We start from the raw sequence: 71,549 nt of genomic DNA on the forward strand, positions 1-71,549 counted from the left end.
TCTTCACATTCCTTCTGATTAATGATTCCTGAGACGAAACCAAGCCAACTTCCTGGAGGTCCAATTAATATAAGGATGAAGAAGAAGCAGGACCAACTGTCCAGCGATCTACCCAACGTACTGCTTTAGGTGGTAAAACAAAGAGGGTATCCATCTCTTCTCCAATTTATCCACAAAGTAAGGCAGCGAGGTAGACTAGGTTAAGATGCTATGAGTGGTCATGTTGGTCTGTAGTAGAAGAGCAAGATTCGAGTCCAGCAGCACTCATTGGTCTTTCAGTTACTGCTCAACCTGAATCTTGCTTTCCCACTTGTAAGTAGATCCAGCGGAGTTAGCCGTGTTAGTCTGTAGTAGCAAAATCAAAAAGAGTCCAGTAGCACCTTTAAGACTAACCAACTTTATTGTAGCATAAGCTTTTGAGAATCACAGTCTTATTAGCACATGAAAATCGAGATGTAAACAATTGTGATAGCACAATTTCCAGTGAGGTGTAGATGGATCCTATGCGTCTTTATTAATAAATGGAATGTCTTTGACCAGACTTTAACCTTGTTTGGTTACCTTCCATTTACCTGAAACCAGGGCTTTTTGTCTGGGAAAAGAGGTCATGGAACTCAGTGGGTTGCCCTCAGAGAAATAGTCACATGGCTGAGGGGCGCGGAGGGCAATCTAAACTCCCCTCTGTCTGGAGATCAGGGGGTGGGACCACGAGCAATGTGACCATTTTCAAGAGGTTCCAGAACTCCGTTCCATCACATTCCCCCTGAAAAAAAGCCCTGCCTGAAACTATGTGATCCAAACAATGTGATACAATTTTATTGTAGCATAAGCTTTCAAGAACCACAGCTCTTTTCATCAGATGCATCTGTAGAAGAGAGCTGTGGTTCTCAAAAGCTTATGCCACAATAAAGTTGGTTAGTCTTTAAGGTGCTCCTGGACTCTTTACTATTTTACAACTACAGACTAACCTGGCTAACTCCTCTGGATCTGTGAGGCTAAAGAAACTCTATTTCTCCTACACAATGTAGCTCGGCCTGGATTTTCAGTAGCCTGGCAGAGTGAACTAATTTACATGTCATAATAATATTGGGGGGGGGGGGGTTGGAATTCAGTGAGGAAAAGTTACCTATTATATCAGTTTCTCCAGGAATGGGATCAAATAGGCATGACATCAACATTTAATTTGGGTGCCACCAACCATATCTTCAGTGTATGTCTCAAATGGAGAGGGAGATATAGATGCACAACACATATATCTCTTGGCTTTAGCTGCTGTAGAGGAAGAGAAAACAGTAGCTTTAAAATCAGGAGGGCTTGAGCACATTTTGTGATGCATGTTCCTTGATGGACATGCTCTCCTAAGCAGTTGCTTGTGCCTCAAAAGAGCCTTGCGGGGTGTACCAAGATCTTTCTCCCTCAGGCATTTGAGGCAACTCCAGGTTGGAAAATTCCTAGAGATTTTGTGGTAGAATTTGAAGAGGGAAGGATGCTTAGCAGGAATGGGATGCCATACAGCCTACTTTCTGAAGTTGCCATTTTCTCCAAGGGGACTAAATACTCTAGTCTGGATACTGTCATTTTGGGAGAAATCCAGGCCCCATCTGGAGCTTGATAACCTTAATCGGGGGCAGAGGATGGTTTCACAGTGGTGCTTAGAAACAAAATTCCTGTGGTCTATGATCTGATTGGATCACACGTGAGAATTGCTCCTCAGAAAATGGCAATATTGTGCAACAGAAGTAGCGTAGCTCTCCCAGGGAGCCATCTTTCCTGTCATCCCCATGGGCCTTTTCTCGCTCCCTTACCCCACAGAGATCCAGTCAGGTCTCCTGTTCCCTGTTGCTAGGCAATACCTCACAGAAAGTCTCACACACAAACACGCCCATGTCTTTCCCTTCCTCCAGATGGCAGCATTCTAGGATCCCTTGTTAAACTTACACAGACAATGCCCTATTTAAATTGAGCATATGAAGTGATATACAGATTTTCCTTCACAGTACATTGAGCGATCCTTATAGCACTTTTTGCATGAAGCAGGCCTGTTTTATTACCCCCATATTATATTGTAGAGACAAGTAAGTGGCAACTAGATCAAATCTAGCCTGAATTCTCGCTAGGAGCTAAAATGACAAAACTGAGGCTATTGTACTTTGGTCACATTATGAGAAGACAAGATTCTCTGGAAAAGTCAATAATGCTAGGAAAAGTGGAAGGCAGTAGGCAAAGGGGAAGACCTAAAATGAGATGGCTTGAATCAATAAAAGAAGCCACGTCCTCCAGTTTGCAGGATCTGAGCAAGTCTGTTAATGATAGACGGTTTTAGAGCTCAGATTGCCTCTAAGTTCCAGTTTATTTTCTATTATCTATTCCTGGTAAAACATTATTGTTATTTTGTCCTGATTTTGTCCTTTGGGGAGAAATGGGGATACCTTTTACTTGCAACCCTATGCTTTCCTGGGAGTAAGCCCCATTGAGTGGACTTTAAAAGGATTGTGAATAGACCTGCTTAGATGGAAGTATTAAAAAAAACCCATTAGTTTGACTTGTTAGCCTATCTAGCTAACCTATGTTTTAACCAATGCTTTCTTTTTAAAATACTTTTATCCCTACCCCAGCATTTTCACCCTGGGAAAAAAAACACCGCCCAAGTGTTTTAACTTCATCAAGGAAAAGCTCATGAATATCCCATTTCCCTCCTTGATTATGCAATTGCTGAGGCTAAAGAAAAGAAGGGTGTTTGAAAATTCAAGAAGTCATCCTGCATAGCTGAACCCTGGGATTTCACTCTCCTACAATAAGTGCCAATTAGAACCACTGTTTAATAGTCTTGCCAACCTCCAGGTGGGGACTGGGGATTTCCTGCAATTGCAACCGATCTTCAGACTTCAGAGCTCAGATCCCCTGGAGGAAGTGACAACTTTGGAAAGCGGACTTTATACTATCAGGTATCTTCTGAGCTCCCTCTCCTTCCAAATCTCCAGAAATTTCCCGATCTGAAGATGGGGAGGGGCTGTGGCTCAGTAGAAGAGCCTCTGCTCCAGGTTCAATCCCCAGCACCTCCCGTGGATAGGATCACAGTAGTTGATGTGAAAGATCTCTTCCTGAGATCCTGGAGGGCAGTAGATGATACTGATTTAATGGACAAACGGGCTGATTCAGTATAAAGCAACTTCGTGCGTTCATATGTATTAATTAAAACTTCTATTCAACAAGGAAACAATTCTATTCTGCTGTTAACACAAACTGCCCAGAATCCAGTATAGGACAGGGACGTGCTATCAGAAATAATTTTCTTGTTATCTGCTCCCCCTTCGGGTCAACAGTCTATAATAATCTATCCAGATTTCATTGAAGAAACCCAAATCCTTTCTCTTGGATCCGTTCAACCCCCTCCCCGTACCTTCCCCACTTCAGTCTTCTTGATTTTATCCCCCATTTCTTTACCTTTCCATTTCTTTCAAAGTGCTGCTCCGTCTAGCAGAGGCCTCAGACTCAGGGCTTTGTCAAAATTTGGGGAGGAAGCAGGAATCCCTGTGGTTCAGCACTGAAGATCAGTAGCAAGAACTTCTGCACTGTGGCCCCACTGTACAACTTCTTCTGGAGGACAGATCTTATTGGCAACAAGGCAAACTGTGGGAAGCAAAACTTCTTTATCTGATTCTTGGTGTGGATGGTAGGGTGTATCCTTCAACACAGTACACAGTTTCCCCTGCACGAAAGTCTCTAATTGGTGGGTCAGTTTGCAAAGAATGAAGCTGGTACTGGAGTGGAACTGATGGGGCATCACAACAGGGGAAGGAAAACTTCATCCCCCTTACATGGTTTACCTGTTTTTACTTGAACGCTCTTCGACAATGAATACTTAAAAATGTTCAGAGCAAGAATGCAGGCTTAGATGATCTGACGTAGCCAATCTGTGTCCATGAAATCTGAGTTCCCACTTCTTCCTAATAAAGAAAGAAGTGCATTGCTAGACTAACCCAGCAAACATCTTTGGTCTGCTGGGGATGCCGAAAGTTTCACAATCTCACAAATCTTTTTTCGGATAGGATGCCTCGGCAAACCTCTTCTCCTTGGATTCACATGTCAGCTCCTTTTGTGTAGTACTCCAAAGTTTTGTTCCTCAATTGTCCACAGCATTCTCCTAAAACCAGCCAGGAACGTGCAGTCAACCTAACATTGTGGCCTCATTCCTTGTATTACTCTGGGACTGCATATGGTCTTTTTGGTGGAAAGAGCAGAGATTACGCTGATGGCTTTCTTTTGGCAGGATGGCTGTGTGGTTGAAGTGCTTTTATTCTGGTTGAAATGGTTTGCTGAAGTTTCTTTCAAGAAATGAACTGGCCCATTGGGTGCTGGTCTACCCAGGATAGATTTCCATCAGAACAAGATTTCTTTGGAGACCAATTACTTCCTCACTAGAGAACCAGTAACTTATTAGGTCTTTGTTTTCTCCAGTATTCAATGGAGAAATGGAATGGGGGCTGCTTAACTATTATCCTTCCAGCTATTCCCCCCTGCCTAAGTGCTGTCAAGTCACAACTGACTGATGGCACCGTCCTCTGGGGCTTTCAAGGGAGAAGCAGAGGTGGTTTGCCATTGCCTTCCTCTGCAGAGTCTTCCTTGGTGGTCTCCCATGACCCTGCTTAGCATCTGAGATCTTATTTATACATACAAAAGTGCAAGTGTGCAAAGTGCAAATAAATATATATATATGTATAGAATACAATAAATACAGTCAAATTTCTTTGTCTTGTGTCCAAGTCGTTATGGTAAGAACAATGTCCTGAATAGAGCAAGTTGCTCATTGATAGGTCTCCAAGAAGTCACGATGTCAAAAGGGGGGTGACTCCAGTCCAGATTTGGAAAATTCAAAACGTGCCGACGGGATTATGCGGGCATATTATACAATTCCCGTTTCGTATCACACTTCCTCCAGGCATAATTCTAACTGGACTGCAATAAAATACACAATTATGAATACATAAGCCTCATATTATCAACACCATTCCTACATTATACATAAAAATTCTTATTTACTCACAGATCACCAAAATGTTGAACAATCCCCAGTGACTACCGACAGCATTTCCTTTTAACTTCAATTTCAATCCATAACGCACATACATCAAATGAAATGGACAGAAAATTTACAAGGAATGGGATTATTTAAATGGGCGGGCACGAACCAGTTAATCAATCTCGTTTACACATCCTAGGACCCCTTAAAGCACAACACCACTTATGAATGGACCAGCGCAAGCCAGGCAACGAAATTAACGTTTTGTTGATCCCATTAGTCTCCTTTTTGTATAGGTAAGGGTATAGGACTTAAACCATACAAGCCATTATCCCAGGAAGCAGGAAAAATCCATTTCATTGTTAAGCCCATGAGGGGCAAGGCTACGGAGTTTAAAGATCCATCTGGTCTCAAGCTGCAACAACCTCCTAGGGCTATCATCAGAGAATGGTTCCTGAATGGAATCCACTACAGTAATTCTTAGGTCTCCCAGACTGTGGCTCCAATTTAAATAATGCGGGACCAATGGTGCCTCCCTCACCTTGTTTCGTAGTCTAGAAACATGTCCTTGTATCCTAATTCTAAGGGAGCATATAGTGTTGCCCACGTAAAACAGTGGGCAGCTACATTGAATTACATATACCACAAATGTGGATTTACATGTACTGAAACCCCGAGGAGCATCTGATCTATTTGGAAACATGTCTTCAAATCTAATCATATAGGGACAAACATTACAGTTACCACAGGGGTGGTGACCTCTCGGTGCAGCTCTCGGGGTCCTAGGAATGGAGTTCTCACAGACAAATTCAGACTGGGTTAGTATATCTTTAAGTGATCTTGTTCTGTGGAGGCCGATGGCAGGGCAACTCTCACACCCGGGAATATCCTCTATTAAGTGCCAGTGTTTGCGAATAATGCGACATATAGGGGTGGCTAGAGGGGTATAGTCTAATGCCCATTTCATACGGTTATTATCAGTATGGGCTTTAGGAGACAGTAATACCTCTCTTGGCGTGCTGGCAGCCTTATTTGCCCACATATTCGGAAAGAAGAGACGGACACAAGGCTTGGGTGAAACAGGGCCTTTTATTGACCAATTCAACGTGAACACTTGAACTAAGACTTAACTAATGGCAAGGGTGAAACTAGCGGTACAGTTCGAGCAAGGGGGTCACTGTGACCAACTCCTCGTACTGCATGGGCGAGCACCCCCTGCCCTAGGCTCAAGCCATCCACTGCATGGCTATAACCCAGCCGACCAGGCTAATGGTTCCCCCCTTTAAAGCGCCATACACCCCAGCCATAAGGCCCGAGGTAATGCCTTTTCCGGGGGGTCCCAAGGGCAGTCTGCCCTCTCAGCTGGCAACCGTAAGGCCCGCCAGCCGATCCGAGACAGACCCCCATTCCCCACCAATGGGGATGTGCCACCGGGTGCTCACCAGCCCGCTCTACCTACCCCAGCTAACCTGCCAAAAACAGAACCAACACCTAAACCAGGCAGTACAAGGTAGGCGAAAAACACACCCCACAAACTGCCAATCCAGTGAGGGGTGAAAAAATTCCTACCTGGCCCCTAAAACGGCGACCGGCTATACCTGTACTGCCAATCCAAGGGTGAGGAGGGTGGGACGAGCCTGCCCGCAACTGCACGGAGGGGGAAGGCGGGCAAAGCCAATAATGGTTCTAAAGCCCCACCCACGTCAGGCTCCCGGATGCCCGGGAAAGCCAGCCGCTCTCCCTCCGTGCATGAGGGCAAAGCCAGGCACCCGGGTAAGCGCGTGCACGCGCACGCACCGGGAGTGCCTATTTGCCCACATATTCGGAAAGAAGAGATGGACACAAGGCTTGGGTGAAACAGGGCCTTTTATTGACCAATTCAACATGAACACTTGAACTAAGACTTAACTAACGGCAAGGGTGAAACTAGCGGTACAGTTCGAGCAAGGGGGTCACTGTGACCAGCTCCTCGTACTGCATGGGCGAGCACCCCGTGCCCTAGGCGCAAGCCATCCACTGCATGGCTATAACCCAGCCGACCAGGCTAATGGTTCCCCCCTTTAAAGCGCCATGCACCCCAGCCGTAAGGCCCGAGGTAATGCCTTTTCCGGGGGGTCCCAAGGGCAGTCTGCCCTCTCAGCTGGCAACCGTAAGGCCCGCCAGCCGATCCGAGACAGACCCCCATTCCCCACCAATGGGGATGTGCCACCGGGTGCTCACCAGCCCGCTCTACCTACCCCAGCTAACCTGCCACCATTAGGGCCAAGCCTCTGCTTAGGCCCTAACGCCCCACATCTCCTGCAGGGCCAACCACAACCCTTGTCGCAAATCCGTAAGGAAGATCTCATTACCTTTAAAGGACAGGTGCACACCGTCCCCCCTAAAGAGGTCAGCGTACGTGTCCCTAATTTGAGGATGGGGCAAATAAACCCCCAGGCCCTCATCCAAAGCCTTAAATATGGCCTTATTGGCCTTACGCCTAGTCCGCTCAACAGCATCGTGGTCCAAAGCCTCCCTCCATACCCGCCAGGGGAGGATGGCCGAATAGATAATAAGAACGCCTGGCCACCGGCTCAGAATAAACCGAAGGTCCGCTTGCGCTTGCAGCGTAAGAGCCTTCCCCTTGACCCAACCTAAGTCATTACCCCCTAAATGTATAACTAAAAAATGAGGCGGAGGGGCAGACCTCCCCTCAAACAGGAGAGGCAACAGGCCCGGACAACGTAGGCCCCGACGGCTCTGCCACTCGATCTGGGCCCAACGGCTGAGGCCAAGCTGGGATCCGAGGTGGGTCCTCTTGGCCTGATGGGCAGCCCAGAAGACCATGCTGTGCCCGCAGATGAGGATCCGACACCTCCCATGGCGAACCACAGCACCTAAAAGAAAGAACAGTCAAACACAGTTCACCTCGGGGCAGGCAGAGGGCGGACATACCCCCGGTAAGCCGCCGAACGCCACCGCCCCACTCTGCGAATAGCCGCATCAGTGTAACCCATAGCAGCGGCGGTAGAAGCCGCCCCAATTCTGAAAGAATGGGTACCAAACCCTCCAGGCCCAACTTAGCTAAGGCCCGCCCAGTGACAGACCAGAACTGATACCTGGTAAGAGGTGACTGATCGCAATGGCGAAAGAGAAGACCCTCGCCCTCTCCCCTTTTCTTGAGATACGCACGCAATCCCTTAACCGGGCACAACTCGGCATCAGCGCAAGAGCCCAACCAAACGGTCGACCCTTTACGATGCTGGTCAGTCTTGGACGACCGGATCCTTAAGGAGACTTTCTCTCCCACGAACTGTACATCCTGAAGTAGCAGCGCCCGCTGAGAGAGGTCCAAGCGAGACTGAGCCACCAACTCACCGACCCTGAGAGCCCCAAAGAAGGCCGTAAGCGCCGCAGCATGGAAGAACACCGCTGCATAGCCCAATCGGCAAACCGACTGCCAGGCACCCACCAAGCCTTTCAGTATGGCTGGTGAAATAGGTTGCCTGGCATCCTGCCGCGCACCACCCTCCCGGGACCAACCCTCAAGCATCTTACGAATCTTGAAGTCACCGGTCATATCCGGAACTCCCCTAGCCTTACTAATAAAGGCAAGGGCAGCCAAGAGCCCCCGAATGGACCTAACAGATAGGCCGCCAGCCCTCCTTGCAACGCAGAATTGCATAAGGTGCTCAGCCGGAATGGGCCAGCTCTGCTCCAAACCAGCCTCGATACGAAAGCTCATGAACTGACGCACAGCGCGATCATACGCTCTTCTCGTGCTGGGTGCGATGGCTAGACGGATGGCTCTGTGCACTTCTTCCCTCCAAGACTCCACAACTCCACAGGCATTGGAGACAGCGAGGGATCTGCGCCGGGTGCAAGCAGGCGAAAGCGCTCCATCTGCTGGCGAGACAGAGCGTCCGCCACCCCGTTGTCAATACCAGGGACGTGCCTAGCCTTGAACAAAATGTTCAGGCGAAGGCAGCGGAGCGTGAATGGCCTGACCAACCCCATGACCCTGGGAGACCTGGCAGAAAGGGAATTGATCACGTGCACCACTGCCATGTTGTCACACCAAAAGTGGACAACATGGTTGGCGAGCTCATCCCCCCACAACCAAAGCGCAACCAGGATTGGAAAGAATTCCAAAAACGTGAGATCCCTAGTGACTCCCGTAGCGTGCCAAACAGCTGGCCAAGGCTCAGCACACCAGTGTCCCCTAAAAAAGACACCGAAGCCCCAAGCCCCGGAAGCGTCGGAAGCCACCCGCAATTCAGCTTCCAGTAGCAATTCTTCCCGCCATAAAGTCACTCCATTGAATGAGGCAAGAAAATCCTCCCACACCCGAAGGTCCTCCCTAACACCTATAGACAACCTAACCTTATGATGGGGCAAACGCAATCCCACCATGACCTCACACAGGCGTCGCAAAAAGGCGTGCCCAGGTGCCACAGCTTTACAAGTGAAATTCAGGTGACCCACGAGCTGTTGTAGCTCACGAAGCGTCACCTTGTGTTTACTGCGCATGGCAAACAACCTCTCACGCAAATCAGCCACTTTGGCTGCTGGGAGACGAAAGGTCTGCGCCACCGTGTCGATCTCGATCCCTAGGTAAGTCAACACCTGCGTGGGCCCCTCGGTCTTCTCGTGCGCCAGCGGAACACCCAGTTCATCCGCCAACGCCATAAAACCCGCCAATAGACGGGCACATTGACCAGACCCCTGGGGCCCACAAAAAATAAAATCATCAAGGTAGTGGGCGGAGTCACGGCTTCGCAGCCTCTGACGCAAGGCCCACTCCAAAAAGGAACTAAACTTCTCAAAGGCCGAACAGGACACAGAGCACCCCATTGGGAGCGCCCTGTCCATGTAAAACTGGCCCTCAAAGGAGAACCCCAACAACTCAAAGTCCTCCGGGTGCACAGGGAGGAGACAAAATGCTGACTTTATGTTGCATTTCGCCATTTCCGCACCCCAACCATTCTTCTTAACCATACTAACCGCCTCATCAAATGACGTATACCGGACGGAACACAAATGCTCCGGAATGGCGTCATTAACTGAATCTCCCTTGGGAAAAGACAAGTGATGTATCAGCCGATACTCACCAGCTGCCTTCTTAGGCACAACTCCCAGTGGGGAAACCCGCAAATTGGGCACCGGAGGGGCGGCAAATGGGCCCAAGACGCGCCCTTCCCTGCATTCCTTATCTATCTTACGCCTAACTACGTCCTCCAAACCCTTAACTGAACACAAATTCTGAGACATGAAAGGGGCCCGCGGGCCCTGAAACGGAATTCTAAAACCATAAATGAAACCGTCTAACAAAAACCGTGATGAAACTCGGTCAGGATAAGACCGCAAGGCCTCAGCCAGAACCTTCAGTTTTATGGGAGAAGGACCCTTTGTCAGGAGCAACTTGTCCGGAGCCGCCACCTGGGCGCCTGTACCCGCCACCCCGAGGCTTGGGGTGGGGGCAGGCCGGAAATGAATGGGGGCCCCTGCATCGTGGGCACTCATGCTTAAACCCGCACCCTTTTCTGGAACACACGCCCTGATAGGCAAAGTCCCAACAAAGCAGCCGGGGCTGAACCGACTGCCCCGCTGAGGCACGGGTACCAGAGGTGGAGGCAGGCCTATGCAACAAATGCCCACTATCGGCTCTATCGCCCAAATTGGGCTTGGCCAGGGCCATCAACTGCAGCCAAAGCTGCTGATGTATGCGGTCCCACGGCAAGGTAGGGTCAGAGACTGCACGCATACGGAACTCTTCGTCGTACTGCATCTAAGCAGCACCAACGAAATCCGTATATCCCCTGTATATTATGTCAATATATTGAAACAGGGGGGCAGCCCTGTGAGGCTGCGCATGGGCAATAACCCCGGCGTAGATCAACATACCCGGCAGCCAATTGGACCAAGATCGGTCCACCTTACGCCTCTTCATCCTCTCCTTATCGCGTTCATCCATGTCCTCCTTATCCTTCTTTTCCAATTCCCGGAAAAGAAGAGTAAAGACGTTGACGAACTCACCACGCAGTATCTTGTCCCTGGTGGCAGGGGTCAGGTGGTCTCCCAATGGGAGGGCCGCGTCCCCAAACGGCATGGCCCGGTAGGGCAACAACCCCAAGGCAGTGGGCTGATAATAAGGACCCCCTAGATAGGGGGGCCATAAGGCCGCCGGTTGCCCAAATGGTTGCAAGCCACCCCCCACAGCGGCTGAAGAAGCAGGCGCTGTGGGTACAGAAACAGGCGTAACAGGGGCTGGACCAAGTCCCCCCAGTCCCTGTTGAGCCGGGACAGGCGCGTGACCCCAAGGCTGCCATGGCCCAACACCAAAAGGTTGCAGCTGCCCAGGAATTCCTGGCCAAGCCGGATGATTAGAATAAGAAGAATGTGGCAACTGAGATCCCCAGCTGGTGGGACCACATGATGTCCCTATAGGCCCCCAGGGCCATGTCTGAGATGTCTGTGGCAAAGCGGACTTACCCTCGGGCTCCACCTGTTCCACGGCCACCGCTACATGAGGAACCTCCGACACCTCGGCTGTGTCATCCTCTGACTGTGCCGAAGGTCCCACTCGGTCCAGGTCCTCCTGAAGCACATCCGCGCCGCTCATCTCACCATCTGTAGAACTTTCCAGAACAGAAAGACGCGTGAGGACGTCACGCTGAAAAGTGGCCCGGGAAACCTTCTTAGAAGCCCTACCGGCCCTGTTGGGAACTACCTGACCGGGAGAAACCCCCTTGGCCCGTTCCAATAAGGCTAACTTGGCCAAAATCTCCTGCCGGAGCAACCCTGAATCCTCCTCATCAGAGGACGACGCAGGGGGAGGCCCACTCACTCTGGGGCGCTTAGCAGGCTGCTTGCCTTTGCTGTTGCCTACCCCTTTTTTTGGAGGCATGATGACAATCGGGGGGGGGCAATTGCCCACCAACACACCTGGCACTAGGCCCCCACTCAAAGTACCAATAATACCCGGGCCAGTAATGCAGATCGTGCCCTAAGGTCACGGCCGAAAACTCCCAGCAGACGTGACTAGAACAGCCAATGTGAGCCTCTTCCTAACCCAGTCTTTCCCCCACACTCTCTCCCCCTCTCTCTGTCCCCTTCCCTCTCTCTTTTATTTTATGTAGTGGTTTTGTTTTGTTTTTTTGAGAGAGGAAAAAGGCAAAGGCCACCCTACAGCCACCAGAGGGAAATAAGGGGGGGTGGCAAGAGGGGGGGTGCCCACAAGACCCCACAGAGGGCGGCTACCCTATAGGGCGAGGCGCCGCCGCCCAGCTGCAGCGGCCCGGCAAGATGGGCGACGGGACCGGCCCTTCCCTAACGGACCCCAGAGACAGGCCCCGAGGGGCGAACGGCGACGAAACGCCGAAAAAACGGAACCGGGCAAGGGGGGGCGCACAACCACCCCGCCGCCTCCAACCCACCCAGAACCCAGTGCCCAGGTAGGAAAAAGGAGGGGGGAGGGGGCTGGAGCGACGAACGCCCAAGCGGCAAGCCTGAATTCGCGGCCGACAGCCGTCCCCAGAACCGGGAGGGCAAACCGCCCCAAAGCCTCGTTGGCCCAAGAGCGTCTCGGCGTGCGGCCCAAGCGCCAGCAACAGACGCGGCCGCACGTCCTCTCCCCTCACGAGCCAGCCCGCAACTGCACGGAGGGGGAAGGCGGGCAGAGCCAATAATGGCTCTAAAGCCCCGCCCACGTCAGGCTCCCGGATGCCCGGGAAAGCCAGCCGCTCTCCCTCCGTGCATGAGGGCAAAGCCAGGCACCCGGGTAAGCGCGCGCACGCGCACGCACCGGGAGTGCCTATTTCTTGCCGAAATGATAGACGACGGGGGATAGCCTCTACTAAGAAATGCCCTTTCCATCCGAGTGCAATTAGAACTAAAATCACCAATATATGAAGAATTATGTTTGAGGTGCAAAAACTGTCCTACTGGAATATTATATTTCAGCCGCTGCGGGTGGAAGGAGGAAAAATGGAGATAAGAGCACCTATCCGTAGTCTTCTTAAAGGGTCATACCCCCAATTTCCTATCATTTAGCTTAAAAATGGTGACATCCAAATAGTTAATGCATTCCGTGCTCCCTTGCCAGGTAAATTTTATATCGTGGCTAATGGTGTTGATCCAGTGGCCAAATTGTTCCGCCACCACCTGAGTAGTAATCAGGGCTATGACATCATCTACATACCGCCAATAATATAAGATGGAATCCCTGTAAGGACTATTCTCACCATTTAAAATGAAATCCCTTTCTAATTGGGCCATAAAAAGGTTGGCGATGGAAGGGGCAGCAGCACACCCCATAGCTACCCCTTTAGTTTGGTAGTAAAAAATCCCATCAAACTTGAAATAGTTACGTTCCAAAATCACATCTAAGATGTTAAGTAGAAAAGGGGTAGACGGGCTCTGTGATGTTCTTGTCAATAAAGCTGTTTCCACCACTGTCCTGCCCCCTTCATGGGGGATAGATGTGTATAAGGATACAACATCGAGTGTCATTAAATAAGCCGAATTGGGGAGCTGTAACTGTTCCACAGAAGCAATAAGTTGCATGGTATCACATAGATATGCCTCCGTCTGACCCACCAGCGGCTGTAAAAAACGATCCAAGTATATCGAGAGAGGTTCAAGTACTGAATTACTGCCAGAGATGATTGGCCTTCCAGGTGGTGGTATACCCCCTTTGTGTATTTTCGGAAGGAGATAAAACAAGGGGGTTCCGAGGGCTCCTGTTTTGCAGCCCATCATAAGTCTTTCCATCAATTTCATTATGTGTCAGGCCCTCATTCAACACTATCCTAATTATTTTTTGTATCTGGGGCAGCGGATCCCTCCCGATTACCATGTAGTTGGAGGTAACCGAGAGTTATCTAATCGCTTCCTGCCGATAATGGTCAGTATCCTGGACAACTATGCCCCTGCCCTTATCAGCCAACTTAATGACGATATTGGGGTCATTCTTCAAAGAATTTAAAGCTTCCCATTCACCACGATCTAAATTATATCTGTGAGATCTCCGCTGGCTTTCTAGATTCTCAATATCCCTGAGAACAACTCTCTCGAAACAATCTATGGAAGAGTCCGAAATAGAAGGGCAAAAAGTAGATCTTGGTCTGATACTAGTATCTGGTGTCAAATTGGTAGAATTTCCAAAAAAAATCTTTAATTTTATAAGCCTAAACAATTTATAAATATCCAGTCTCATGTTGAAAGGTTTATAACTGGGTGTAGGCACAAAGCCAAAACCCCTATTTAATACCCTTCTCTCAACCTCAGTAAGTTGCCTTGAGGACAAGTTAAAAACTAAGTCCTCGGTTTGTATGATTTCTTGGGACGTGGTGGACCCTTCCCTAAAAAATTCCGGGTGCCCCTAAATGAGTAAGAAACATTGCGATTGCGCAGACTTTTGGTGCTGGTGCCCTCGTCACCAGAAGTATCTGTTTCCGAGGGTTCTGTTGTTTCAAAATCTGAACCTGTTTGGAGATTTCATGCCCAGGAGACTCTCTTGCGAGGTCTAGCATTGAAGTCTTCCTTCCATGTATAGATTCTCCCGGAGGTGTAATCCTTCCTGTCCCTCTCAAACTTTCTCAGTTTTAGTTCTTTCAGCTTCTCCTTGCTCTCCGCAATAGTGCGGTCGAGTTCAGCCCTATGAGCCTCAAACTCCTCCAGCGTCACCTTAGCTTTGAGCTGGTCCTCCATCCTGGTGATTTCTACCGTAATTTTGTCTGCTTCTGAGTTAGACGTTCTAATCAACAATAACATTAGGTCGAAAGAGCACTTATTCAGTATAGCTGCCCAGCGTTGTGTAAATTATTCATTGTCCTTGAACATTCCTGGGGGCTTATGCATGCGTAAGCCTCTCGGAATGAATTTATTAATCGAATAATCTGTCAGAGATGCTGCATTAAGCAGCATGCGGCATTTTTTCATTTCTAGCTACTCAAGGGTGGTCCAATCCTCCATCGGTATAGGGGTTTCACTGCCAAACAGGGATTTATTCATAGCCAAAATGGAGTCCCTTTCCTCCGCCGAGTAGGTGAAACATTCTGCCAATTCCGACATACTTCCCTACTATAAAGTCCAAAGCCAGACCAACAAGGGAACCACCCGGATAGTAATTGCAAACCAAACAGGTCCGGGAATACACAATAAGCCAACAATTCCGTTTGGAAATTATTTATACATACAAAAGTGCAAGTGTGTAAAGTGCAAATAAATATATATATGTATAGAATACAATAAATACAGTCAAATTTCTTTGTCTTGTGTCCAAGTCGTTATGGTAAGAACAATGTCCTGAATAGAGCAAGTTGCTCATTGATAGGTCTCCAAGAAGTCACGATGTCAAAAGGGGGGTGACTCCAGTCCAGATCTGGAAAATTCAAAACGTGCCGACGGGATTATGCGGGCATATTATACAATTCCCGTTTCGTATCACACTTCCTCCGGGCACAATTCTAACTGGACTCCTGAAGGGAAGAGGGCGGAGGGGAATCCCTGAATTGTCGCCGGCCAATGACAATGCTGGTGACTAGGATGAAGCCGAAAGAGAGAAATAGAACCGCTCTTCCTATTTGCTGCTGCTGCTGCTGCCAACCATACCTCCATAATTTCCAAACGGAATTGTTGGCTTATTGTGTATTCCCAGACCTGTTTGGTTTGCAATTACTATCCGGGTGGTTCCCTTGTTGGTTTGGCTTTAGCATCTGAGATCTGACAAGACTGGGTTATATCATGCTGCCTTCCCTTCCCCACCCTATACAAATGGGTAAAATAAATGGATATGATGGCTTCTTATGGATGATGAAAGTATCTCTGTTTACACCACATGATATGCTTAATGGACACTTGGGGAGAGAGATATTGCACTTGCTGGTCTGCCTAGATGCATTCAGCAGACATTCCGAAGAGACTATACGTACCCACAAACAATTAATGCTTGGGGAATCGGCACATGACCTAGAATGCTGCAATAACTGTTGCGGCACCCCAGGTCATGTATACTAGGGCTGCCAAGCCCCCATTTGGGGCAGCCCCATTCTGAGCTTCTGTGGCCCACCACCACTTCAAGTGATGGTGGAGATTTTTTTAAAAAACCTCACTGCTGTTGTGAGCATGATTATCATGGAGATTCTGATGATTTCTAGAACTTTTGCCATTGCTTCCAGGTGTTCCCCAGAAGTGACATCATCACACTCCTGATGCTGACCCCTGTGTAACCCCCTCCCCGCCCCAGAGGTAGGCAGTGGCAAACCACCTCTGTTAGTCTCTTGCCTTGAAAAACCTAGCACAGGTCAGCATAAGTCAACTGAGGCTCGGCCGCACTCTCCACAGCCAAGTAGAGGAGGGCAAGGAGCTGTTCCAGTTGGCAGCAAAGGATAGGACCCGAAGTTCCCCTTCACTGGTAGTTTTCAGGAAGAGGGGGGATGAATATTTGACAGAGATCCTTTAGGTTCCTCCTGCAAGGGACAGGGGGTTGAACTAGAAGGTCTGAATGGCCTTCCAGCTCAGTGATTCTGTGATTCCACCACCCAACCAGCCTTCTACCTCATGTCCCATCCCTCCTTCTACTGGTGGCCAGATTTGGTTGGGGAACCCTAATGTGTACAGTTCCTAAGCTCAGTTTTTGTGTATATAAAGTTGTCAGCAATACAGATAAGCCTATGCATAGAGTTGGTAAATTGGCAGGGACTGTTCACACATAAACTACACATGTGGGTTGGCAGCTGAGCCTGCAATGCTACACCACCTTCCCCAAACCACAGATTGGGTTGGATCCAGCCATCTTTCTGCTTAGTCTCTGTCAGTCCCCTCTTCATTAAAGCATCCACCCCACACGGGTTTTGTTCATGCCATTCCCATGATTGCTAGCATGCCCTTTTTGGATGGGCCTCCCTTTTTCGCTAGCAGAAATGCTGATTCAGTCCAGCCCATTGGTTTTATTTGCCATGTTGTATCAGCAATACTAGGGGATGTTCTATCTCTACATCTCTGTGATAAGCTGGAGTGGTAACAATAAACCGAGTGTCTATCAGTTCAGATTAAGACCAGGAATCTTAATGAGAATCAGTGTTGTCAAGAGCAGATACTTAGTGGGAATGTTCAGGTGGGCTTCGGACCTAGAGACTCATTGGTGGCCAAGAGTCACCTGAGCTGAGTGGCCTCTGGGATGTTGCCAGCATCGCACTAGCCAAATGGCTTGTCTTGCTCCTGGGCCATTTTTATGCCCCTGAGTGCTAAATGGAGTTTTTATGAAGTTCACTTTCCACAGTACATTTGCAATCTTATGTGTATGTTGGTAAGGGGGGGGGGACACTCGTGAAAAATAACTTCCTTTCCTTTCTTCCATACATTTTCCCAATGCCTCTTTAGAGTTGTTTCCTCCTAAATCAGCTGCTCCTGCCATGCCATTTTTAACTGGAATGGCTGCCTGTATTTTATTTACTTATTTAGCTCCTTTTTTATGTCCCACTCCCACCTTTTCTCACAGCCTGAAAGCAGATTTTTGGGACCTCAAATTCAATAAAAAAAAACCCCATAAGATCCATTTCTACAACAAAAAGAAAGAGAGAGGAGACAGACTCCATGAGCATTTAGACTTGGAGAGAGTGAAGAGGGCAGTTTGTCACTAATCCCCTACAAAAATATCCACACATCTTTCTATTTATCTGTCTACACAGGCATTGCAGTTATCCACAACCAGAGAATATAAACAAACAGCACTGACGTATGCATCTATTTTTATTGAACAATCGTAACAAAGCCTGTTGTGGGAAAAAATACAACAGGCTCTAGAAAGTGCAGGGCAGGTGGGCCAGGCATTGGCTTCTCCCCAGCACTCTGATGGGGGGGCAGGTGCTATGGCTGGTGCCTGCGACCAGCAGTGGCCCATTCTGGCCTCCTTGGGGACAGATCAGGCAGCCACAGGCAGGAGGAGCTGCCAGGGGTGGCACCAGGTGCCCTGGAGGGATCCTGCACCCAACAGCGGGCTGATCCAGCCCTGTTGGCGAACAGTTGGCACTAATTAAGGTTACTTTTACTACTTTCATTACAGGTGACTGCATAATTTTTTTTATACAGTTATTCCCAGAAATCTCACTTTTCTTCTTTGCAACCTGCCTAGTGCCTCCTTTACCTGATCGTTCCTCAGGCAATAAATCATGGGGTTCAAAAAGGGTGTAATGGAAGTGTAGAAGAGTGTTACAGCCTTTGCGACTTCTGACTGATATTCTCCATCTGGAATTACATACATTGCTGCAACAGAGCCATAGAAAAGAGTTACCACTACTAGATGGAAAGAAATGGTAGAGAAAGCTTTTCTTCGACTGCCTTTGAAAGAGGGTTTCATCAGGGTAAGAATTACAATACTATAAAATAGCATAACAAAGAAAATATTACCTAAAAGGAAAATATTCACTGAAACTGAAAGAAAAGAGGAGCAATGCCCAATGGTGGACAAGCCAGGAACAGGATAGGCCCAGTATCACACAGTAAATGATCAATGGTGTTGGAGCCACAGAAGGACAGCTTGGACATCATGACCACTGGGACAACAAAGGCCATGAAACCAAGGACCCAACAAGCAGCCACCAGAACATAGCAAAAATTTACAGACATGGTTTGTGAGTAGCGTCGTGGGTGGCAGATGGCCAAGTACCGATCCAAGGCCATGGCTGAGAGGAAGCAGCCTTCAGTGGTGCCAAAAGAGAATAAGAGGTAGAATTGAAGGAAGCAGTCCCTGAATGAGATGATCCCTTGAGCGGAAGCCAGGTCAAACAGCATCCGGGGCACCGTGGTGCTCACGTAACAGATCTCCAGCCAGGAGAAGTTGCTCAGCAGGATGTACATGGGAAGCCGGGCCAAGTGGGTGTCTAGTCCCACCAATGCAATGATGATGCAGTTCTCGGCCAATGTGAGCATGTAGAGAATGGTAAAGAAAATGAGGAGCAGGAACCGTTCTTGTTGTCCGACTCCAAACTCCAGCAAAGTGAATTCTTGAACTGCGCTCCCATTGGCCAGCTCCATCTGGAACCAGATAATAGCAGAATTAAGCATTGTCTGCCTGTCCTAAAATGTTAAGAAGGATCCTTCTCCAGGTCTCCCACCTCACTGTGGTTTGAAATCCGATTCAACCATGTTTCTGATCCGTATTTAGTAACACAAATGGCAAACCACATTGCTCATAATAAGAACATTTGCACTAATTTGGAAAACAATGGGGGCCATTCCTAATGGGGGACAGGCCAGGGACAGAATAGGACCTGGATCACACAAAAAATGATCGATGATGTTGGGGCCGCAGAAAGACATCTTGGACATCATAATCACTGGGATGACGTATCCCATAAAACCGCAGATCCAACTAGCAATGACAAGGTTGTAGCAGGACTCTTGAGTCATGAGTTGTGGGTAGTGAAGGGGGTGGCAGATAGCCAAGTACCGGTCCAAGGCCATGGCAGAAAGGAAGAAATAGAACCGCTCTTCCTATTTGCTGCTGCTGCTGCTGCCAACCATACCTCCATAATTTCCAAACGGAATTGTTGGCTTATTGTGTATTCCCAGACCTGTTTGGTTTGCAATTACTATCCGGGTGGTTCCCTTGTTGGTTTGGCTTTAGCATCTGAGATCTGACAAGACTGGGTTATATCATGCTGCCTTCCCTTCCCCACCCTATACAAAAGGGTAAAATAAATGGATATGATGGCTTCTTATGGATGATGAAAGTATCTCTGTTTACACCACATGATATGCTTAATGGACACTTGGGGAGAGAGATATTGCATTTGCTGGGAGACTATACGTACCCACAAACAACTAATGCTTGGGGAATGTGCGCATGACCTAGAATGCTGCAATAACTGTTGCGGCACCCCAGGTCATGTATACTAGGGCTGCCAAGCCCCCATTTGGGGCAGCCCCATTCTGAGCTTCTGTGGCCCACCACCACTTCAAGTGAGGGTGGAGATTTTTTTTAAAAACCTCACTGCTGTTGTGAGCATGATTATCATGGAGATTCTGATGATTTCTAGAACTTTTGCCATTGCTTCCAGGTGTTCCCCAGAAGTGACATCATCACACTCCTGATGCTGACCCCTGTGTAACCCCCTCCCCGCCCCAGAGGTAGGCAGTGGCAAACCACCTCTGTTAGTCTCTTGCCTTGAAAAACCTAGCACAGGTCAGCATAAGTCAGCTGTGACTTGGCTGCACTCTCCACGGCCGAGTGGAGGAGGGCAAGGAGCCATTCCAGTTGGCAGCAGAGGATAGGACCCGAAGCTCCCCTTCACTGGCAGTTTTCAAGAAGAGGCTGGATGAATATTTGTCAGAGATGCTTTAGGCTCATCCTGCTTGGGGCAGGGGGTTGGACTAGAAGGTCTTTATGACCCCTTCCAGCTCAGTAATTCTGTGATTCCACAGAAAATTTGGTGTTTGATGACCTGAGTGGAGGAAACTAACTGATTACTATCTCTATTTAAGTAGATTAAATGAGGAAAGGAGTGAATTGAAATGGTCTTTTTCTTTTCCTTAGCTGGCATCATCTTTAATTAGAAGATCCCCTTCTTTATTTTACTATCTTCCCTCAACTCAGTCGCAGAAGTTATTCCATTCCTCTGTTTCTACTAGCTTAAAGAGCAAAGAAAATATTATTTCACAGACCACAATGTTCCCAAATATTCACATCAAATCTAAACACCCAGCCAGTGTTTAGGTATCATTCTAAAAGAGACAACCAACATGGACTCATCCACCCAATTATGTCCCAGAAGTTGTTACCATAAAGGTCTTCCCTTCTTTGAAGCTGTAGCCAACAAAAAAATCACTACGCAGTTTAAATCAGGCTGCATTCCATTTTGAAAGCTCAAAGCACACATACCAGCCAAAATGAGAAAAAAGAGAAAGAAAGAGAAGGGGGGGGAAGGGGGGGGTTAATCACTTTAGAATTCACTGAAGAGTTTAATCCAGTCCCAAATTTTCTCAGCTTTATAATCCAATCAGATGTTAACAATGTAATGACCAGCAATAGTTAAAAATTGAAAAACAAAGAGAGAGAAAGAAAAAAAATACATGCACATATCCAGAAGGAAAAAATATAATAATAATAATTATTATTATTATTATTATTATTATTATTATTATTATTATTCTCACAAACATCAGTTCAGACAACTGAAGTATGTATGGCCCAAATATTGGACCAAATAAAGACCATGAATGAGAAATTTGAGGGGTTCCAGACTGAGATGAGAGAAGCTAAAAAAGAGGCAGCTGAACTAACTAGTAAAGTTCAAAATATAGAAGAGAAGAATCAACAAACAAAAGATAAGGTAGTGGGAATAACAAAAAGTCAAATGACGATGGAAGCTAAATTGATAGCTCTTCAGATGGAGAAGTCGGCAACGTTGTTGCAATTGCAGAATGTTAAGGGAAAAGGAGAAAACACTTTAGAGTTGGCAGCGGGAATGTTGGCAGTGGCACTAAATACACAGTCAGAAGAAATGGAAACAGAGATAGACGTGGCCTACAGAGTAAACTCATCCTTTGCAAGGAAGAACAAAAAGCCAAGGGAAATTCACGTAAGATTTGTTAGGTGCAGAATTAGAGATGAAATCCTTAAAGCAACACGAGAAACTCCACTGAAGTACCAAGATGAAGAGATAACAGTTCTAAGAGACATCCCATGGGAGGTACGGATTAAGAGACGGGAATATGGATTTTTGACAGACCTGTTATGCACAAATGGTATACAATACAGATGGCTGATACCAGAGGGACTACTTTTCAACTTTAAAGGTCAAAGATTCAATATTAACTCGATACATAAAGCTCAATCATTCATCCAAAAGAACTTGTTGCAGAACCAGAAATTGGAGGAGAATAAAGGAGGAGAAGATGCAAGCTCATTGTCAGAATCGGAAAAAAAAGATGAAGCAAGGGGTGGTGTGAAGACTAGAAAGTAAAGCAAGGAGGAAAACAAACCAAGTAGTAAGAGAGACAAGAAAGAATGCCCAAAAACTCTCTAGAAATATTTTCAATGAATGTTAATGGATGGAACTCCCCTCAAAAAAGAAGAAGAACATTTGCATATTTGAAAAAAATTAAGGTAGAGATAATATGTCTTCAAGAAAGGCATATTAAGGATAAAGAAAGAAGGTTGCTGAACTGCAAGAATTTGGGATCCCCATTTATCGCGGCAGAACAAGTAAAGAAAAGAGGATTAGTAACATATATACAGGAAAGATTGAATCCAAAACTAATTTATGCTTGTTACCAAGGAAGAATCTTAATGACTGAATTCCAGAAAGGCCAAAGAAAAACTTTAGTTGTGAACATTTATGCCCCAAATGAACAAAAAGAAAAATTCTACCCAAAACTCTCAGAGCGTATATCCCACTTGAATTACAATGACATATATATAATGGGAGACTTTAATGTGGTGGTAGACAAAAGTTTGCATAGGAAACAGGTGAAGAACAGGAAAAAGGGGGGCGGGGAAACCTTCCTCAAGGAATTTTTTGAATTTGCAGAGGAAATGGCCCTTGTGGATTTATGGAGAATACGAAACCCGAATTCAACCGATTATACCTTCTAATCTGATAGACACAAATCTTGGTCACGAATAGATATGTGCTGGGCCTCCACATCAGCAGTGGCGGACATGGAAGAAATAGATACTTTACTGCAAGTGATTGGAGATCACAACCCTCTGACAATAAGGATAAAAGAAAAAAGAAGACAATTTAGGTGGAGGCTGAATATAGGCCTATTAAAGGACAGAAAATTTAAAGAAACGGTTTCCAAAGAAATGGAATAGTGTTTTAAACAAAATCTAAAAAATGAAACAACTGTGGATATAGTGTGGGATGTAAGTCAAGCTTTTTTTAGAGGACTCGGCAATCAGATACGCAGCACAGAAAAAGAAAGAGAAACAAAGACTACCAGAAATTGGAAAGGAATTTAAAAGAAGAGGAAGATAACCTAAAAGACACCTCTGGAAAAGATACAGTAAAACTGAAGATAAAGATACTGCAACATAAACTTAACTTGATATTGACGGAGGAGATGGAGAAAAAAATTAAATTTGCAAAATTAGATTACTTTGAAAATGCAAATGAACCCACAAGGAGGCTAGCTTACAAATTAAGAAGAGAAAACTGTAAAAGACAAATGATATCATTAAGGGATGGAAAAGGAGAAGAGAAAATACTCCAGGAGGAAATAAAGAAGGTGGTAGAATTCTTTTATAAGAAGCTTTACGGGAAAATGACTGTCCATCCAGAGCAACAAGAAGCATATTTAAAGAACATGGGACTGAAGAAATTTAAGGAAGAACAGAGAAAAATTTTAAATGAGCAAAACAGCACAGGCAATTAAAAGACAAAATAAGGGGAAATCTCCAGGACCAGATGGCATTCCAGCTGAATTCTACCAATGTTTTGAAGAGACCCTAATAGCCCCATTCAAGTGCTTGATGGAAAAAATATGGGATACAGAATCCTTACCAGAGACTTGGAAAGAAGCCATGATTTCACTAATACCAAAGGAAGGAGCGGACTTGAAAGAAATTAAAAACTAGGTCAGTGCTAATTTGTGGAAGGAAGCCAGAACTGGAGGAAAACTGATCCTTACAAAAAATAAGAGTCTTCATCACAAGCTTATAGAAGGGCTGGACTGAGTTCAGTAATTTTTTTATTACCTCAACAGCCCACTAACGTTTTAAATTTATAAAGCAGTAATACATATTCAATTTTTCTGAACAGTTCCTGGCATAATTTGGTTGTGTGAAATACACTGCCCTGAATGGAAGTGTGAGAAGTGCTTTCCTGGATCTACCTGGATCCATTTCCTGGTGCAAATTAGTCTAGAATTATTTGCAAAAATCTCCTCATCCAGCAAAGAATAAGTGATCTGCTAGAGATTGGTTTTCCCTTCTGCACATCCACTGTTTATACGGTACAAACTAAAATAAACCCCAATATTAGTTTACTTGTATCAAATAATGTTGTTAATGGGAAGAAGAAAGTCATGAAAAATTCATACCAATCTTGTTAGATGCCACCTTAGGAAATCGAGCCTTCTGGGAGTCACATTCCAGACTTCCTTTCCTTTTAGGAAGAGCCCACGTCTTCATACCTCAGTAGTGTAAGATCACTTCTCCCACCAGCAATAGCCATGATTTAGAGAAGATGGTCACATTTAGAGGGCACATATTATTCCTTCTATAATGACTTATTATATTATTTCAGTAGAGGACGGAGAAGCGACTGCACTGAAAATTGACTACAGGCAGGTTGATTGTGGGTTGTGTATATGAGGACTACAACCTTTTAAAAGGACCTTTCCTGATGCTTTCATCTGGGAAATTTGCTTGGGGAGTTTTCTGAGAAAAGTGGCTCTATTTCCAAATCACCTTGGGGAGTAAGTGCCTCAGCTGGGATAACTAGCAGCTCCCAAGATCTTTCATGCTTCTTCCTGCACACATATCTTTGGAGTTCTCCTACTCCTTGTTTTGGCTCGAGATATCTTTACATGCACAAATTGGAAAAATGGGAATATGTGTGAACTGAACTCGAGGTTGTAAAATATGTTATGATGTTCTGTTTTAACATCAAGTCATGTCGAGCAGAAAATTATGAATGGTAATTGCACTGTATTCCCAGGATGAACCTACAGAGTCTTTGTCAATGGAGCCTTTGATGATGGGACTTGGTTGCAGGACCATGAATGACTGTAGGAGTCAAATAAAGTAGCAATTTATAGCCCCACACAGCCCAATTCCAGACTGCAGCAGCTTCCAAACAAACTTTTTGATAGAGACAGAGCCAAAAACAGAAAAAAAATATTGGAATCCCAACAGCACAGACGAAACTGCTTGGGAGTGTACGATGTTTAACACCCTAAAGTGTACAGTCCCTAAGCACAGTTTTTGTGTATGTAAGGTTGTCAGCAATACAGACAAGTGCCTACGCTTTTTAAAGCTGTAGAGGCTCCCTTTATAATTTTGGATTTTTTACTTCTACTTCTCATTTGCCTTGAGACCCCTTCCTGGAGTCACCGCAAGTCAGTCGTGACTTGATGAAACTTTACACACAGATAACCCACTGATACCTCATTTCAGATTTTTATACAAACCTGGGGCTTTTTTGAGGCATGTAGGAAGATCTGTCTTGTCCATTCATGGTTCCAGTCTCTGGATTTAAGCATCGGCAGGTCAAGACCATTTGGCTTTTGGTATGTAAGATATACACTATTACACATGTATTGAACTGTGTTTGAAATTGACTATATGACATGTTGGATAATGCACTTCCAACCCTCTTTATAGATCATCTGGAATGGATTTTTTTGTGTGCGGAACAAAAAATCCACCTCAAACGATTGATAAAGTACATTGAAAGTGCATTATCCAATGTGTGCAGAATCAGCCTATGTCAAACCCAAAATTTGCCTCGAGTCCCAGTAAGAAAGACGGACTCTAAATGTAATAATTCCATAAGTGCACCATGCCAGGAATATTGAAATTTTTATTAGAACAAAAGCAGAGCCTTCCTGGCCTCCGCTGAGTAGAAACAAACAGCCAACAACGAGAAAAGGAAGTGAAACTGAAACTACGGCTCAGGCTTTTGGCCTTAAGGGATGAAGGGAAAATAACTAAACAGTTCAAAAAATGAACATCACCAAAGTCACAACTTTCCATGCTGAAACACTAAATAACATAAATAAATACATATTTTCTTTTTTGGCTTTCCAATTTATCCTAAAATAATATGATAAATTGTATTATTAGCAGGGCATTTTTTCAGCAGGAACGTGATGGAATGGAGTTCCGGCACCTCTTGAAAATGGTCACATGGCTGGTGGCCCTGCCCCCTGATCTCCAGACAGAGGGGAGTTTAGATTGCTCTCCGCTCCATGGCATGGAGGGCGATCTAAACTTCCCTCTGTCTGGAGATCAGGGGCGGTGCCACCAGCCGTGTGACCATTTTCACTGAGGGTGATTTAAACTTTAAAAAACTCCCCCCTTGTTCCAGCGGACTCAAAGTGACATCATTGTGTGGGCCTGGGAGCATGCATGCACTTTGTGTGTATGCATCTGGTACCAGGGGCACCACCTCCCTCCAGGAGCTGCCCACTGTGCTGGCAACCCACTGAGTTCCACCACTTCTTTTTCCCAGAAAAAAAGCCCTGATTATAAGCAAATTATATATATATCTGCAGAGAGAGGAAGGTGGAGAGGAACATACTTGCTGAGCTTTTGCTTTCCCTTCCTGTTCCAGGTATAAAGAAGCATAAGGCTTTCTTGCAGCTGAAGAGTAAGAGACAAAGGCTCACGGTCATTGATTCTTTGACCATGGCTCTTTGGTGGTACATTGCATCCATGGCTGGCTGAAGATATTCATTCTTGCTTTGTTTGTTGGATTGGTTTATTTATGTCATATAGCTGTATTGTTGCAAGATGCTTCCAAACCCTTTGGAGGAGAAAAGCTAGGTATACATAATTTTTTTTTAATACCCAGCAAAACAATAATAATAAATGTTAAAAGCATACTGAAAGGATTGACAACAGGAGCAAAAACACAATAAAGGGATTTTATTAATATGCAGAAAGAAAATCACAAGAGTCATGAGCAATCTGTTTATCATATCCCATATGAGCAAAAACTATCAGTTTCAAATGGAATGGGCAATTCTATATGTGGAGCATATGGTTCCATTTGCATGCACAACCATCCTTTACCAAATGTTAAACCAAAAGTGCATCTGGTTGGACCATTCACCCTAGGAATTCTGTCTTATCTTCTGATTTTCAACTTATGTTGAAAAATTCTTCCCCAACTCACCTTTCAGCTTCATATCGGAACATTGTGATAAGAAAGAGCAAAAGCCAGACTCCATCAACATTCAAAAGATAAAAATGTTATCTTTTCCACAGCAAAGTTATTTTCCCTTTGCTTGCTTAACTCCTTGCCCCTTTTTACATCAACACCTTTCTTCTCCAGCATCTCGCCTTTCTCCTCTGCAACCTGCCCACTGCTTCCTTTACCTGATCATTCCTCAGACAGTAAATCATAGGGTTCAGGAAGGGTGTGAGAGAAGTGTAAAAGAGTGTTACAATCTTTGTAACATTTGACTGATGTTTTCCATCTGGAAGTAAGTACATCCCTCCCACAGGGCCATAGAAAAGTGTCACCACTACCAGGTGGAATGAAATGGTTGAGAAGGCCTTCCTACGACTGCCTTCAAAAGAGGGCCTCATCAGGGTGAAAATCACACTGCCATAGGATAATAGAGCGAACAACACATTGACTATAATTAGAAAACTCCCAAAAATCTGGCAAACAAGGGGGGCAATTCCGAGTGGAGGGCAGGCCAGGGAAAGAAGTGGCCCAGTGTCACACATAAAATGGTCAATGACATTGGCACCACAGAAGGTCAGCTTCGAGACCACAAGCACTGGAACAAGATATCCCAAGAACCCACAGATCCAGCAAGCAACCACCAGATTGTGGCAGGTCTCTGGAGTCATAATTTGTGGGTAGTAGAGGGGATGACAGATGGCCAAGTATCGGTCCAAGGCCATGGCTGAGAGAAAGAAATTTTCAGTGACACCGAAGGAGAAGAAGAAGTAGAACTGCAGGAAGCAGTCACGGAAGGAAATGATCCCATAAGGGGATGCCAAGTCAAAGAGCATCCGGGGGGCAGTATTGCTCACAAAACAGATCTCCAGCCAGGCGAAGTTGCCCAGCAGGATGTACATGGGAAGCCGGGACAAGTGGGAGTCTAGAACTACCAGTGCAATGATGGTGAAGTTCTCAGCCAACGTGATCACATAGAGAATGCCAAAGAAGATGAGGAGCAGAAGCCGTCCCTGTTGCCCGACTCCAAACCCCAGCAAAACGAATTCCTGAACTCTGGTCTCATTGGCCAGTTCCATCTGGAATATAATAACAGAAAAAACATATACCATAAGCAAACATTGTCTAGCATTGTATTGTCGAAGGCTTTCACGGCCGGAGAACAATGGTTGTTGTGGGTTTTCTGGGCTGTATTGCCGTGGTCTTGGCATTGTAGTTCCTGACGTTTCGCCAGCAGCTGTGGCTGGCATCTTCAGAGGTGTAGCACCAAAAGACAGAGATCTCTCAGTGTCACAGTGTGGAGGTGAGGTGAGGGGGTCTCTACTGTCTTTTGTTGATCATAGCATCTGTTGTATTTTCGGGTGGGTCTGAATACTGCTTGAAGGTTATTCCATCATGGTCTGACAACCAGTTACTTCCAATGGGATAACGAATTCTATGAACAGATGGATGGGGTGGCCATGGGGAGCCCTCTCAGCCCAGTTATAGCAAACTTCTACATGGAACATTTTGAAAAAACAGCTCTATAATCAGCACTCCACAAACCCAGTGTATGGTTGCGCTTTGTGGATGATACATTTATCATTTGGAGCCATGGGGAGGAAGAATTGATGGGGTTTTTGAATCATCTCAACAACATCCACCTGAACATACAATTCACAATGGAGAAAGAAATCGAGGGAAAACTCCCATTTCTGGATACCTTGGTCATCCGCAAAGCAAACTTTCAGTTAGGTCACAAGGTCTACAGGAAACCAACTCACACTGATCGGTACTTACACAAAAACTCCAATCACCACCCCCGACGGAAAAGAGGCATAATGAAAATATTAGTGGATCGTGCAAGACGGATATGTGAGCCGCACTTTCTCAATGATGAAATTAATCATCTAAACCACGCACTTCAGGCAAATGGCTACTCCAGAAATGAAATCCGAAGAGCAATCAAACCCAGGATGAATCAAACAAGCAAGGAAAAACAGTCTCCTACAGGAAAAGTGTTTTTGCCATATATCAAAGGAATTACTGATCAGATGGGAAAGCTTATGAAAAAGCATAACCTTCAAGCAGTATTCAGACCCACCCGAAAAATACAACAGATGCTACGATCAGCAAAAGACAGTAGAGATCCCCTCACCTCTGCAGGAGTATACCATATACCCTGCAGCTGTGGACAAGTTTACATCGGGACCACAAAGCGTAGCATCCAGACAAGAATAAAAGAACATGACAGACACTGCAGACTTGGACAACCTGAAAAATCAGCAGTGGCTGAACATAGCCTAACTCAAACAGGGCACAGTATCTTATTCCAGGACACCAAAATACTGGACAACACTTCCAACTACTTTGTCAGACTGCACAGGGAAGCCATTGAAATTCACAAGCATAAGCAAAACTTCAACAGGAAAGAAGAAACCTTAAGAATGAACAGAGCATGGTTTCCAGTTCTGAAAAACACCAGGCTAACAAAACACTCTATACTCGACAATAGCCCTGCAGAGAAGATTAGCACATCAAGCACCAATCCATATGCAAAAGAACCTCCTCAGGATACAGTGAAGCCTCCCGCCATTAGCATTCCACACCCTGGGAAACTCTTACAGGATGACTCAGCTCAACCCCACCCCTCCTGAGTAGATACAAATGACCTGCCAACAACTTTTCCACACTGTGACACTGAGAGATCTCTGTCTTTTGGTGCTACACCTCTGAAGATGCCAGCCACAGCTGCTGGCGAAACGTCAGGAACTACAATGCCAAGACCACGGCAATACAGCCTGGAAAACCCACAACAACCATTGTCTAGCATTCTCTTGACTCATCATATGCTAAGAAGGCAGGCCATTTAGGGAAGGCTGGGAGCAGTTCTTTCTCCTCCCTGAATGCTTCAGAACTATTTATTACTGGAAACAGAGCCCGTTGTGCAAATAAATACAACGGGCTCTAGAAAATTGGGGCTGGGGAGGGCTGGTGGAAGGGGGTGGTTAGGAAGGACTGGCAGGTGGGGGGAAAGGGGGGTCTGGGGAGAGTTGAAAAGAAGGAGGGGACTGGGGAGGGATGGCAGGTAGGGAGGCAATGGGGGTTTGGGAAGGGTGGAGAGGCAGAAGGGGTCTGGGGAGGATTGGCAGGTAGAGGGGCAAGGGGGTCTGGGGAGGTCTGAGAGGCAGGAGGGGTGTGGGAAGGAATGGCAGGTAGGGTGGCAATGGGGGGTTGGGGAGGGCTCAGAGGCAGGTGGGGTGTGGGGAGGAATGGCAGGTAAGGAGGCAGAAGGGGTTGGGGAGGGCTCAGAGGCAGGTGGGGGTTTGGGGAGGAATGGCAGGTAGGGAGGCAGTGGGGGTTTGGGGAGGGCTCAGAGGCAGGTGGGGGTTTGGGGAGGAATGGCAGGTAAGGAGGCAGTGGGGGTTGGGGAGGGCTCAGAGGCAGGTGGGGGTGTGGGGAGGAATGGCAGGTAAGGAGGCAGTGGGGGTTGGGGAGGGCTCAGAGGCAGGAGGGGGTGTGGGGAGGAATGGCAGGTAAGGAGGCAGTGGGGGTTGGGGAGGGTTCAGACGTAGGTGGGTGTTGGGAGGAATGGCAGGTAGGGTGGCAAGGGGGGTTTGGGGAGGGCTCAGAGGCAGGTGGGGGTGTGGGGAGGAATGGCAGGTAAGGAGGCAGTGGGGGTTGGGGAGGGCTCAGAAGCAGGTGGGGGTGTGGGGAGGAATGGCAGGTAAGGAGGCAGTGGGGGTTGGGGAGGGCTCAGAGGCAGGTGGGGGTGTTGGAAGGAATGGCAGGTAAGGAGGCAGTGGGGGTTGGGGAGGGCTCAGAGGCAGGTGGGGGGTGTTGGGAGGAATGGCAGGTAGGGTGGCAAGGGGGGGTTGGGGAGGGCTCAGAGGCAGGTGGGGGTGTGGGGAGGAATGGCAGGTAAGGAGGCAGTGGGGGTTGGGGAGGGCTCAGAGGCAGGTGGGGGTGTGGGGAGGAATGGCAGGTAGGGAGGCATTGGGGGTTTGGGGAGGGCTCAGAGGCAGGTGGGGTGTGGGGAGGAATGGCAGGTAGGGTGGCAGTGGGGGTTTGGGGAGGGCTCAGAGGCAGGTGGGGTGTTGGGAGGAATGGCAGGTAGGGTGGCAATGGGGGTTTGCGGAGGGCTCAGAGGCAGGTGGGGGTGTGGGGAGGAATGGCAGATAAGGAGGCAGTGGGGTTTGGGGAGGGCTTCTAGGCAGGTGGGGGTTTGGGGAGGAATGGCAGGTAAGGAGGCAGTGGGGGTTGGGGAGGGCTCAGAAGCAGGTGGGGGTTTGGGGAGGAATGGCAGTTAGGGTGGCAATGGGGGGTTGGGGAGGGCTCAGAGGCAGGTGGGGGTGTGGGGAGGAATGGCAGGTAAGGAGGCAGTGGGGGTTGGGGAGGGCTCAGAGGCAGGTGGGGGTGTGGGGAGGAATGGCAGGTAGGGAGGCATTGGGGGTTTGGGGAGGGCTCAGAGGCAGGTGGGGTGTGGGGAGGAATGGCAGGTAGGGTGGCAGTGGGGGTTTGGGGAGGGCTCAGAGGCAGGTGGGGTGTTGGGAGGAATGGCAGGTAGGGTGGCAATGGGGGTTTGCGGAGGGCTCAGAGGCAGGTGGGGGTGTGGGGAGGAATGGCAGATAAGGAGGCAGTGGGGTTTGGGGAGGGCTTCTAGGCAGGTGGGGGTTTGGGGAGGAATGGCAGGTAAGGAGGCAGTGGGGGTTGGGGAGGGCTCAGAGGCAGGTGGGGGTGTGGGGAGGAATGGCAGGTAAGGAGGCAGTGGGGGTTGGGGAGGGCTCAGAGGCAGGTGGGGGGTGTGGGGAGGAATGGCAGGTAAGGAGGCAGTGGGGGTTGGGGAGGGCTCAGAAGCAGGTGGGGGTTTGGGGAGGAATGGCAGGTAGGGTGGCAATGGGGGTTTGGGGAGGGCTCAGAGGCAGGTGGGGGTGTGGGGAGGAATGGTAGGTAAGGAGGCAGTGGGGGTTGGGAGGGCTCAGAGGCAGGTGGGGGTGTGGGGAGGAATGGCAGGTAAGGAGGCAGTGGGGGTTGGGGAGGGCTCAGAGGCAGGTGGGGGTGTGGGGAGGAATGGCAGGTAAGGAGGCAGTGGGGGTTGGGGAGGGCTCAGAGGCAGGTGGGGGTTTGGGGAGGAATGGCAGGTAAGGAGGCAGTGGGGGTTGGGGAGGGCTCAGAGGCAGGTGGGGGTGTTGGAAGGAATGGCAGGTAAGGAGGCAGTGGGGGTTGGGGAGGGCTCAGAGGCAGGTGGGGGTGTGGGGAGGAATGGCAGGTAAGGAGGCAGTGGGGGTTGGGGAGGGCTCAGAGGCAGGTGGGGGTGTGGGGAGGAATGGCAGGTAGGGAGGAATTGGGGGTTTGGGGAGGGCTCAGAAGCAGGTGGGGTGTGGGGAGAAATGGCAGGTAGGGAGGCATTGGGAGTTTGGGGAGGGCTCAGAAGCAAGTGGGGGTGTGGGAAGGAATGGCAGGTAGGGTGGCAGTGGGGGTTTGGGGAGGGCTCAGAGGCAGGTGGGGTGTGGGGAGGAATGGCAGGTAGGGTGGCAGTGGGGGTTTGGGGAGGGCTCAGAGGCAGGTGGGGTGTGGGGAGGAATGGCAGGTAGGGTGGCAGTGGGGGTTTGGGGAGGGCTCAGAGGCAGGTGGGGGTGTGGGAAGGAATGGCAGATAAGGAGGCAGTGGGGTTTGGGGAGGACTCAGAGGCAGGTGGGGGTGTGGGGAGGAATGGCAGGTAGGGTGGCAGTGGGGGGTTGGGGAGGGCTCAGAAGCAGGTGGGGTTGTGGGGAGGAATGGCAGGTAGGGTGGCAATGGGGGTTTGGGGAGGGCTCAGAGGCAGGTGGGGGTGTGGGGAGGAATGGCAGGTAAGGAGGCAGTAGCGTTTGGGCAGGGATCCGAAGGTGATGGACATTTTGCCTGCCCAGGCCCCGCCGAGAGCAGCGCGGCACTGCGTGGCAGGGCTCCAAGGGGGATGGGTATTTCTCCTGCCTGGGCCCTGCCAAGTGCGCCACGGCGTGGCTTGGCGGGGCTCTGAGGGGGACAGGCATTTCGCCGTCACCCGGGCTCCACCGGGACTTCAGCGTGTCGTTCTTCCTGCGCCGCCCTCTTCCTCCAGCTGGGCTACCTAGCCCGCACCCTCCATTGGCAGCCTTCCCCAGCGCCCTTTTATGCTGGTGCGCCCTTTTATGCACGCGCACCAGCTTAAACGTGCGTCGTCGAGAAGACACTAAGGGAATTATATAGTAGGATTCTGAGAAGGATGGAGGTGGTTTTAAACGTTAACAAGGAAGATGCAAAGGTTCTCCTTGGTGTAATGAATTCTATTTTTCTGACATGTTCTTTTGTATTTTAAAGACTTTATATATATGTACTGCAACGATTTTTTAAAGATCGTACAAAGCTTTTTGATTTATTTTTAAAATGTTCCTTCAAATTCCTATGGACAACCTTCGTAATGCCTCCTTTACCTGATCATTCCTCAAACAATAAATCATGGGGTCCAGAAATGGTGTAGCAGAAGCGTAGAAAAGTGTTATCGCCTTAGCAATCTCTCTCTGATTTTCTCCGTCAGGAGCTAAGTACATGCCTGCCACAGAGCCATAGAAAAGGGTCACCACCACTATGTGGAAGGAAATAGTGGAGAAGGCCTTCCTACGACTGCCTTCGAAAGAGGGTTTCATCAGAGTGAGAATCACGACATCTCACTGCTGGTTGTTTCTGTCTCTACCCTTCATCCTCACAAGCTGCCCCCTTTCCTTCCTGCCGGTACCATATTTAAAACATTCGTTGTTATTGATAAAAAAGTGTGCGGTTAAATAGTAAAGAGTCTAGTGGCTCCTTCAAGACTAACCAATTTTATTGTAGCATAAGCTTTCAAGAACCACAGCTCTTTTCATCAGATGCATCTGTAGAAGAGAGCTGTGGTTCTCAAAAGCTTATGCCACAATAAAGTTGGTTAGTCTCTAAGGTGCTACTGGACTCTACTATTTTACAACTACAGACTAACCTGGCTAACTCCTTTGGATCTGTGAGACTAAGGAAACTCTATTTCTCCTACACAATGTAGCTCGGCCTGGATTCTCAGTAGCCTGGCAGAGTGAACTAATTTACATGTCATAATAATATTGGGGGGGGGGGTGGAATTCAGTGAGGAAAAGTTACCTACTATATCAGTTTCTCCAGGAATGGGATCAAATAGGCATGACATCAACATTTAATTTGGGTGCCACCAACCATATCTTCAGTGTATGTCTCAAATGGAGAGGGAGATATAGATGCACAGCACATATATGTCTTGGCTTTAACTGCTGTAGAGAAAGACAAAACAGTAGCTTTAAAATCAGGAGGGCTTGAGCACATTTTGTGATGCATGTTCCTTGATGGACATGCTCTCCTAAGCAGTTGCTTGTGCCTCAAAAGAGCCTTGTGGGGTGTACCAAGATCTTTCTCCCTCAGGCATTTGAGGCAACTCCAGGTTGGAAAATTCCTAGAGATTTTGTGGTAGAATTTGAAGAGGAAAGGATGCTTAGCAGGAATGGGATGCCATACAGCACACTTTCTGAAGCTGCCATTTTCTCCAAGGGGACTAAATACTCTAGTCTGGAGACTGTCATTTTGGGAGAAATCCAGGCCCCATCTGGAGCTTGATAACCTTGATCGGGGGCAGAGGATGGTTTCACAGTGGTGCTTAGAAACAAAATTCCTGTGGTCTATGATCTGATTGGGTCACACATGAGAATTGCTCCTCAGAAAATGGCAATATTATGCAACAGAAGTAGCATAGCTCTCCCAGGGAGCCATCTTTCCTGTCATCCCCATGGGCCTTTTCTCGCTCCCTTACCCCACAGAGATCCAGTCAGGTCATATTATATTATAGAGACAGGTAAGTCGGAACTGGATCAAATCTAGCCTGAATTCTCGCTAGAAGCTAAAATGACAAAACTGAGGCTATTGTACTTTGGTCACATTATGAGAAGACAAGATTTGCTGGAAAAGTCAATAATGCTAGGAAAAGTGGAAGGCAGTAGGAAAAGGGGAAGACCTAAAATGAGATGGCTTGACTCAATAAAAGTAGCCACATCCTCCAGTTTGCAGGATCTGAGCAAGTCTGTTAATGATAGAAGGTTTTAAAACTCAGATTGCCTCTAAGTTCCAGTTTATTTTCGATTATCTGTTCCTGGGAAAACACAATTGTTATTTTGTCCTGATTTTGTCCTTTGGGGAGAAATGGGGATACCTTTTACTTTCAACCCTATGCTTTCCTGGGAGTAAGCCCCATTGAGTGGACTTTAAAAGGATTGTGAATAGACCTGCTTAGATGGAAGTATTAAAAAAAAAAACATTAGTTTGACTTGTTAGCCTATCTAGCTAACCTATGTTTTAACCAATGCTTTCTTTTTAAAATACTTTTATCCTCTCCCCCCCCCCCCCAGCATTTTCACACTGGAAAAAAACTCCCCCACCAAATGCTTTAAATTCATCAAGTAAAAGCTCATGAATATCCTGTTTCCCTCCTTGATTATGCAATTGCTGAGGCTAAAGAAAAGAAGGGTGTTTGAAAATTCAAGAAGTCATCCTGCATAGCTGAACCCTGGGATTTCACTCTCCTACAATAAGTGCCAATTAGAACCACTGTTTAGTAGTGTTGCCAACCTCCAGGTGGGGACTGGGGATTTCCTGCAATTGCAACTGATCTTCAGACTTCAGAGCTCAGATCCCCTGGAGGAAGTGACAACTTTGGAAAGCGGACTTTATACTATCAGGTATCTTCTGAGCTCCCTCCCCTTCCAAATCTCCAGAAATTTCCCGATCTGAAGATGGGGAGGGGCTGTGGCTCAGTAGAAGAGCCTCTGCTTGGCATGCAGATGGCCCCAGGTTCAATCCCCGGCACCTCCAGTGGATAGGATCACAGTAGCTGATGTGAAAGATCTCTTCCTGAGATCCTGGAGAGCTGCTGCCTGTCTGAGTGGATGATACTGATTTAATGGACAAAGGGGCTGATTCAGTATAAGGCAACTTCATGCGTTCATATGTATTAATCAAAACTTCTGTTCAACAAGGAAACTATTCTATTCTGCTGTTAACACAAACTGCCCAGAATCCAGTATAGGACAGGGACGTGCTATCAGAAATAATTTTCTTGTTATCTGCTCCCCCTTCGGGTCAACAGTCTATAATAATCTATCCAGATTTCATTGAAGAAACCCAAATCCTTTCTCTTGGATCCGTTCAACCCCCTCCCCGTACCTTCCCCACTTCAGTCTTCTTGATTTTATCCCCCATTTCTTTACCTTTCCATTTCTTTCAAAGTGCTGCTCCGTCTAGCAGAGGCCTCAGACTCAGGGCTTTGTCAAAATTTGGGGAGGAAGCAGGAATCCCTGTGGTTCAGCACTGAAGATCAGTAGCAAGAACTTCTGCACTGTGGCCCCACTGTACAACTTCTTCTGGAGGACAGATCTTATTGGCAACAAGGCAAACTGTGGGAAGCAAAACTTCTTTATCTGATTCTTGCTGTGGATGGTGGTGATAATATTTATTTATTTATTGTCTTAAATTTAGAGTCTGCCCTCCCCAAACAGGGGGGCTCAGGGCGGATGGTAGGGTGTATCCTTCAACACAGTACACAGTTTCCCATGCACTCAAGTCTCTAATTGGTGGGTCAGTTTGCAAAGAATGAAGCTGGTACTGGAGTGGAACTGATGGGGCATCACAACAGGGGAAGGAAAACTTCATCCCCCTTACATGGTTTACCTGTTTTTACTTGAACGCTCTTCGACAATGAATACTTAAAAATGTTCAGAGCAAGAATGCAGGCTTAGATGATCTGACGTAGCCAATCTGTGTCCATGAAATCTGAGTTCCCACTTCTTCCTAATAAAGAAAGAAGTGCATTGCTAGACTAACCCAGCAAACATCTTTGGTCTGCTGGGGATGCCGAAAGTTTCACAATCTCACAAATCTTTTTTCGCATAGGATGCCTCGGCAAACCTCTTCTCCTTGGATTCACATGTCAGCTCCTTTTGTGTAGTACTCCAAAGTTTTGTTCCTCAATTGTCCACAGCATTCTCCTAAAACCAGCCAGGAACGTGCAGTCAACCTAACATTGTGGCCTCATTCCTTGTATCACTCTGGGACTGCATATGGTCTTTTTGGTGGAAAGAGCAGAGATTACGCTGGCGGCTTTCTTTTGGCAGGATGGCTGAGTGGTTGAAGTGCTTTTATTCTGGTTGAAATGGTTTGCTGAAGTTTTATTCAAGAAATGAACTGGCCCATTGGGTCCTGGTCTACCCAGGATAGATTTCCATCAAAACAAGATTTCTTTGGAGACCAATTACTTCCTCACTAGAGAACCAGTAACTTATTAGGTCTTTGTTTTCTCCAGTATTCAATGGAGAAATGGAATGGGGGCTGCTTAACTATTATCCTTCCAGCTATTTCCCCCTGCCTAAGTGCTGTCAAGTCACAACTGACTGATGGCACCGCCCTCTGGGGCTTTCAAGGCAAGTGAGAAGCAGAGGTGGTTTGCCATTGCCTTCCTCTGCAGAGTCTTCCTTGGTGGTCTCCCATGACCCTGCTTAGCATCTGAGATCTGACAAGACTGGGTTATATCATGCTGCCTTCCCTTCCCCACCCTATACAAATGGGTAAAATAAATGGATATGATGGCTTCTTATGGATGATGAAAGTATCTCTGTTTACACCACATGATATGCTTAATGGACACTTGGGGAGAGAGATATTGCACTTGCTGGTCTGCCTAGATGCATTCAGCAGACATTCCGAAGAGACTATACGTACCCACAAACAATTAATGCTTGGGGAATCGGCGCATGACCTAGAATGCTGCAATAACTGTTGCGGCACCCCGAGTCATGTATACTAGGGCTGCCAAGCCCCCATTTGGAGCAGGGGATCCCCCATTCTGAGCTTCTGTGGCCCACCACCACTTCAAGTGATGGTGGGGATTTTTTTGAAAAACCTCACTGCTGTTGTGAGCATGATTATCATGGAGATTCTGATGATTTCTAGAGCTATTGCCATTTCTTCCAGGTGTTTTCCAGAAGTGACATCATCACACTCCTGATGCTGACCCCTGTGTAACCCCCTGCCCCTTCTCCAGAGGTAGGCAGTGGCAAACCACCTCTGTTAGTCTCTTGCCTTGAAAAACCTAGCACAGGTCAGCATAAGTCAGCTGTGACTTGGCCACACTCTCCACAGCCAAGTAGAGGAGGGCAAGGAGCTGTTCCAGTTGGCAGAAAAGGATAGGACCCGAAGTTCCCATTCACTAGTAGTTTTCAAGAAGAGGCTGGATGAATATTTGTCAGAAATGATTTAGGTTCATCCTGCATGGGGCAGGGGGTTGGACTAGAAGGTCTGTATGGCCCCTTCCAGCTCAATGATTCTGTGATTCCACCACCCAACCAGCCTTCTACCTCATGTCCCATCCCTCTTCCTACTGGTGGCCAGGTTTGGTTGGGGAACCCTAATGTGTACAGTTCCTAAACTCAGTTTTTGTATATATAAGGTTGTCAGCAATACCGACAAGCCTATGCATATGTGGTTGGTATTGGCAGGGTCTGTTCATACATAAACTATACATGTGGGTTGGCAGCTGACCCTGCAATGCTACGCCACCTTCCCCAAACCACAGATTGGGTTGGATCCAGCCATCTTTCTGCTTAGTCTCTGTCAGTCCCCTCTTCATTAAAGCATCCACCCCACACGGGTTTTGTTCATGCCATTCCCGTGATTGCTAGCATGCCCTTTTTGGATGGGCCTCCCTTTTTCGCTAGCAGAAATGCTGATTCAGTCCAGCCCATTGGTTTTATTTGCCATGTTGTATCAGCAATACTAGGGGATGTTCTATCTCTACATCTCTGTGATAAGCTGGAGTGGTAACAATAAACCGAGTGTCTATCAGTTCAGATTAAGACCAGGAATCTTAATGAGAATCAGTGTTGTCAAGAGCAGATACTTAGTGGGAATGTTCAGGTGGGCTTCGGACCTAGAGACTCATTGGTGGCCAAGAGTCACCTGAGCTGAGTGGCCTCTGGGATGTTGCCAGCATCGCACTAGCCAAATGGCTTGTCTTGCTCCTGGGCCATTTTTATGCCCCTGAGTGCTAAATGGAGTTTTTGTGAAGTTCACTTTCCACAGTACATTTGCAATCTTATGTGTATGTTGGGGAGGGGGGGGGACACTCATAAAAAATAACCTCCTTTCCTTTCTTCTATACATTTTCCCCATGCGTCTTTGGAGTTGTTTCTGTCAGGATTGAAGTGTATGTTTGTAACTAAAGAGACTCCATATTAACTCTTTCAGTATGCTAAGTGCTTTCTTCACAGGTGCCAAGACGTTCCCAGCAGATATCGCACGGAAGAAGATTGTTTTGGCTATCGCTTCTCCAGCCCTGGGAAACTTTCGCTTTCTCAGCTTCAAAGGGATTGTTTTGAGAACTATGGGGGGAGGATGGGCCTGCTGGGTTCTGATACTTTGTAGCTCAAGCTTTACCTATCATTCGTAACAATACACGTGTACCAGCCTGGATATTGTATTCAGGCCCGTGGACTATAATGAATTCTTTCTTCAGTAAACTTTTGAAAACAACGGGCTTTTGTCTGATTGCATAAGGTAGTCTGGAGTAAGGACATTATCTAGCCACAGTTCTGACATTTTGTTACGAATCCCATTTTTCCAATGCCTAAGCTGGAGAAGATGGATACCAAAGCTGTTCCCACCAGGAACCCTTTTTTCGATCTATATGCCTCCCCCAGCCCTCAAGGACTGGAAGCTCAAGGACCTGTGCCCAGCAGGACAGGAGCTTCTGTTACTACAATTTATACTCTCGCTCCCAGTAAAACGGATACCCGGCCAACTGCCAAAGAAGATCCGTTGCTATCCTTGCCGACTCCAACGCAGTGGGGTGCGAGGCCGCGGGAAACGAGAGAACGAAGGGCGAGTACAGTGTTTATGCAATCCCCGATGGATGGCCGGCGGAGCTTAGAAGCAATTGCTGAGCAACCCAGTAACCAACCATGGTACTACTGGAACAGAGAAGCCGACCGGTTGGAGTGGGAAACGTCCCGTCGCGATGTATTAAGTTGGGACTATGCAGAAGTTACCCTGTGGACAGGGCAACAAGACCTAAGTGAACACACGTGGATACAATTGCAAAGCAGAACCATAGCAATTGACGCTGGAATCTCAGCGGTCACGGAACTGGTGAAAGGGATCTTGGTGGGAAGGTCCCAAGAAGAGCAAGGTGCAGGGGCCCAAGGCATGGGGGAAATAAGACCTTGGCCCGGGGCAGCCTGTGCTGAACCAGGCGCTGAATATGTGGATACCTCGCAAGCCGCCGAGGAACCACCTCAGCAGTATACTGATAACGAAACCGCTGAGAGAAATATGGGTCATGTACAAATCTTAGAGGAAAGGCTGACAAGCATGGAAGAGAGTCTGGCCCATGCAGTTCACCTACTGTCTGTACTCATGGTTGGGACCTCCGAAGGAAATCGGGAACTGCCAGCAGGTCTGCAACAGAGCCTGTCTAACTTACAGAAGTATATTCCCAGGACGGAGCTGGGAGCAGGCCAGCCGCTTCCAGTAGAGGTTATCCCGCAACAACCCGATGAACCAGAGGATCCGAACCCGGAACCCGAGGACCCCTGTCCTGAACCAGAGGATCCCTATCCTGACCCAGATACAGATGTGGAAGAGGACGGGACCGATGGGGGAGTACCTATAAAGGGACCTCCGACAACCCCGAGAGGTACACCTGAACGTCCTCCGGGAGAGCCTCCCACCACCACACCACCAACAACATCCCAAGGAGGGGGGCAACCTTTTCTGCCGAGACTATTGGCGCCATTACAAAGGGGTACCACTCCGCGCCTCTCTCCACTACTGGGACCGATTGGAAGGGGGACCACTCCTCGACCGCTACGAACGCCTGGGCCCAGAGGAACACAGGTCCCAAGACAACCGGTTCCCAGAGAGACTCCTCCCCTATTACAGCCTGTGCCGTTGCAACCCGAGCCGCTGCAGCCAGTACCACGAGAGAACCCCCAACACCTTTACAACCAGCGCCCCGTTTACCCGCGCCAAGAGGGACGCCCCGTCCCCAACTGCTGCTGGCTCCGCTGCTGCCTGCACCACGAGGTACGCCGCCTGTCCAACCAATACCACTACAGCCGGCACCGTTACAACCTGTACCGATGTTGCCCACGCCGAGAGGACCCGCACCGCTACAACCAATTCCGGAGGGTCCTCCTCCACATCTACCTCAACCAAGGCTCCAACAACTTCCGTTCCAACCCCAGCCGCAACCCGTACCGATCGACTACTATCAGGTACCTGCACCAGCGGCCAGACCGCAAGAATTACCAATGGACTGGGTAAAGTTGGAAGCCACATTTGATGGGGATCCTTCCAAATTGGGATTTTTCCTTGTGCAAGCTCTGCAGTTTTTTAATCGGTGGGGACACCTATTTGGAGATGAAGCCAGTCAAATTGAACACTTGGGATCCCGTCTCCAAGGAAAAGCTGCAGACTGGTATGTAGGTCTTTATGATATAGGTGCCCCTGAGTTAAATACTCTTCAAGGGATAGTGGATGCACTACGAGCCCAATATGAAGATCCTTTAGAGGAAACAAGAGCTCGAACAGAATTGCAGTCCATTAGGCAAGGTAACATGTCGGCTAGAGACTATGTTACAAAATTCCGACAGCTTGCCGCCAAATGCCCAAGGTGTGAGGAATCGACTAAAATAATTTTGTTCAAACAAGGCATGAATCCTAAGTTGCTGGATAGAGCCCTCATGCAAGATAATCCTCCCACGTTATTGGGGTGGATTCAGTTAACCTGTGAAGTAGAAAACCGCATGCAAGAAGTGCGCTTAGTTGAACAACAGCAACATGCTGGACAAAGGCGTTCCTCAGTGTTGCCAAGTAGGCCCCCTCTCCTGCTTTAAAGCCTGCTATGAACTGTGTTAAAGTTTCCTGCATTACTGTTTTACTACTACACCGAAGATTGCCCTGCACGTGTGTGTTCTGATACACGTGTCAGTTTCCTGCCTGCTGTTTGATTACCCTGCTGCTACAACAGACTGTGTAGTTTACTGACTCCATGTTTGGTTAACTGCACAAAGGACTCTTTTTCTGGGCAACCCTGCCCTGACCTGTATCTGGATTTCCCAGTGTATGTTTGGACTGTGTTACAAGTATGCCCCGTGCCTGCATTGCCATCTGCCACGGACCGTGCCTGTTCCCTGCTTTGGACTGTGTTTTAAGTGTTGTTCCCCCTGCCTCCATGGAAGCCTGCCTCATATGGGCCCAAGCCGCTGCTAGCAGCCGGGCGCCTGCCGGGGAAACCTCCAGCGAGCCTGGCTAGGCGCTCCCTGGTCAGTTCCCGCCTGGAGCCTCCCGCGGGCCGGTCCCCGAGCTTGCCCTCGCTACCGGGCAGCCTGCAAACCAGCCCCAGCTATGCCCAGCCGGCATCCATGTTCTCAGGCAGCCAGAAGACCCTGGGAAGAAGACTGCTTTGGGAAGCCATTTCGGCGAAGCGGGCACACCACGTCCGCAGCGAGAGTACCTCGCCCCGCTCTGCATATCTTAGGAGCCGCCCCGGAGAAGGAACTAAGTGCCGACCATCCCAAGCACTTAGAGAATGCATCTCAAAGAAACCTCCGCATTCCAGAGCTGATGACATCAGGACAAGCCCTGTCCGCTGGAACATCCTTTCAGCCCACTTGGATTTCCCCCTCCCTCTTTTGTCCCCTCTTCCTGAGGTGTCACTTATCACAATCTGATTACTAAAGTGGCCCATCTAAGCCATTCAGTAGCCCATTAGACCCTTTGTTTTAATCTGTGAGAACCACCAAGTACAGCACCAGCCCCAGGGTACGTTTTGGGGTATTTAAGCCGGCCTCTCAGACCGCATGGCGCGCGTGCCATCCTATCCAGAACCCCTCGCTGTCCGTCTGTGGTCCCAGTGCTGGCATTGGGCCACCCTCACTGCTGTGTCTCTGCTTCGCTTCAGGATAAGTGAGTATTCCCCCTATCATCGTTGGGAACCAGCTAATGCGAACGTCTCTGTATTTCATACTCTGTGCTTCCTAGATCTTGTGTGTTTCTTGTATGCTTGTGCAAGTTCAGGCTTACGCCACATTGTTAGACAATACACGTGTTTGAACCTATTTGTAGTCTGCCTCTTTTTCACTAGAGTGTCTGGGATCGGGACCTCCGTATACATAGGTTATGATCCGCGCTTAATTTTAAGTTACAGACTGCTATAGCTAATTCCCCATTATAATAAAGAGCAGTTCTGGTAACAGTTTACTGGTGGAGAATGCGGGCATAACCCAGTTCGTGTGAATGCACGTGAGTCGACACGCATGTCTTCAGCGAACTGACTTAGAGGAAAATTTTCCAGACCTCTGTGTAAGGAGCGCAATTTTAGCTCAGGGAATTAAAAGTGTGAGTGTGTGTGGCTCTAGCGAGCATTTCTATCTTGTGGGTTGGCTTTTTCCCCATTTCCTCCTTCAGCCAGCTTTGGACTACTTGCCTTTTGTGGTGCACCGCGAGGCCCTCCAGCCGTTATAACCGGTGTACTGTGGGTGAGGACCTCTGAACTGGTAAAGTTCCTGGCCACCTTCCGGGCCGCCTAAACGCGTCTATGTGGGTGGGATCCCAGAAGTAGGCTCTAGATATATACGCATATATATACTTCCTGAAGCAGCACATATAAAATTCTCTTCCGCCCTCCCCCGTCTCTCCTAAGTCCGTCCAAACCCCGTTCCTGCCAGCACTTAGGCTTCAATCCCCGCTCCGGAGGAAACGTGAAGGGATCGATAGTCCGTTCGTTTTAGTTTAGCTTTGGGAATCTGAAGCCAGGTTCCTGAAGCCCCGCGGCAGCCGGCCGCACCGTGCTTAAGAGTTTTAAGGTAGACTCTTGGGCGCCTTTCCGCTTGCGAGTTTTAAGTCAGACTCGTGGGCGCACCTCTCTTGGGAGTCAGTGGGACTCTTGGGCACACTTTTGCTTGGGAGTTGTTAGAACTCTTGAGCGCACCTCGCTTGGGAGTACAGTAAGCTTTACTCCTGGGCATTTTTGCTTGGAGACTTGCAGAGGCAGTCCTTGAGCGCATTTAGTCTTTTGGTCGAGGCTTGGAGACAGTTTAACCGTTTGTCTCTGAGCGCGAGGCCTGGGGACCTTTTGAGTACAGTTCTTGGGCAGAGAGCTTGAGAGCATTTTGGCTTCTAAGCAGAGGCTTGGGAGCACTTCAGTTTCTGAGCAGAGGCTTGGGAGCATTTCTGGTTGCCTGAGCAGAGGCTTGGGAGACCCCCTTAGTAGCAGTTCCTGAGCAGAGGCTTGGGGACACTTTTTGGTTTCCGAGTATAGGCTTGGGAGACCCCTGAGCTTTAGCTTCTGAGCAGAGGCTTGGGAGCACTGAGCGTTTTTGGTTCTTGGGCTTAGAGAGCTTGGGAGCACCTTCTGAGCCAGTAAACTTTTCCTGGTCCCGTGGCTTGTAGGCAAGCTTGAAACGGGAATAGGAATTTCTCCTTCTCCCCCGGTGGAGAAGAACCGAGTGTAGAACCCTTAAATATACCCTTGCAAACCTAAAAGTAGGACCCTTTAAATACAGCCCCTGGTAAAAACCTGTGTAGTACCCAGTTTAAAAATCCTTGAGAACCGGAGGGAAGGATAAACCTCCCGAAGGAACATAGAGAGGAAAAAGTTGTTAAAAACCCCTAAGAATCCAGTGTAAGAATCCCCGAGGACCCGAAGGGAAATAACCTCCGAACGGCCCCTAGACGGGAAAACTTATAGGGAGCTTCAATCGCCCCACCCCTGGTGTCGCTGATCTACTCTTTAACCGCCCCGAGATCAGCCTTAAACGAAGGAAAGATGTACCGGGCAGCCCCCACCGTGCCCCGCCTGGAGAAGTGGCTAGTTAAGAAGGGAGATTGCCCCTGGGAAGCTGGTTCCTTCAAGGGACCCGACCCGCTCCAAATAGTCAGAAGCGCCTTCCAAGACTTTTGTGAAAAGGAGAAACCTAGGTCAAGCAAAAAAGACAGATATGGAGCTTGGGCACTTTTCACCGCCCTACAGGACAGCGTGTCCCTAATTAATAAGCTACAAGCAGCTCAAGAAGAGCAGGAACAGGAGATAGAAAAGTTAAGGAAGGAGAAGAAAGAGTATGAGGAAAAGGCAGCCGAGTGGCGTTCAGAACGCGTTAATTTCATGCTGGAGAAGCAGGGAATAACCACTGCCCTCCAAGATGCCCAGCACAAGGCTGAAGTAGCCACCGCTCGTGCCGATATGGCTGAGCATGCAGTAATTGAAGGTCAGGAGAAAATTGCAAAATTAACCCATGCTGCCCAGTTCATGGCAGAGCAGAAAGTTGCAAAGATAGCCGCAGCAGACCACTCCGCTTGTAAGAGGGAGCTAGAGGCCCTAAAGCAGCACCTGGGGATGCAGCAGGCCGTAATCTCCGCCGTGCATCCCGCAGCCCTCTTGGCCCTCCCCGAAGGTAGTACCGACAACTGGTCATCCTCTCCGTCTCAGCCCGAGGAAGCTCCACAGCCCCTCCATCCGATAGCTACCAAAGAAATTGTATCCATGGACGAGGACGGCAGAAAGACAGACCGGGTCGTTAAGGAGACTCGCAATTGGAGGCCCGATGAGCTCCAAGCCATAGCAGATCGTATGGGACCCCTAAACCGAGACACGGCTATCCAGTGGTTCACCCATGTGACCACCTCCCAGCCCTCCGCTAGTGGTTCCGATGTGGCCCAACTGGCGCCAGCCCCGAAATAGTCACAGCCCTTAATGCTTACGTTTCTAATCGAAAGTTAGCCACCCGCAGTCAGTATGGGTCCATCAAAGAGTTGTGCGCATTCCTATGGCCCACTAAGAGTTTGAAGGCTCTGTACATTGCAGAGTCTCAAAAACCCGGAGAGGACCCAGAGGCATATTTAGCACGAAAGCAGCTTCTTGCTGAGCTAGCAGACGAAGTAGATTTGGACGCCAGCGATGTCCCCGACTTCGATGAGCTGGAGTTCAGAAGAGCTGTTATCGATGGTCTCAATAGCACCACTCGCCTGGCCCTGGCAGGAGTAGAGCCCGGGAGCATCTCATGGGGAGACCTGGAAGCTCGCATCAGGAGCATTGCCGGCCTGTTGCGAGAAACCGGCGCCATCCGCCATGCGAAGTCCCCGGCCTCCCGTAGGAAGGAGAGCGAGCCGATAAGTGCAGTCACTTATGCCAACCATGGCCCCCACTCCCAGTACCGACCGCCGGGACGCAACTCGTACTCGGAGGCAAGGGGAGGAATCCTGAGGGGAAGGAGTAGCAGTTTCAACCGGGGGAGAGGGCCAAGGGACTACCGCTCGGGAGTTTCCTTTGCACCCACCCCGAGTTATGGTTCCTCCTCCCAGCAGGGACCCCACGAGCCCCGATCGCAGGATGCGCCCCTAGCCCCTTCTCACTCTCGAGCATCGCACCCGTACAACCATCAGGTCTACCCACCTCCAGATCAGTCTAACGCTTGGGGAGCATCACAGGGCGACCACGAGGGCTACCGGGACCGCGGCAGCACGCCCCAGTCCAGGGACTCCCTCCGTTGGGAACTTTGGATGCGCCTCAAAAACATTGGAGCGAACATGGAGCTATTTGATGGGAAGCCCACGTCCGTTCTGATGAAGGCGATCATGGAGTGGGAAGACCAGCAGCAGCCCCCAGTACCCCCGTCGGCGCCCCCTTTACCGCCAGACCCTACCTTCTCGAGTCCCCCGATAGCTGCGGTCCGGGAACGCCCGAGCCCCAACAACCCCTTCAGAGGAAGTGCCACTTTCACAGACCAGGGCGCAGGATCAGAATAGGGTCGCCCCGAGTCCCAGTCTCCTTCCGTGGGCATAGTTGCCAAACTAAAGCCGGACACATGGGGGAGACCGACAGTGAAGGCAGGGATTGGGACTCCCGGGGAAAAGAAGAAGCCTGCCACCCTCCTCATAGATACCGGAGCTTCACTTAATATACTCCGGCCCACCTTAGTCACAAAGGGAACTCAGACCTCTACTACCATGCAGCTCGCCGGTTTCGGAGGCGGCATGCAAGAATCCCCGGTCTGGCAGGATATCCCCCTCTCCGTTGGGAACCTGGCCACCAGGATTTCGGCATGCGCAAACCGGGGAGAAGATGATGGACTTTTGGGTATGCCGTTCTTCCGAGCCGAGGGACTGACCATTGACTTAGCAAACGGGCTCCTGTGGCGCATCCCGGGAGGCCCAGACTTTGTCAATGCAGTCCATCGATGTGCAGCCCTTAAGGCCCCCCTTCCTCTCGCCCCCATCACAGGAGACCCCTGGGTTCAGGACTTTCCCGAAGTTTGGGTGACAGATAAGGCCGAGTGTGGAATAGTGAAGGACGCCTGCGTCCTGATTGAAGGAAAGGACCCCCCTCCCCAAAGACAGTACAAGTACCCAGCCGAGGCCGAGGCAGGGATAGCCAAGACCATAGAAGGACTCCTTGAGTGGGACGTCATACTCCTGATGCAGTCCATCTGCAACGCCCCATTGTGGCCAGTACTGAAAGCAGATGGAGTGACCTGGAGAATGACGGTCGACTTCCGTGCCCTGAATGCCACCACCCCTCCAGTTGCCCCGGTTGTGGCCAAGTACAACGAGATCCTGACGGCCATTGCCGCTGGGTCCCGGTTCTACTCGGTCATAGACCTGGCCAACGCTTTCCACTCCATCCGGTTGCATGAGTCTTGCTGGTACAAGTTCGCGTTCACTTTCCGCGGCCAGCAATACGCATTCAAACGGACACCCCAGGGATTCCACTCCAGCCCTAGCATTTGTCACGCCCATGTGGTTCAGATGTGGGAACGCCTCCAACCTTCCTCGAGGCCCCACGTTCTGAGCTACGTGGATGACATTTTAGTCCACGCCCCTACGGAAGAACTAGCCCGCCAAATCACCAGGGAAGTCCTGGAACTCCTCCGCGAAACTGGGTTCAAGGCAAGCAGGGAAAAGGCTCAATTGGTTCAGACCAGCGTCAAGTACCTGGGTCTGACCCTGGGACCCGAGGGTCGCACCCCGGACGCCCAGCGAATGGAGGTCATTTCCAAGCTGCCTGCACCCACTGATGTCCCCTCCCTCAGAGCCCTTCTAGGAACTTTTAACTTTTCCCGAGACTTCATCGAGTCCTTTGCAGACAAGGCTCGCCCCCTTTATGCTCTCCTCAAGAAGAACACTCCCTGGGAGTGGGGACCGGATCAACAGACAGCCTTAGCAGAACTGAAGCGCAGCCTGGCCGCAGCCCCGGCTCTAGCCCATCCAGATGTCACCCAGCCATTCTTTATTCAGCTAGCCGTGTCAGACAAGAGCATAGGAGCCACGCTCACCCAGCAACAAGCGGGAGCCGCTAGAGTAGTAGCCTACGCCTCTCGTAACCTAACTTCAGTAGAGACCAAGTTCAGCCCATGCGAAAAGACTTGCCTTGCAATAGTTTGGAGTCTGACCCATTGGGAATTTATTATAGGTGGCTCGCGCACGATAGTCCAGACCACCCACACGCCCCTCAAATATATTCTGTCTGGAAAAATACAAGATGGACAAGTCTCAAACGCCCGCACAGCACAGTGGACCCTGGCCCTGGTTAACCGTGGAGTAGAATTTAAAAAGGAAACCACTGAGCCACCAGCTCCCTATGGCCTGTTAGTAACCGGGACCGAGCACGAGTGCCCCCTGGACCCGCCACCGCAAGTTGTTTGGCCAGTCACTTGGGGAGTCCTGCTAGAGGAAGCCCGACTGAACGGCTTCACATGCTGGTTCTGCGACGGCTCCTCCTTTCACGTTGGAGGCTCCCCTCGGACAGGCTACGGCGCTGTGCGAGTGAGCGACGCATGCACTCTAAAGGGTCCAGCCCGCCCCCATTCCAGCCAAGCGGCTGAGGTGCAAGCGCTTCTGGCAGTGCTTGAGTTTGAGCCCCCAGAAAGCCCACTTGCCATTTACACAGACTCGGATTGGACGGCCAAAGCCGCCACGGTCTGGCTCCCGGTGTGGCAGAATCAGGGGTGGAGAGCTAGTGATGGGAAACCCGTAGCCCACCTACAGCTATGGCAGCAAGTAGCCGCGCTCCTTCAGTCCCGCACAGGCCCAACACAGGTTACCCATGTCAAAGGACACCAAAAGACAAACTCAGAGACCGCTTATTGGAATGACCAGGCAGACCTCGCAGCCAAGGCAGCCGCCACAGAAAATGCTCCCTTACCGGAGCCAGCCACCGATTGTCCCCTCCACCCTGTCACCACCCGGGCACAAGCCCGCAGCCAGGCTCAGGGAATCGCAGGAACACTGGACCTAGCACAACTGCAGATATCTGACCCAGAAGTAGCTGACCTCCTAGCCGCAGGAAGAGATCAGACAGGAAGACTAATGATCCGAGAAGAGGAAGGCATAGTTTGGGCAGTAGATGCAGCCGGTGAATGCCACTGGGTAGTGCCACTGGAAGTCAGGGCCGACCTGATTCAGTTTGTCCATGAGCAGGGACACCGAGGCAAGGATCTGACTCTGGAGAGGGTCAAAGAGGTTGGTTGGTGGCCTAGCATGCGTACCGAAGTAGCACAATGGGTGGACAACTGTCTGTCTTGTGCTATGGTCAATGCAGACCCGACTGGACCTAGAGCTCCCCTCCAGCATCAGAGAATTGATGGACCCTGGGCTCGTATACAGATTGACTTTATCGGTCCCCTTCCTCCCACTCCCCGCGGCAATCGCTACTGTCTCACTGTCATAGATCCCTTTAGTAAATGGGTCGAGGCATTCCCGTGTAAGCATAACACTGCAGCCACCACGGCCAAACTACTGTTCAATAATGTGTTTTCGAGATGGGGCACTGTACGAGTCATGGATTCCGATTTGGGCTCACACTTCATTGGAGAAGTAACCCAGGAACTTTGCAAGGCGTTAGGCATCCAACAACGCTTTCACATAGCCGGCCATCCCCAGGCTTCCGGCGCCATAGAAAGAACCAACCGGACCCTCAAGGAGGCTCTCCGCAAGATGGTTCGCTCCTCCGGGAGAGACTGGGATGAAAAACTCCCCATAATTCTAATGGCCATCAGAGGCACCACCGCAGTTCACGGGCTCACGCCCCATATGGTCATGACTAGGGATGTGCGTTTCGGCATTCAGAATGCTGAAAGAATGCCGAAACAAAAGTGTTTCGGCTTCTTTCGGGGAATGCCGAAACGTTTCGGGGAATGCCGAAACGTTTCGGGTAGCCGAAAGAAAAAAGCCGAAACGTTTTGGGATTCTTTCGGCTTTCTTTCGGCTTTTCAATGGGAAAATGCCTCCGTCTTCCCGGACGTCTGGGGGAGGCATTTTCCCACCGAATAAGCCCAAAATTGGTGGGGACCTTCCTCTAACCCTTCTCTAACAACCACCCAAGTTTCAGACAGATTGGACTTTGGGGGGCCATGTTATAGCCCCCCAAAGCAGGTCCCCCCATCCTCCCATAAGAAAGCGAAGGAGCAGCATATTGTTAGCATGCTGCTGCTCATCTTTCTTCATTATTTCCTATGGGGAAAAAATGAAGAGGCAGGCTTCCTTTGCCAGGGGTGGCATTTTGCATGCAAAATGCCCCCTCACCCTCAGGGGCCCTTCTCCCACCCCTCCTCCCACCCCCCACCAAGGCTCAGCCTGCTCCCACTTGGGGGGGCCATTTCATGGCCTCCCCAAGTAGGTGCTCTAATCTCTACCACTGACAGCTGGGGGAGGCTTGTGTTGCCAGGGGTGGCATTTTGCATGCAAAATGCCCCCAAGCCCTCAGGGGCCCTTCTCCCACCCTTCCCCCCACCCCCCACCCAGGCTCAGACTGCTCCCACTTGAGGGGGCCATTTCATGGCCTCCCCAAGTAGGTGCTCTTTTCTCTACCACTGACAGCTGGGGAAGGCTTGTCTTGCCAGGGGTGGCATTTTGCATGCAAAATGCCCCCCAGCCCTCTGGGGCCCTTCTCCCACCCTTCCTCCCACCCCCCACCAAGGCTCAGACTGCTCCCACTTGGGGGGGCATTTCATGGCCTCCCCAAGTAGGTCCTCTCAGCCCCTAAAGTCCACCCCTTACAGCCCCACACAAACCCAATTCCCCCCCAGCTGCCACACACAGACCCAAATCCCCACATTAGCCCCTCACAGACCCAAATCCACCCCCACCTGCCCCACACCCATAACCCCAGGAACAGGCTGGCAAAGGCCAGCCCTCTCCCTTTGTTCCCTATGCTGGGAACTTCTAAACTCTCTTTCCCTGGGCAATTCTGCACAGCCCAGGGGTGCCACAATGGTGGGCACACTTCTGAGTGCCAGCTGGTCCCTGTGAAAGAGCACCTGAACCACAGACACCCTCCCTCAAATTCCCCCACCACCTACAGAGATGGCTGGCCAGCCAGCCCCATTGTTCCCTATGATGGGAACCAACTGCACAACAAAGAATAAAACAAGAGCAACACAAAATAAAGTTTTAAATTTTTTTTCTCCCTTCCAAAGTACAAGTAGGCAAAGCATTATGACACATTACACCAGCAGTCCCCCACACAGAAAAATTAAAACAAAACTCACTTAACATCAGAGAATCACAAAGCACAATTCCTGTCAAAAACACTTTATTTCTTGAACAGCTTTAGGTTACACAGCAGGGGGGAACACCAAAGGGCATGGCAGCACTATCTTACAAAAAAATAACACAACTCACTTAACATCAGAGAATCACAAAAGCACAATTCCTGTCAAAAACACTTTATTTCTTGAACAGCTTTAGGTTACACAGTAGGAGGGCACAACAGGACATGATAGCAATGTACTACAAAAAATAATACAACCCACTTCACCGTTTTTGACAGCAATTGTGTTTGTGTGATTCTCTGATGTGAAGTGAGTTGTGTTATTTTTGTGTAGTACACTGATTTCCTTCTCTGTGGTGCCTTCCTACTGTGTAACCTAAAGCAGTTACAGAAATAAAGTGCTTTTGACAGCAATTTTTTGGGGTGATTCTTTAATGTGAAGTGAGTTGTGTTATTTTTGTGTAAGATACTGCTTCCATGCCCTTTGGTGTTCCCCCCCTGCTGTGTAGCCTAAAGCTGTTCAAGAAATAAAGTGTTTTTGACAGGAATTGTGCTTTTGTGATTCTCTGATGTTAAGTGAGTTGTGTTATTTTTGTGTAAGATAGTGCTGCCATGCCCTTTGGTGTTCCCCCCTGCTGTGTAACCTAAAGCTGTTCAAGAAATAAAGTGTTTTTGACAGGAATCGTGTTTTGTGATTCTCTGATGTTAAGTGAGTTTTGTTTTAATTTTTCTGTGTGGGGGACTGCTGGTGTAATGTGTCATAATGCTTTGCCTACTTGTACTTTGGAAGGGAGAAAATAATTTTTTTAAAACTTTATTTTGTGTTGTTCTTGTTTTATTCTTTGTTGTGCAGTTGGTTCCCATCATAGGGAACAATGGGGCTGGCTGGCCAGCCATCTCTGTAGGTGGTGGGGGAATTTGAGGGAGGGTGTCTGTGGTTCAGGTGCTCTTTCACAGGGACCAGCTGGCACTCAGAAGTGTGCCCACCATTGTGGCACCCCTGGGCTGTGCAGAATTGCCCAGGGAAAGAGAGTTTAGAAGTTCCCAGCATAGGGAACAAAGGGAGAGGGCTGGCCTTTGCCAGCCTGTTCCTGGGGTTATGGGTGTGGGGCAGGTGGGGGTGGATTTGGGTCTGTGAGGGGCTAATGTGGGGATTTGGGTCTGTGTGTGGCAGCTGGGGGGAATTGGGTTTGTGTGGGGCTGTAAGGGGTGGACTTTAGGGGCTGAGAGGACCTACTTGGGGAGGCCATGAAATGCCCCCCCCAAGTGGGAGCAGTCTGAGCCTTGGTGGGGGGTGGGAGGAAGGGTGGGAGAAGGGCCCCAGAGGGCTGGGGGGCATTTTGCATGCAAAATGCCACCCCTGGCAACACAAGCCTCCCCCAGCTGTCAGTGGTAGAGAAAAGAGCACCTACTTGGGGAGGCCATGAAATGGCCCCCCCAAGTGGGAGCAGGCTGAGCCTTGGTGGGGGGTGGGAGGAGGGGTGGGAGAAGGGCCCCTGAGGGTAAGGGGGCATTTTGCATGCAAAATGCCACCCCTGGCAAAGGAAGCCTGCCTCTTCATTTTTTCCCCATAGGAAATAATGAAGAAAGATGAGCAGCAGCATGCTAACAATATGCTGCTCCTTCGCTTTCTTATGGGAGGATGGGGGGACCTGCTTTGGGGGGCCATAACATGGCCCCCCAAAGTCCAATCTGTCTGAAACTTGGGTGGTTGTTAGAGAAGGGTTAGAGGAAGGTCCCCACCAATTTTGGGCTTATTCGGTGGGAAAATGCCTCCTCCAGGCGTCCTGGAAGACGGAGGCATTTTCCCATAGAAAAAAGCCGAAAGAATGCCGAAATAATGCCGAAAGAATCCCGAAAGCCGAAAGCCGAAAGAGATTCTTGTTTCGGCTTTCGGCTTTAACGATAGAGAATCTTCTTTCGGCTTTCTACTTTCGGCTATAGCCGAAAATTTTTGGCTTGCACACCCCTAGTCATGACAGGACGGAAAATGCAGCTCCCAGAAGCCTTCTGGCTAGACACGCAGCTCCCTTCTGATATGCAGCCCGTAGTAATTAATGACGCCTGGGTTCAGGACCTCATCTCATCCATACACGCCGTCCACATGCAAGTGGCCCAGAAGTTAGGCACAGCTCAGAAGGATATGGACCGCAAACTAGGATGGGTCAGGAACCCCAGGCAGTGGGAGGAAGGACAGCTCGTTTTATATAGAAAGTTCTCACAGAAGGCACACTCACTAGCCGCCAAATGGCAAGGCCCCGTCCCAATCACGAAAAGAGTCTCTCCAGCCGTCTATCAGGTAGCCATCCAGAGGAAGACAGGAGGCACTTGGCTAAAATACTTTCATGCCTCTCAATTAAAGGAATGGAAAGGGAAGCCGCTCCAAACCGCCCCGCCTGTGTACGATCCTGGGGGAACAGCCGCCAGCCCAGCCCCCCTCTGCCCAGTGATTCGCCAGAAGTCCCTTCACCCTGGGCCAGAGATACCCTGTGTCCCCTTAGACCAGACTTTTGTAGCCTTAGTATAAAAGAAACAGCAGAATATGTAGATGTAGATGTGAATGTCAAAAGTTTTTTTCAGTTCTATTCTTTAACTTCATTAGGCGGGCCCCACAGTTGGGACCCTAGGGGGAAACACGGCAATCAAAGCCAAATAGGACCACCACCGAGAGTGATTCTTAATTGGATTGTAAGCCGCATGTTCGGAAAAAAATTGCACAGGCAAAAGAGATTTGCTGTGTGTGAAAGTGTTTGGAGAGGCTTTAGCCCAAAAGTGAATGCAGTCTTCCAACGTTGAAACCACCAAATAAGGTGATTTCTTTGTTTGAAAACATTTCACCCGCCGTGCTGGTGAAGATCCCGCATCTACGTAGATTCGGGGTCTCACCTGCCAGACCCACGCTTTCGCATGATGGTCGGCTTTGGCTTTGAGGGCCGTGCCTCCCCTGGAAAAGAACCCCCAGATAGCCCAACATCCCTCTTTTACTAATGTTCATATTCGTCATGGTGAGTTGCTATACGGCGCCACCATCTAGTACGCTTTAGTGCAAAAGTAAAAGACCCGCCAGTATTTTGTAAATATGTACCCTCTGGAATATGTTATTGGGGTGCGTTCGCTACGCACAAGGGGCAGCGTGCCTCATTTACATAGCCAGGATCCCCCACACCAAGATGACCCCCGAATAACCCAGACCCAGTGGTGCCGGCAGATCTCGGCCGCCTCCGCCGCTTTTCGATAAACGCTGCCGAGCACCTTCGGCTCCACTTTGGCCATTTCTGCCAGCAGCCGCTCGCCCCACGTACTGATATCTTTTCCCTTGCCCGTACCGTATAAGGGAAAAGAAGGGGGGGAGACATATTGAAGATATAATGAAGCCCTGCCAGGCACCCCAAGTAAGGGCAACCTAAAAGCACCCCAGACCTGTATGCTTCTTGCTCCGTGTGTTTTTCTTTTTGCTCAGTGCATTTTTCTCTTGCTCAGTATATTTTTCTTTTTGCCCGGTGTACCTGTACCTTTTTTAAACCAGAAAATGGGGCCTCCCGAGGGAGTCCCTCCAAGGGTTGGTTGTCCTGCAAATATATGACGAAGGCCTATTTTTGAAAATTAAAGCGAGGGCCCCCGTCTGCAGCAACCCTTATAGTTAATGGAAACCGCTCTCTAGTTTTTTTCCTTTCAAAACAGCAAGGCCAGGCCGAGCTGGACCGATAGCTCTCAGCCCGCAAAATAAAAATAGCCCGCCGCCGAGCAAGGGGCACCTGAAGGCCACATAGTCTAGGCACCCAGGGACCCCTGGGGCGAGTTTGCATAATCCCGCCTAACGCACAGCCGACCCTTGCTCGACGCAAAGACGTTCCCCCTTGAAATATACATGCTATAGGAAGAAGCCCCCGCACAGGAGTTCCCCAGAGCAACAAGCTGGAAGGCTCGCTTAGTGCCCCTGGGACTTCTCGTTTGAACCCCGCTTAACATACTGTGCTGGCAGAAAAATGCCCTCTCTTTTTCCCTTGCTTCACTTCATTTATTTTGCTGCAACAAACTCAGGGAACCTGTACTTATATCCGCAGGTCTCCCCAGGATATTCTCACCACAAAAGGAAAAGGAAGGCCAGGAGATGAGGCACCTGGCTACTCTGTGTTTGCTCGTGCTGGCAGGCACCCTAACAGAGGGACGCCCGTCCAAATTAATGCCCTACCCCCACTGGAGATGCATCAATACCCTGGCAGGGAATGAAATGATGGTCTGCAAGGTTGTGCAGCAGATTAACATGACCACCCCCACGGATCGCACAAACTTCCGCAGTTGCGAAGAGCAGTGGATCCGACCCCCAGAGCTTGTTATTTTATGTGTGGGAGTGAAAACCATGTCCCAAGAATTAGTATGCTATTCACCTACTGACACAGTGTCACCACTCGCTCCGATCCCATGTATGTTCCTTCCCCGCATCAGGCCAGCCCCCACCGCAGTCCCGGTGGTAGACAAATATACCACCCCTGCCAACTTCGAAACCTCGCCATTTGTCACTGAGGCTTTCGGACCATACTGTGAAGTTATTTTAGTGTCGGCCGCAGTATGGAAGGCAGGAGACCCCTTTAGAATGACCATCCTACTAGGCACTACTACCACTGAGTCTGCATCAGTCATTATCACGCCCCCTTCAGGCACAGCTCTCTCCTTTGCTATAGAATGCTGGGAGAACCTGACCTGGATTGTAAAAGAGGAAGACCTAGCCAAACACGGCCCACCCGATTGGATTCTGGTTCAACAGACACCCGAATGCCAAACCAAGCCCCTAGTAGAGAAATTTCACCGGCTTGGGCTGCTCTTTGTAAACTTGACTCATGAACCAGGCAATTATTCCCTGCTGATCTGGACCCAGGAGACCCACAGCATCCAAATTGACCCTTTGATTGCTAGCAATGAACAATTAAGCCAAGGCGGCACGCATATAGTGGGCTCCCATGTTTTGAAAACTGACATTCGAGAGAGAGTTCTAGTCCGCCCGCAAATGTCTTTAAAAGAGATCCGCATAGACTTAGCTGAGCTAAATGTAACCCAGAGGCTGCCGCAGTGCGCTCCCTATCTGGAGGCCGGTAGCAAGGGTTGGAATGCATGGCTACAACTGTGGATCGATCCCTCCCCCTCTCTCTCGCGTGCCAGACGAAGCATCGCCGACTGGACTGCTCCTGCAGCCGGAGGCTTAGCAGTCATGGATTCGGTCAACATTGAGACTCTCGCTAATAAGTTTGCCCATGTCACGACTAGCATCTCCGACTTAGGTAAACCGGTGGTGCAGTCCCTAAATTCCATTTCGAATGGGCAACATGAGATCAGCTCCATTTTAGTTAACTGGGAGAGTCAAATTGAAAGAGATTTTTCTCTGCTGCTCAAAGGAACACAGTCTTTTGAACGCAACGTGTCAATAGCCATGGCATGTATGCAAGCCCAACAATTAAATCAGGCTGTGGCCATGGGGCTAATTCGGCAAGCCACGGACGGGCACTTGCCCCTGGAAATTAAAAGATTGATTATGCCCAAATTGTCACCCATAGAACTGGAGCTTGAATCCTGGTGGTCTCTTGTAAATTCCTCATTCTCACCGACCACCTAGGAGCTTAAACTATTTTTATTAACGGCCAGTGCGCACGAGTCATTCCACGTGTACCCAGTCGTGCCTCTGGGACTCCAAGTCAGCGACACCGAGGTCCTCTACGCTCGCCACCCTGACCGGATGGCAGCTCATCAGCCTCCAAGGGTGCCAGCATCGAGACCAGACCGGCTTCATTTGCCAAGACCAAGCCTTTGCACCGCATCATCCCTGTGTAGCCCCGCAAGTCAACACCCTCAACGAGTGCTCTTTTGAGGTCGTCCAAGAGAACAGCTCCGCTGTGGTCTACCTTGGGAAAGGATGTGCCTGCGTGCGAACGGCCTGCGACTTTGTGGTCCTGAACTCGTTCCAGCTCAAGCCCGTGATCCCGGGAGTCAATCGCTGCTTTTGCAACCTGTCTTCGGTGGCAGCCTGCGACTTCACCTACACGGTACCGGTCTGGACCCAAGAAGAGATCCTGGTGGCACCCTCCATCTATCGCTATGTGAAGCCAGTCTCCCTTGGCATCGGTCTGGAGCTGCTCCACGAGCTCCTGACCCACCCACAGCTCCACCGCACCCTCCAGAGCATCCAGAGGGACGGGGACACCACTGCTTTGGTTGTGTCCCACAACGGAAAGGAGATTTTGGATCTTGCCCAGCGGATTAAGACCACCGGTGAGCATTCGTGCTGGGAGACCCTCTTTGGCTGGAGCCCCACTGCCACTGGAATTTACAATTTGGCTTTGCACCCGATCGTTGTTATTTTGGCCTTTCAAGTTTTGTTATGTGCCTCACTGCTTTATTTGGGCTGTTGGAGCCGCCGACAGCTCCAGCAACTCCAGCTGTCTTACCGCTTGGATCACTATAACCCCGACCTCCTTCTGCCTTAGTGGTTGTTCTTGGCGCCCTATTTTTAGCCCTTGTTTATTTTATTGCTTGTGCTGTTATGAACTATGCTTATGTGTTATTATGTGTACGGATCCTGGACCGGCCCCATGGACGCTTTGCTGCTGGACACCGCTCCAAGGCCCTCTTGTGGACTAGGGGGGGACATATTACTCTGCCTCCCAGCCCACGGCCCGTCTCCAAGCGCCACCTCCATGAGGACTAGAACCGTGTGCCTGAAGCTCTTCTTGCCGCCAGCCGACCCTGCTCTGCGGATTGACGCAGACAGCAAGGGGGGGTGGAAGTGTGTTTTGGAACACATGGACTAAGTTTGCTTGTTCCTGTATATATGCAACCCAGTCCAGCAGCTGTACTGCGGACTGAGCCGCCTGTGATCTTTGCTGCTCTATTGTTTTAAGGTTCCTATGAATTTCATGCCATTGCTTTTATGAATTTTACTCCCATGAATTTAGCCCCGAACTAGTCCCTCCCTTTATCTACTGCAAGTGCGCCCATGATCTTCCCATGAACTGGGATCTTTTAATCATCCCCTATCAATTTTTTCTTTCCTATGAATTTGATTTTAACCTTATGGATTGCCTTTTTAACCTGACTCCCTCCGCCGAAGTGATTTTAGCCTATTTATCATTTTATGAATTTGGTTTTAACCGGGACCACTCCTGAATGGTCCCTTTTTAAAGGTTATGTTATTCCTGATTTTAGACTCTATGAATTTGGTTTTAATCTGGCTGCATGAGTTAGCCTTTTAATGGCAAAGTTTATTTTTCTGCCCCCTATGAGCCCCTCCGCCGCTTACCCCTCATGAATTGTTTCCCCGCACTTGCTTTTACCATTGCTGCTTTTATCTATGAGTTGGTTTTAACTTCCTGGTTTATTGCTTTTAATCATATATATATGTATTTATGATTTTAACCATTTATGAATTGCTCTACCCTCTATGAATTGGTCTATGCCTGACTTGCACTTTCCTATATGAATTATTCCCTCACCTATGAATTCTGCTTTTAACCTCCTATGAAGGAGCTTGCTTTTATTCTTACATTCATGAATTGTATCCATGAATTGCCTTTGCTTTTAATTCTATGCCTATGAATTAATCCATGTATATGAATTGCTCATGGTTTTTAGTACTTTTAACCCATCATGAATTGCGTATGAAGTATTCCCATGTATGAATTGATCAATGTACACAGATATGAATTATTGCCGCTTGTATACATGAATTGCTCATTGCTGCCTATATCACTATGAATTACTATTGCTATGAATTATTACTATTTATTCTGACGATTGCACTTAGCACACCCCCTGGTGTGAACCCAGAGACCTGCAGCCCATTGGCTGATCTAAATTGCACTTATTTGGTTAGGTGGTTCTCCAAACTAAATTTTTGAGTGACGCCTCCTCTCCCTTCCCTTCCCACTCCTTTTCCGCTCGAAGCTCGACCACCGGACATTGCCGACCACCTCGCCTTTGAAGTCAAGTTCGGAAACCCGCGTGCCTGACGTCACGGGGTCTCCGAGGGGGGGAATTGTTGCCAAGTAGGCCCCCTCTCCTGCTTTAAAGCCTGCTATGAACTGTGTTAAAGTTTCCTGCATTACTGTTTTACTACTACACCGAAGATTGCCCTGCACGTGTGTGTTCTGATACACGTGTCAGTTTCCTGCCTGCTGTTTGATTACCCTGCTGCTACAACAGACTGTGTAGTTTACTGACTCCATGTTTGGTTAACTGCACAAAGGACTCTTTTTCTGGGCAACCCTGCCCTGACCTGTATCTGGATTTCCCAGTGTATGTTTGGACTGTGTTACAAGTATGCCCCGTGCCTGCATTGCCATCTGCCACGGACCGTGCCTGTTCCCTGCTTTGGACTGTGTTTTAAGTGTTGTTCCCCCTGCCTCCATGGAAGCCTGCCTCATATGGGCCCAAGCCGCTGCTAGCAGCCGGGTGCCTGCCGGGGAAACCTCCAGCGAGCCTGGCTAGGCGCTCCCTGGTCAGTTCCCGCCTGGAGCCTCCCGCGGGCCGGTCCCCGAGCTTGCCCTCGCTACCTGCAAACCAGCCCCAGCTATGCCCAGCCGGCATCCATGTTCTCAGGCAGCCAGAAGACCCTGGGAAGAAGACTGCTTTGGGAAGCCATTTCGGCGAAGCGGGCACACCACGTCCGCAGCGAGAGTACCTCGCCCCGCTCTGCATATCTTAGGAGCCGCCCCGGAGAAGGAACTAAGTGCCGACCATCCCAAGCACTTAGAGAATGCATCTCAAAGAAACCTCCGCATTCCAGAGCTGATGACATCAGGACAAGCCCTGTCCGCTGGAACATCCTTTCAGCCCACTTGGATTTCCCCCTCCCTCTTTTGTCCCCTCTTCCTGAGGTGTCACTTATCACAATCTGATTACTAAAGTGGCCCATCTAAGCCATTCAGTAGCCCATTAGACCCTTTGTTTTAATCTGTGAGAACCACCAAGTACAGCACCAGCCCCAGGGTACGTTTTGGGGTATTTAAGCCGGCCTCTCAGACCGCATGGCGCGCGTGCCATCCTATCCAGAACCCCTCGCTGTCCGTCTGTGGTCCCAGTGCTGGCATTGGGCCACCCTCACTGCTGTGTCTCTGCTTCGCTTCAGGATAAGTGAGTATTCCCCCTATCATCGTTGGGAACCAGCTAATGCGAACGTCTCTGTATTTCATACTCTGTGCTTCCTAGATCTTGTGTGTTTCTTGTATGCTTGTGCAAGTTCAGGCTTACGCCACATTGTTAGACAATACACGTGTTTGAACCTATTTGTAGTCTGCCTCTTTTTCACTAGAGTGTCTGGGATCGGGACCTCCGTATACATAGGTTATGATCCGCGCTTAATTTTAAGTTACAGACTGCTATAGCTAATTCCCCATTATAATAAAGAGCAGTTCTGGTAACATCAGTACTTGTTAGAGGAGGCAGAGGTGCTGGATATGCTACCCGAGGAGCGAGAGATGCTAGATGGCAACAAGGATTGTGCCTGCAATGTGGCCAAAGTGGTCACTTTGCGGCGCAATGTCCATACCGGCCTGTGCAAAGAACTCCGCTCCAATTAAGGCATCCAGCCCCCGCAGTCTTCCCGGCGCCGCCTCGTCCAACACCAGCTCCCAGAACTGCAAGAGGTAGAGGGGCTTCTCGTAGAAATCCTCCCGAAAGAGGACTAGAGCTAGAAGAAGTTATGGACTATGATTCAACAGCTCTAACCAGGGAGGAGAATCCAGAGAGCCCGACCTCGGGAAACGAAATGGATCTGTCGTAAAAGGACCCAAATGGCAGATCAAACCTCAGTCAGTTCCTACTCTGAACAGACCTCATGGGTCCATACTCTTCATACCTGTAACATTGGTGAACCCAGATAGAAAAATGCACATCTGCGTGCAAGCTCTTATAGACTCGGGCTGCTCTAGAGACATTATTGCACCAGCCCTAGTGAATGGACTAGTACTTCCTGTTAAAGAATTGGAAACGCCAGTTATTTTTGAGCAAATGGATGGCACTAACATGAATCTGGTCACCACTGAAACCACACCTGTCATAACAGGCATGGGACAACATTGGGAAGTAAGATCGTTCGTTATTAGTGCCACTGCCAAATATCCCTTGATTCTGGGAAGCCGATGGTTGTGCGATATTTGTTCTGATATTTTCCCCTAAAATCTGCTGCTCCTTCTGTGCCATTTTTAACTGGAATTGCTGCCCGTATTTTATTTACTTATTTAGCTCCTTTTTTATGTCTCACCTTTTCTCACAGCCTGAAAGCAGATTTTTGGGACCACAAATACAATAAAAAAACCCATAAGATCCATTTCTACAACAAAAAGAAAGAGGAGACAGAATCCATGAGCATTTAGACTTGGAGAGAGTGAAGAGGGCAGTTTGTCACTAATCCCCTACAAAAATATCCACACATCTTTCTATTTATCTATCTGCACAGGCATTGCAGTTATCCATAACCAGAGAATATAAACAAACAGCACTGACGTATGCATCTATTTTTATTGAACACTAGTAACAAAGCCTGTTGTGGGAAATAATACAACAGGCTGGAGAAAGGGCAGGGCAGGTGGGCCAGGCATTGGCTTCTCCCCAGCACTCTGATGGGGGGGCAGGTGCTATGGCTGGTGCCTGCGACCAGCAGAGGCCCATTCTGGCCTCCTTGGGGACAGATCAGGCTGCCACAGGCAGGAAGAGCTGCCAGGGGTGGCACCAGGTGCCCTGGAGGGATCCTGCACCCAACAGCGGGCTGATCCAGCCCTGTTGGCACACTGTTCGCACTAATTAAGGTTACTTTTCTTACTTTCATTACAGGTGACTGCATAATTTTTTAAACAGTTGTCTTTCTTCCCAGAAATGTCACTTTTCTTCTTTGCAACCTGCCTAGTGCCTCCTTTACCTGATCATTCCTCAGGCAATAAATCATGGGGTTCAAAAAGGGTGTAATGGAAGTGTAGAAGAGTGTTACGGCCTTTGCGACTTCTGATTGATTTTCTCCATCTGGAATTACATACATTGCTGCAACAGAGCCATAGAAAAGAGTTACCACTACTAGATGGAAAGAAATGGTAGAAAAAGCTTTTCTTCGACTGCCTTTGAAAGAGGGTTTCATCAGGGTAAGAATTACAACACTATAAGATAGCATAACAAAGAAAATATTGCCTAAAAGGAAAATATTCACTGAAAACTGAAAGAAACGGGGAGCAATGCCCAATGGCGGACAGGCCAGGGACAGAATAGGCCCAGTATCACACAGAAAATGATCAATGGTATTGGAGCCACAGAAGGACAGCTTGGACATCATGACCACTGGGACAACAAAGGCCATGAAACCAAGGACCCAACAAGCAGCCACCAGAACATAGCAAAAATTTACAGACATGGTTTGTGAGTAGCGTAGTGGGTGGCAGATGGCCAAGTACCGATCCAAGGCCATGGCTGAGAGGAAGCAGCCTTCAGTGGTGCCAAAAGAGAATAAGAGGTAGAATTGAAGGAAGCAGTCCCTGAATGAGATGATCCCTTGAGCGGAAGCCAGGTCAAACAGCATCCGGGGCACCGTGGTGCTCACGTAACAGATCTCCAGCCAGGAGAAGTTGCTCAGCAGGATGTACATGGGAAGCCGGGCCAAGTGGGTGTCTAGTACCACCAATGCAATGATGATGCAGTTCTCGGCCAATGTGAGCATGTAGAGAATGGTAAAGAAAATGAGGAGCAGGAACCGTTCTTGTTGTCCGACTCCAAACCCCAGCAAAATGAATTCTTGAACTGCGCTCCCATTGGCCAGCTCCATCTGGAACCAGATAATAGCAGAATTAAGCATTGTCTGCCTGTCCTAAAATGTTAAGAAGGATCCTTCTCCAGGTCTCCCACCTCACTGTGGTTTGAAATCCGATTCAACCATGTTTCTGATCCGTATTTAGTAACACAAAACACTTTCCCCATGTAGCCTTTGGAACAACTCCTCACGTCTTCCTGCTTGAAGCCAAGAAGCAGTATGGCTGCTGACATGATGCCAATTCAAGTAACACAGAACAAACTCATTGTAAAAAAAAAAAAATCAGATACAAGCTAAGGAAACTACCTCGCCTAAAAACTCACATATGCATTTTCCTTTTGACCGAGTAAAGTCAGTTCTCCCCTTAATTAAAGTATAACATAGGGTGCAATAGCTCTCTTGAAATGCTTTTTAGAAATAAAGCATTTAGAGCATGATATAAATAAAGTTAGGTAAACTGAACATCAAATAATTGTATTAATATTTGCCTTCTTGGACCAACACAGAACTCTAGTTTCTCTGCTTCTGGGGTCACCCCAAAGAGGAAGCATTGTCCTGGTTGAGTGTCAGCTGCTCTGGTGTGCATACAGAAGTAATTTTCCCTCAAGTGTTCAGCTGGTGTTTTAGGCATGTGCCCAGAGAGAGGGAGACCTACACCCAAACATGAACTCAAGAACTCACAACTGTTCTTTCCCCCTCAAACAGTAACACATCAGGTTAGCTTTAACGAAGCTGCTTAGACAAAATAAAACCTTGAGGAGCAACTCTTCACCTACAGTTCAGCAAGGAAAAAAACCCTTTTGAGGGGAGAAAAACACTTTGTAACGGTTACGCGAAGAGGAAACTGCTCTGGGAAAAGTGAAAAGGTATAGGAAACAAAAGATTTTTTAAAAAGTCTGTACTTCAAATGGGAAAACTGGTTGCTGTTAGATTGTCTGGTACTTGCTGGGAGATGCGGTCCTGCATGCACCATAGATCCATAGATCCAAGGGTACATGGATGTCCATGGGAAAGGTGGAGTTCAAGCTCTGCACACCAGACTTCTGCCTCATGTTCGATCATTCCCTCTCTCTACCATCTCTCTCCCACTGTTCAGTCTAAACGGCAACAGCATGACCGCTCACCCAGCCTTACTTCCAGTCCTACTCATCTCTGGCGTCTCCATCCGTGTGCCTGAAGCCAGGAGAGAAAATGGGTAGCTGGCAGACTGCTGTGTCCATCTTCCTCCCAGCTTTAGAGCCTGAGCTGCCAGAAGGTGAGGAAGGGTCTTTGGAAGCTTGCCTGCCACTGCTTAGAGGCCTGATAAATGAGCTGAGAGTTGAACTCAGGACTTCCACTTTGAGGTGTTTGGATGCTGCATTAGAATTTGGGAGGAAGGAGCCACCCCGTTTCCTAACTTTACAGCTCAATGAATCTGTGTACTCAGTTCCATGGGAAACATAAAACCATCACATTGTTCATGGGGAAACGAAGGTGTTGTATTGAATCATCTCTTAACAAGTTGGGTGATCTTCCACCCAGAGGATGCCATTGATACCGAGCTATTTGTAACTATGGCCAAGGGATAGGTCAGTGCTAATTTGTGGAAGGAAGCCAGAACTGGAGGAAAACTGATCCTTAGAAAAAAATAAGAGTCTTCATCAAAATCTTATAGAAGGGCTGGGCTGAGTTCAGTAATTTTTTTATTACCTCAACAGCCCACTGACATTTTAAATTTATAAAGCAGTAATACATATTTAAGTTTTCTGAACAGTTCCTGGCATAATTTGGTTGTGTGAAATACACTGCCCTGCATGGAAGTGTGAGAAGTGCTTTCCTGGATCTACCTGGATCCATTTCCTGATTCAAATTAGTCCAGAATTATTTGCAAAAATCTCCTCATCCCGCAAAGAATAAGTGATCTGCTAGAGATTGGTTTTCCCTTCTGCCCATCCACTGTTTATATGGCACAAACTAAAATAAAGGCCAGTGTTAGTTCACTTGTATCGAATAATGTTGTTAATGGGAAGAAGAAAGTCATGAAAAATTCATACCAATCTTGTTAGATGCCACCTTAGGAAATCGAGCCTTCTGGGAGTCACATTCCAGACTTCCTTTCCATTTAGGAAGAGCCCACGTCTTCATACCTCAGTAGTGTAAGATCACTTCGCGCACCAGCAATAGCCATGATTTAGAGAAGCTGGTCGCATTTAGAGGGCACATATTATTCCTTCTATAATGACTTATTATATTATTTCAGTAGAGGACGGAGAAGCGACTGCACTGAAAATTGACTGCAAGCAGGTTGATTATGGGTTGTGTATATGAGGACTACAACCTTTTAAAAGGACTTTTCCTGATGCTTTCATCTGGGAATTTGCTTGGGGAGTTTTCTGAGAAAAGTGGTTCTATTTCCAAATCACCTTGGGGAGTAAGTGCCTCAGCTGGGATAACTATCAACTCCCAAGATCTTTCATGCTTCTTCCTGCGCACATATCTTTGGAGTTCTCCTACTCCTTGTTTTGGCTCGAGATATCTTTACATGCACAAATTGGAAAAATGGGAATATGTATGAACTGAACTCGAGGTTGTAAAATATGTTATGATGTTCTGTTTTAACATCAAGTCATGTCGAGCAGAAAATTATGAATGGTAATTGCACTGTATTCCCAGGATGAACCTACAGAGTCTTTGTCAATGGAGCCCTTGATGATGGGACTTGGTTGCAGGACCATAAATGACTGTAGGAGTCAAATAAAATAGCAATTTATAGCCCCACACAGCCCAATTCCAGACTGCAGCAGCTTCCAAACAAACCTTTTGATAGAGACAGAGTCAAAAACAGAAAAAAATTATTTGGGATTCCAAATTATTGGAATCCCAACAGCACAGACGAAACTGCTTGGGAGTGTACCATGTTTAACACCCTAAAATGTACAGTCCCTAAGCACAGTTTTTGTGTATGTAAGTTTGTCAGCAATACAGACAAGTGCCTACGCTTTTTAAAGCTGTAGAGGGTCCCTTTATAATTTTGGATTTTTTACTTCTACTTCTCATTTGCCTTGAGATCCCCTTCCTGGAGTCACTGCAAGACAGTCGTGACTTGAAGAAACTTTACACACAGATAACCCACTGATATCCGATTTCATATTTTTATACAAACCTGGGGCTTTTTTGAGGCATGTAGGAAGATCTGTCTTGTCCATTCATGGTTCCAGTCTCTGGATTTAAGCATCGGCAGGTCAAGACCATTTGGCTTTTGGTATGTAAGATATACACTATTACACATGTATTGAACTGTATTTGAAATTGACTATATGACATGTTGGATAATGCACTTCCTACCCTCTTTATAGATCATCTGGAATGGATTTTTGTGTGTGTGGAACAAAAAATCCACCTTAAACGATTGAGAAAGTGCATTGAAAGTGCATGATCCAATGTGTGCAGAATCAGCCTATGTCAAACCCAAAATTTGCCTCGAGTCCCAGTAAGAAAGACGGACTCTAAATGTAATAATTCCATAAGTGCACCATGCCAGGAATATTGAAATTTTTATTAGAACAAAAGCAGAGCCTTCCTGGTCTCTGCTGAGTAGAAACAAACAGCCAACAACGAGAAAAGGAAGTGAAACTGAAACTACGGCACAGGCTTTTGGCCATAAGGGATGAAGGGAAAATAACTAAACAGTTCAAAAAATGAACATCACCAAAGTCACAACTTTCCATGCTATAACACTAAATAACATAAATAAATACATATTTTCTTTTTTGGCTTTCCAATTTATCCTAAAATAATATGATAAATTGTATTATAAGCAGGGCATTTTTTCAGCAGGAATGTGATGGAATGGAGATCCGGCACCTCTTAAAAATGGTCACATGGCTGGTGGCCCTGCCCCCTGATCTCCAGACAGAGGGGAGTTTAGATTGCTCTCCGCTCCATGGCATGGAGGGCGATCTAAACTCCCCTCTGTCTGGAGATCAGGGGCGGTGCCACCGGCCATGTGACCATTTTCACTGAGGGTGGTTTAAACTTTAAAAAACTCCCCCCTTGTTCCAGCGGACCCAAAGTGACATCATTGTGTGGGCTGGGAGCGTGCATGCACTTTGCGTGTATGCATCTGGTACCAGGTGCACCACCTCCCTTCAGGTGATGCCCACTGTGCTGGCAGCCCACTGAGTTCCACCACTTCTTTTTCCCAGGAAAAAAGCCCTGATTATAAGCAAATTATATATATATCTGCAGAGAGAGGAAGGTGGAGAGGAACATACTTGCTGAGCTTTTGCTTTCCCTTCCTGTTCCAGGTATAAAGAAGCATAAGGCTTTCTTGCAGCTGAAGAGTAAGAGACAAAGGCTCACGGTCATTGATTCTTTGACCATGGCTCTTTGGTGGTACATTGCATCCATGGCTGGCTGAAGATATTCATTCTTGCTTTGTTTGTTGGATTGGTTTATTTATGTCATATAGCTGTATTGTTGCAAGATGCTTCCAAACCCTTTGGAGGAGAAAAGCTAGGTATACATAATTTTTTTTTAATACCCAGCAAAACAATAATAATAAATGTTAAAAGCATATCTGCACATCCGTCCTTTACCAATAAATGTTAAACCAAAAGTGCATCTGGTTGGACCGTTCACCCTAGGAATTCTGTCTTATCTTCTGATTTTCAACTTATGTTGAAAAATTCTTCCCCAACTCACCTTTCAGCTTCATATTGGAATATTGTGATAAGAGAGAGCAAAATCCAGATTCCATCAACATTCAAAAGTTAAAAATGTTATCTGTTCTACTGCAAAGTTATTTTCCCTTTCCTTTCTTAAATCCTCGTGCCTTTTTACATCAACACCTTTCCTCTCCAGCATCTCACCTTTCTCCTCTGCAACCTCCCCACTGCCTCCTTCACCTGATCATTCCTCAGACAGTAAATCATAGGGTTCAGGAAGGGTATAAGAGATGTGTAAAAGAGTGTTACAACCTTTGTGACCTTTGACTGATGTTTTCCATCTGGAAGTAAGTACATCCCTCCCACAGGGCCATAGAAAAGTGTCACCACTACCAGGTGGAATGAAATGGTCGAGAAGGCCTTCCTACGACTGCCTTCAAAAGAGGGCCTCATCAGGGTGAAAATCACACCGCCATAGGATAATAGAGCGAACAACACATTGACTATAATTAGAACACTCCCAAAAATCTGGCAAACAAGGGGGGCAATTCCGAGTGGAGGGCAGGCCAGGGAAAGAAGTGGCCCAGCGGCCCACATAAAATGGTCAATGACATTGGCACCACAGAAGGTCAGCTTGAAGACCACAATCACTGGAACAAGATATCCCAAGAAACCACAGATCCAGCAAGCAACCATCAGATTGTGGCAGGTCTCTGGAGTCATAATTTGTGAGTAGTAGAGCGGATGACAGATGGCCAAGTATCGGTCCAAGGCCATGGCTGAGAGAAAGAAATTTTCAGTGACACCGAAGGAGAAGAACAAGGAGAACTGCAGGAAGCAGTCATGGAAGGAAATGATCCCATAAGGGGATGCCAAGTCAAAGAGCATCCGGGGGGCAGTATTGCTCACGTAACAGATCTCCAGCCAGGAGAAGCTGCCCAGCAGGATGTACATGGGAAGCCGGAACAAGTGGGTGTCTAGAACTACCCGTGCGACGATGGTGAAGTTCTCAGCCAACGTGATCACATGGAGAATGCCAAAGAAGATGAGGAGCAGAAGCCGTCCCCGTTGCCCGTCTCCAAACCCCAGCAAAATGAATTCCTGAACTCTGGTCTCATTGGCCAGTTCCATCTGGAATTAGATAGCAAATGTTATAGTTTGTTATGAACAGTGTCTGTTGATGCAGGAACATTTCTCCACACTCTTTCAAATTAATCAATCCTAAAACAAGACCAAAGCAACTTCCCGGAGGTCCAATTTATTATACGGATGAGGAAGAAACAGGACCAACTGTCCAGCCAAGCTAACCAAGCAAGTTTTAGGTGGTAAAATGAAGTCAGTGTCTCATTGTTCTCCTCTCCACTTTATCTTCATAACAATACTGTGAGGTAGGCTAAGTTAAGACTCTGAGTGGCTATGTTGGTCCGTAGTAGAAGATCAAGATCCCGTTCCCTAACAATATGTTGTCTTTCAGGTGTTGCTGGACCTGGATCTTGCTCTCTTTCTTATAAAGAAACCTTAGGGTCTGGTATCTCTGCCCATGATCTTCTACCAGGGAGTTCACTTCCCTAATGTTATCTGGCTTGTTTAACTCTATTCCTCTTGGATACACAGTGCCATACCACCCCCACGCACATTCCTCCTTCTTATGTCTATTGATTTTTTACCCAGTGATCACAGTGACCCATTGATCTTCCCCATTGCACCACATTTCTGACACGCCCGCTATAACTACATTGTGCCTTAGATCAAGCACTTCAGCTCCCCCATCTTGGCTTGGAGATTTGTAGCATTGGCAAACAGGCACCCTTTCCCCCTCTCTAAGGACCCCCACTTTCCTTGGCCCTCAGGTTCCCTCACATGTCTCTTCCTTACTGACCTATTCTCTTTCTCACATTCTAGCCTTCTCCCACCAATATTTTCCCAAGAGTTTAATACACACCATTCTTTGAGATGATGATCATATTGATCCAAGCATTTATCTGAACTGATAATCAGGGAAAATCAGAAATGCCACTGGCAATTGGTGGTTCTTTGCATGACCTTTCCTCTCCATTCTTCCTTTCTGTCTCTGACACTCTGGTCATAATTTTATAAGGAATATCAACATTTGTTTGCAGAAAGCATTTATTTTTCTGAAAGGTTGCATTCATTCATATCCATGCCTCTGTGGTTCCCACTTCAGTTTTGCCCGAATACTTCTTCTCATTCCTGTACCTCAAATTGCAATGAAACCATCAACCCATCCAGAAGAAGGCTCGCCACAAATGTTGGATCAGAATTTTAGAGGGCCAAAATGATCTGATTTTGAAGCCTAGTAGAAAAGTTTCTTGCACTATGATCCCCCTGGCCAGCTGCAGCTGGAGCACAGAACCAATCTAGACTGAGCTAGTCTTCTAATGTTCAATGGTAAACCAATGCTGCTCCATCTGATGCTCGGAAGGGATAACGCGTCTGCCAATATGGCATGCTTTATACTCCAAGCAGATGATGGAGCTGTCTTTGAAGATAGCACCATTGTATGTAAAAATAGATATGCAGATGAAGGAAACCGACTTTGGAGGAGAATCATTGTCTATGTGCATTTACTAAGGCTGCCTCCTGTATCCTCACTGTTGGATATTGCACCATTGCTGCAGGGAAGCGGTCATTCATGACTGGATTGTCTTGTGCATAGTTGCTATGGCACAATTTCCAATGAGGTGTAGTTGGAACACATGTGTTTATTAATAAATGGAACGGCTCTGGCCAGACTTAAATCTTGTATGGTTCTCTTCAGTTTACTAATTTAATCCAGACTGTGTGCTAATTCCCCCATAAAATAGCAGTTCTGGTAACAATATGTGGGTGGAGTCCAGGGAGGGCAAGGTTCAGAGAGGGATGTCACATGAGTATAATGTCACAGAATTCAGCTACCAAAGCAGCCATTTTCTCCGGAGAAACTGATCTCTGTAACCTGTGGATCAGTTGAAATTACAGGAGATCTCCAGGCCCTACCAGCAGGTTGGCAGCCTTGGGCTTAAATTTCTACTCTATCATGAAGTCCAGTGGCTACTGGCTAACCCTGTGCCACTAGTTCTCTCTCAGCCTAACCTACCTTATAGGATTTATGTGAGAATGAAGTGGAGGGAGTGAGGGAGGGAGGGATAATATACGTCACTAGGGTTGAAAACCACTGGAAACTGGTCTGTTGACGGCACCCTCGTATCAAAAAAAATATCCTTAGAGACCAATTACTCCCTCACACTTGAAACTTCAAAAAGCACAACCATTGTTGAGACTGCCTCAAATCTGCCACCACTGCCAGATTTGTGGTATTCTGTGGGAAGGAAAGTACTTCGTCCTTAAGGAACGGAGATTCACTGTAGACCATTTTACAAATTGCCAGACTCAGGGGGTGGTGTATGCCCTAGAATGCCCTGCAAATTAGTGTATGTGGGCTGTACCTCTAGACCAATTAAGGTGCGGGTCCTTGAGCACATTTCGCGTATTCGGAATAACGTTCAGGAGCCCCACTGACGCAGCATTTTCGGGAGAATCAGCATAGGGAGAATGCATTTAAGGTAGTGATCCTGGAAGTGATTAATGTTGGTCACTGGGATTTGACCCAGATGCTTCTTCAGCGTGAGGCGTTATGGATCTTTAAATTGGACTCTGTTAAGCCTCATGGCCTGAATAG

General features: G+C 48.3%; 2 protein-coding genes and 1 pseudogene across 2 annotated transcripts; all 3 read right to left on the reverse strand.

Moving 5' to 3' along the window:
* Positions 1–18,083: 18,083 nt before the first annotated feature.
* LOC129339600 (olfactory receptor 11G2-like) lies at positions 18,084–19,036 on the reverse strand (annotated as a pseudogene).
* Positions 19,037–26,981: 7,945 nt separating this feature from the next.
* On the reverse strand, positions 26,982–27,941 carry LOC129339601 (olfactory receptor 11G2-like). The gene has a single exon (XM_054994183.1). The coding sequence runs from the start codon at positions 27,939–27,941 to the stop codon at positions 26,982–26,984; it is 960 nt and encodes a 319-aa protein (XP_054850158.1).
* Positions 27,942–45,825: 17,884 nt separating this feature from the next.
* On the reverse strand, positions 45,826–63,239 carry LOC129339602 (olfactory receptor 11H6-like). The gene is made up of 3 exons (XM_054994184.1): positions 62,313–63,239; positions 60,985–61,101; positions 45,826–45,930 (listed from the first exon to the last, which is right to left on the reverse strand). Exons 1-3 carry the CDS (start codon positions 63,237–63,239, stop codon positions 45,826–45,828), a joined length of 1,149 nt encoding a protein of 382 aa, XP_054850159.1.
* Between the last annotated feature and the right edge of the window lie 8,310 nt (positions 63,240–71,549).

Source organism: Eublepharis macularius, chromosome 12 (genome assembly GCF_028583425.1).
Source record: "Eublepharis macularius isolate TG4126 chromosome 12, MPM_Emac_v1.0, whole genome shotgun sequence".
NCBI classification, from domain to species: domain Eukaryota; kingdom Metazoa; phylum Chordata; class Lepidosauria; order Squamata; family Eublepharidae; genus Eublepharis; species Eublepharis macularius.

What these genes read in the sequence shown, in the direction of transcription:
- LOC129339601 (XM_054994183.1), bottom strand. Translation starts at nt 27,941, where the DNA reads ATGGAACTGGCCAATGAGACCAGAGTTCAGGAATTCGTTTTGCTGGGG.
- LOC129339602 (XM_054994184.1), bottom strand. Translation starts at nt 63,239, where the DNA reads ATGGAGCTGGCCAATGGGAGCGCAGTTCAAGAATTCATTTTGCTGGGG. An exon ending in GCAGGTTGCAAAGAAGAAAA is followed by an intron (nt 61,102 to 62,312) that starts GTGACATTTCTG and finishes CTCTTTCGGGAG; the next exon opens with GATTTCTACGAGAAGCCCCT. An exon ending in GAGCGGAGTTCTTTGCACAG is followed by an intron (nt 45,931 to 60,984) that starts GCCGGTATGGAC and finishes TACTCCTGCCAG; the next exon opens with GGCCAGGCGAGTGGTGCTAT.